Here is a 72089-nt window from a genome sequence, read left to right as displayed (position 1 = left end):
TAGTGGACATGTCTACTTTGGCTTGACGTCATCAGAACGCGTTCATTTGCTGTAAAATGCGGCAAGCCATGACGCAGTCGCGCAGGTTCATTCGACAGGAAGGCGTGTTAAGCAAAATTCGAGGGTGAACGCACATAATTAGAGTTAATTCACAGCCTGCGAGATTCGCGCGGCCAACAGCGGATCTCCGGAGGCTGCGTCCACCGCATTGAAGCGCGTTCCTTTCCTCTGATGTGCGTCGAGAGTTGTGGAAGCTCCATCACAACAAAATGACTTTGCGGAAGAAGAACAGGGAAAAGGGGGCGCACTGCTTTTAAAGATCCGGTCATTCAACGGCGGGCAACATGGACAGTCCAATAAACGGACAGTTCGAAAATAGCTCTCATGAAGAAGGTACAGTTTTTGTGTGGTTTCATCGGCGAATAGACTGCGTTTTTTTACGTGGCACGTTGCAGACCTTCTGCTCGTGACAATCGTTTTTTGCTAAGCCTAGGCGTAGAGAAGGGGTGCTAAAGGGGTCATGAACCACTTTTCCAAGTAATGATCTAAGGGCCTCAGTATCGGAGTGTACTGCCTCCCGAATCGATTGCCGCAAAAATTTCTCGAATCCGTCAAGAATCAGCGGAGTTACGGGGGTTTGGCGCACGCTCCCAGCGTTTTCTCTCCTTTCTCGTGCCGGCGAGCGCACTGGAAGCTAGACAGGGAGGGATGGCATGGGGGAAAGAAGTTACGCCAGCGCGCGTCATGAAACGCGATCGCTCTCCCGCTGTGATTCGCTTGCGCGAGTGCGGCTACCGTGTACTGAGGAGTGCGGCGCCGGCAAGTGGCGGCACCCCGCGGCAAGAAGCGCATCTGATCCGAACGCCGCTCTCGATTTACGTCGGCTATCGGCCAATAAGCATGCTATGTCTCTTGCGACGTACAGCGGACAGACGCCCCGCCCACCGACGAGAGTGAGAACCGGCCTCTGTTTGAAAAGAGGGTGCCTGGGGAAACGGCAACTTCGCGCTCCGCTTGTGGCCATTACGCGGCGCGCACGACTGTAATATTTGGCAGAGCAGTTCATAGCCGTGTCAGCTTTCCGCAGGATGTGTTTTTTCAATCAGCCCAAAGGGTGCTTCATGACCCCTTTAAACACGCGGCCCGGCCCGCACATGACAGTCCTCGAACCACACACTCTTTTTTTAAATTTTCGTAATGGGTATGCCCATGAGCATTCATCCCGCAATGGCTGCCCACACCAAAACGAATTTTGGCGGGGAAGGCCTACAGACGGGTGTCTGTTCGATGGTTTTTGGTTCAAAAGGTCATATCGCAGTGGTCCAAGGCCTCCTTTTCTGAAATACGGGATTTCCCCTCCCTGCCGCTTCGGCAGAGAGATGAGAGAGAAGGCGGCGAAAAGAGCAGAATGCCCGGTATCAATTCGCTTCTCGAATTCTGAGGTCAAATCTCCTTCAGGAATGACCCGTGCAAAAGATACGAGGAAAGCATTTAAAATGGCAACGTTAGCCGACATTTTTTCCAATCTCCCCCCCTTCCCGCCCTCCTCCTAAATGTTCTGCACTACCCCGCCCCTTGCAGGACTAAATTTCGTGACTGCGGCCAGCTTGCTGAATTGAGTTTGAGGCCCTTGCACTAAAGGAAAGGAAGAATGCCTGGTCTTTGACGAGACCCTGCAGGTTAAGCATGTGTCGACAGAAGAAATCGGAAGGTGTCGCATTAAAACTAGTTTGCGAGCAATGCTTTTCCAAGACCCTTTACACACTGAAACGTTATCACGTAAGCTATACATTCGTGTATCAATCTTGCCCTGTTTCGACGCTCTTACCGGTTGCAGCTTGCAAAAGTGCGGCATCTGGTATTGGTGGGAAGTTAGAAATCGGGGAACTTCGCGTGCCTACTTTCTGCGATCTATCAGAGAATCGCTTTAGTCAAGGCCTACACATGTGCCTACTTTCTGCGATCTATCAGAGAACCGCTTTAGTCAAGGCCTACACATGTGCCTACTTTCTGCGGTCTATCAGAGAACCGCTTTAGTCAAGGCCTACACATGTGCCTACTTTCTGCGATCTGTCAGAGAACCGCTTTAGTCAAGGCCTACACATGTGCCTACTTTCTTCGATCTATCAGAGAACCGCTTTAGTCAGGCCTATACATGTGCCTACTTTCTGCGATCTGTCAGAGAACCGCTTTAGTCAAGGCCTACATATGTGCCTACTTTCTGCGATCTGTCAGAGAACCGCTTTAGTCAAGGCCTACACATGCGCCTACTTTCTTCGATCTATCAGAGAACCGCTTTAGTCAGTCCTATACATGTGCCTACTTTCTGCGATCTATCAGAGAATCGCTTTAGTCAAGGCCTACACATGTGCCTACTTTCTGCGATCTGTCAGAGAACCGCTTTAGTCAAGGCCTACACATGCGCCTACTTTCTTCGATCTATCAGAGAACCGCTTTAGTCAGGCCTATACATGTGCCTACTTTCTGCGATCTATCAGAGAATCGCTTTAGTCAAGGCCTACACATGCGCCTACTTTCTTCGATCTATCAGAGAACCGCTTTAGTCAGGCCTATACATGTGCCTACTTTCTGCGATCTATCAGAGAATCGCTTTAGTCAAGGCCTACACATGTGCTACTTTCTGCGATCTGTCAGAGAACCGCTTTAGTCAAGGCCTACACATGTGCCTACTTTCTTCGATCTATCAGAGAACCGCTTTAGTCAGGCCTATACATGTGCCTACTTTCTGCGATCTGTCAGAGAACCGCTTTAGTCAACGCCTACACATGTGCCTACTTTCTTCGATCTATCAGAGAACCGCTTTAGTCAGGCCTATACATGTGCCTACTTTCTGCGATCTGCCAGAGAACCGCTTTAGTCAAGGCCTACATATGTGCCTACTTTCTCCGATCTATCAGAGAACCGCTTTAGTCAGGCCTATACATGTGCCTACTTTCTGCGATCTATCAGAGAACCGCTTTAGTCAAGGCCTACATATGTGCCTACTTTCTGCGATCTATCAGAGAATCGCTTTAGTCAAGGCCTACACATGTGCCTACTTTCTGCGATCTGTCAGAGAAGCGCTTTAGTCAAGGCCTACATATGTGCCTACATTCTCCCATCTATGAGAGAACCGCTTTAGTCAGGCCTATACATGTGCCTACTTTCTGCGATCTGTCAGAGAACCGCTTTAGACAAGGCCTACATATGTGCCTACTTTCTCCGATCTATCAGAGAACCGCTTTATTCAGGCCTATACATGTGCCTACTTTCTGCGATCTGTCAGAGAACCGCTTCAGTCAAGGCCTACATATGTGCCTACTTTCTGCGATCTATCAGAGAATCGCTTTAGTCAAGGCCTACACATGTGCCTACTTTCTGCGATCTGTCAGAGAACCGCTTTAGTCAAGGCCTACATATGTGCCTACTTTCTCCTATCTATCAGAGAACCGCTTTAGTCAGGCCTATACATGTACTTACTTTCTGCGATCTGTCAGAGAACCGCTTTCGTCAAGGCCTACATATGTGCCTACTTTCTGCGATCTGTCAGAGAACCGCTTTAGTCAAGGCCTACACATGCGCCTACTTTCTTCGATCTATCAGAGAACCGCTTTAGTCAGGCCTATACATGTGCCTACTTTCTGCGATCTATCAGAGAATCGCTTTAGTCAAGGCCTACACATGTGCCTACTTTCTGCGATCTGTCAGAGAACCGCTTTAGTCAAGGCCTACACATGTGCCTACTTTCTCCGATCTATCAGAGAACCGCTTTAGTCAGGCCTATACATGTACTTACTTTCTGCGATCTGTCAGAGAACCGCTTTAGTCAAGGCCTACATATGTGCCTACTTTCTGCGATCTGTCAGAGAACCGCTTTAGTCAAGGCCTACATACGTGCCTATTTTCTCCGATCTATCAGAGAACCGCTTTAGTCAGGCCTATACATGTGCCTACTTTCTGCGATCTATCAGAGAACCGCTTTAGTCAAGGCCTACATATGTGCCTACTTTCTCCGATCTATCAGAGAACCGCTTTAGTCAGGCCTATACATGTGCCTACTTTCTGCGATCTGTCAGAGAACCGCTTTAGTCAAAGCCTACATATGTGCCTACTTTCTCCCATCTATCAGAGAACCGCTTTAGTCAGGCCATACATGTACCTACTTTCTGCGATCTGCCAGAGAACCGCTTTAGACAAGGCCTACATATGTGCCTACTTTCTCCGATCTATCAGAGAACCGCTTTATTCAGGCCTATACATGTGCCTACTTTCTGCGATCTGTCAGAGAACCGCTTCAGTCAAGGCCTACACATGTGCCTACTTTCTGCGATCTATCAGAGAACCGCTTTAGCCAAGGCCTACACATGTGCCTACTTTCTGCGATCTGTCAGAGAACCGCTTTAGTCAAGGCCTACACATGTGCCTACTTTCTTCGATCTATCAGAGAACCGCTTTAGTCAGGCCTATACATGTGCCTACTTTCTGCGATCTGTCAGAGAACCGCTTTAGTCAAGGCCTACATATGTGCCTACTTTCTGCGATCTGTCAGAGAACCGCTTTAGTCAAGGCCTACACATGCGCCTACTTTCTTCGATCTATCAGAGAACCGCTTTAGTCAGGCCTATACATGTGCCTACTTTCTGCGATCTATCAGAGAATCGCTTTAGTCAAGGCCTACACATGTGCCTACTTTCTGCGATCTGTCAGAGAACCGCTTTAGTCAAGGCCTACACATGTGCCTACTTTCTTCGATCTATCAGAGAACCGCTTTAGTCAGGCCTACACATGTGCCTACTTTCTGCGATCTGTCAGAGAACCGCTTTAGTCAAGGCCTACACATGTGCCTACTTTCTTCGATCTATCAGAGAACCGCTTTAGTCGGGCCTATACATGTGCCTACTTTCTGCGATCTGTCAGAGAACCGCTTTAGTCAAGGCCTACATATGTGCCTACTTTCTGCGATCTGTCAGAGAACCGCTTTAGTCAAGGTCTACACATGCGCCTACTTTCTTCGATCTATCAGAGAACCGCTTTAGTCAGGCCTATACATGTGCCTACTTTCTGCGATCTATCAGAGAATCGCTTTAGTCAAGGCCTACACATGCGCCTACTTTCTTCGATCTATCAGAGAACCGCTTTAGTCAGGCCTATACATGTGCCTACTTTCTGCGATCTATCAGAGAATCGCTTTAGTCAAGGCCTACACATGTGCCTACTTTCTGCGATCTGTCAGAGAACCGCTTTAGTCAAGGCCTACACATGTGCCTACTTTCTTCGATCTATCAGAGAACCGCTTTAGTCAGGCCTATACATGTGCCTTTCTGCGATCTGACAGAGAACCGCTTTAGTCAACGCCTACACATGTGCCTACTTTCTTCGATCTATCAGAGAACCGCTTTAGTCAGGCCTATACATGTGCCTACTTTCTGCGATCTGTCAGAGAACCGCTTTAGTCAAGGCCTACATATGTGCCTACTTTCTCCGATCTATCAGAGAACCGCTTTAGTCAAGGCCTACATATGTGCCTACTTTCTGCGATCCATCAGAGAATCGCTTTAGTCAAGGCCTACACATGTGCCTACTTTCTGCGATCTATCAGAGAATCGCTTTAGTCAAGGCCTACACATGTGCCTACTTTCTGCGATCTGTCAGAGAACCGCTTTAGTCAAGGCCTACATATGTGCCTACTTTCTCCCATCTATGAGAGAACCGCTTTAGTCAGGCCTATACATGTGCCTACTTTCTGCGATCTGTCAGAGAACCGCTTTAGTCAAGGCCTACACATGTGCCTACTTTCTGCGATCTATCAGAGAACCGCTTTAGTCAAGGCCTACACATGTGCCTACTTTCTGCGGTCTATCAGAGAACCGCTTTAGTCAAGGCCTACACATGTGCCTACTTTCTGCGATCTGTCAGAGAACCGCTTTAGTCAAGGCCTACACATGTGCCTACTTTCTTCGATCTATCAGAGAACCGCTTTAGTCAGGCCTATACATGTGCCTACTTTCTGCGATCTGTCAGAGAACCGCTTTAGTCAAGGCCTACATATGTGCCTACTTTCTGCGATCTGTCAGAGAACCGCTTTAGTCAAGGCCTACACATGCGCCTACTTTCTTCGATCTATCAGAGAACCGCTTTAGTCAGTCCTATACATGTGCCTACTTTCTGCGATCTATCAGAGAATCGCTTTAGTCAAGGCCTACACATGTGCCTACTTTCTGCGATCTGTCAGAGAACCGCTTTAGTCAAGGCCTACACATGCGCCTACTTTCTTCGATCTATCAGAGAACCGCTTTAGTCAGGCCTATACATGTGCCTACTTTCTGCGATCTATCAGAGAATCGCTTTAGTCAAGGCCTACACATGCGCCTACTTTCTTCGATCTATCAGAGAACCGCTTTAGTCAGGCCTATACATGTGCCTACTTTCTGCGATCTATCAGAGAATCGCTTTAGTCAAGGCCTACACATGTGCTACTTTCTGCGATCTGTCAGAGAACCGCTTTAGTCAAGGCCTACACATGTGCCTACTTTCTTCGATCTATCAGAGAACCGCTTTAGTCAGGCCTATACATGTGCCTACTTTCTGCGATCTGTCAGAGAACCGCTTTAGTCAACGCCTACACATGTGCCTACTTTCTTCGATCTATCAGAGAACCGCTTTAGTCAGGCCTATACATGTGCCTACTTTCTGCGATCTGTCAGAGAACCGCTTTAGTCAAGGCCTACATATGTGCCTACTTTCTCCGATCTATCAGAGAACCGCTTTAGTCAGGCCTATACATGTGCCTACTTTCTGCGATCTATCAGAGAACCGCTTTAGTCAAGGCCTACATATGTGCCTACTTTCTGCGATCTATCAGAGAATCGCTTTAGTCAAGGCCTACACATGTGCCTACTTTCTGCGATCTGTCAGAGAAGCGCTTTAGTCAAGGCCTACATATGTGCCTACATTCTCCCATCTATGAGAGAACCGCTTTAGTCAGGCCTATACATGTGCCTACTTTCTGCGATCTGTCAGAGAACCGCTTTAGACAAGGCCTACATATGTGCCTACTTTCTCCGATCTATCAGAGAACCGCTTTATTCAGGCCTATACATGTGCCTACTTTCTGCGATCTGTCAGAGAACCGCTTCAGTCAAGGCCTACATATGTGCCTACTTTCTGCGATCTATCAGAGAATCGCTTTAGTCAAGGCCTACACATGTGCCTACTTTCTGCGATCTGTCAGAGAACCGCTTTAGTCAAGGCCTACATATGTGCCTACTTTCTCCTATCTATCAGAGAACCGCTTTAGTCAGGCCTATACATGTACTTACTTTCTGCGATCTGTCAGAGAACCGCTTTCGTCAAGGCCTACATATGTGCCTACTTTCTGCGATCTGTCAGAGAACCGCTTTAGTCAAGGCCTACACATGCGCCTACTTTCTTCGATCTATCAGAGAACCGCTTTAGTCAGGCCTATACATGTGCCTACTTTCTGCGATCTATCAGAGAATCGCTTTAGTCAAGGCCTACACATGTGCCTACTTTCTGCGATCTGTCAGAGAACCGCTTTAGTCAAGGCCTACACATGTGCCTACTTTCTCCGATCTATCAGAGAACCGCTTTAGTCAGGCCTATACATGTACTTACTTTCTGCGATCTGTCAGAGAACCGCTTTAGTCAAGGCCTACATATGTGCCTACTTTCTGCGATCTGTCAGAGAACCGCTTTAGTCAAGGCCTACATACGTGCCTATTTTCTCCGATCTATCAGAGAACCGCTTTAGTCAGGCCTATACATGTGCCTACTTTCTGCGATCTATCAGAGAACCGCTTTAGTCAAGGCCTACATATGTGCCTACTTTCTCCGATCTATCAGAGAACCGCTTTAGTCAGGCCTATACATGTGCCTACTTTCTGCGATCTGTCAGAGAACCGCTTTAGTCAAAGCCTACATATGTGCCTACTTTCTCCCATCTATCAGAGAACCGCTTTAGTCAGGCCATACATGTACCTACTTTCTGCGATCTGCCAGAGAACCGCTTTAGACAAGGCCTACATATGTGCCTACTTTCTCCGATCTATCAGAGAACCGCTTTATTCAGGCCTATACATGTGCCTACTTTCTGCGATCTGTCAGAGAACCGCTTCAGTCAAGGCCTACACATGTGCCTACTTTCTGCGATCTATCAGAGAACCGCTTTAGCCAAGGCCTACACATGTGCCTACTTTCTGCGATCTGTCAGAGAACCGCTTTAGTCAAGGCCTACACATGTGCCTACTTTCTTCGATCTATCAGAGAACCGCTTTAGTCAGGCCTATACATGTGCCTACTTTCTGCGATCTGTCAGAGAACCGCTTTAGTCAAGGCCTACATATGTGCCTACTTTCTGCGATCTGTCAGAGAACCGCTTTAGTCAAGGCCTACACATGCGCCTACTTTCTTCGATCTATCAGAGAACCGCTTTAGTCAGGCCTATACATGTGCCTACTTTCTGCGATCTATCAGAGAATCGCTTTAGTCAAGGCCTACACATGTGCCTACTTTCTGCGATCTGTCAGAGAACCGCTTTAGTCAAGGCCTACACATGTGCCTACTTTCTTCGATCTATCAGAGAACCGCTTTAGTCAGGCCTACACATGTGCCTACTTTCTGCGATCTGTCAGAGAACCGCTTTAGTCAAGGCCTACACATGTGCCTACTTTCTTCGATCTATCAGAGAACCGCTTTAGTCGGGCCTATACATGTGCCTACTTTCTGCGATCTGTCAGAGAACCGCTTTAGTCAAGGCCTACATATGTGCCTACTTTCTGCGATCTGTCAGAGAACCGCTTTAGTCAAGGTCTACACATGCGCCTACTTTCTTCGATCTATCAGAGAACCGCTTTAGTCAGGCCTATACATGTGCCTACTTTCTGCGATCTATCAGAGAATCGCTTTAGTCAAGGCCTACACATGCGCCTACTTTCTTCGATCTATCAGAGAACCGCTTTAGTCAGGCCTATACATGTGCCTACTTTCTGCGATCTATCAGAGAATCGCTTTAGTCAAGGCCTACACATGTGCCTACTTTCTGCGATCTGTCAGAGAACCGCTTTAGTCAAGGCCTACACATGTGCCTACTTTCTTCGATCTATCAGAGAACCGCTTTAGTCAGGCCTATACATGTGCCTTTCTGCGATCTGACAGAGAACCGCTTTAGTCAACGCCTACACATGTGCCTACTTTCTTCGATCTATCAGAGAACCGCTTTAGTCAGGCCTATACATGTGCCTACTTTCTGCGATCTGTCAGAGAACCGCTTTAGTCAAGGCCTACATATGTGCCTACTTTCTCCGATCTATCAGAGAACCGCTTTAGTCAAGGCCTACATATGTGCCTACTTTCTGCGATCCATCAGAGAATCGCTTTAGTCAAGGCCTACACATGTGCCTACTTTCTGCGATCTATCAGAGAATCGCTTTAGTCAAGGCCTACACATGTGCCTACTTTCTGCGATCTGTCAGAGAACCGCTTTAGTCAAGGCCTACATATGTGCCTACTTTCTCCCATCTATGAGAGAACCGCTTTAGTCAGGCCTATACATGTGCCTACTTTCTGCGATCTGTCAGAGAACCGCTTTAGTCAAGGCCTACATATGTGCCTACTTTCTGCGATCTATCAGAGAACCGCTTTAGTCAAGGCCTACATATGTGCCTACTTTCTGCGATCTATCAGAGAATCGCTTTAGTCAAGGCCTACACATGTGCCTACTTTCTGCGATCTGTCAGAGAACCGCTTTAGTCAAGGCCTACACACGTGCCTACTTTCTTCGATCTATCAGAGAACCGCTTTAGTCAGGCCTATACATGTGCCTACTTTCTGCGATCTGTCAGAGAACCGCTTTAGTCAAGGCCTACATATGTGCCTACTTTCTCCGATCTATCAGAGAACCGCTTTAGTCAGGCCTATACATGTACTTACTTTCTGCGATCTGTCAGAGAACCGCTTTAGTCAAGGCCTACATATGTGCCTACTTTCTGCGATCTGTCAGAGAACCGCTTTAGTCAGGCCTATACATGTGCCTACTTTCTGCGATCTATCAGAGAACCGCTTTAGTCAAGGCCTACATATGTGCCTACTTTCTGCGATCTGTCAGAGAACCGCTTTAGTCAAGGCCTACATATGTGCCTACTTTCTTCGATCTATCAGAGAACCGCTTTAGTCAGGCCTATACATGTACTTACTTTCTGCGATCTGTCAGAGAACCGCTTTAGTCAAGGCCTACATATGTGCCTACTTTCTGCGATCTGTCAGAGAACCGCTTTAGTCAAGGCCTACATATGTGCCTAATTTCTCCGATCTATCAGAGAACCGCTTTAGTCAAGGCCTACACATGTGCCTACTTTCTGCGATCTGTCAGAGAACCGCTTTAGTCAAGGCCTACATATGTGCCTAATTTCTCCGATCTATCAGAGAACCGCTTTAGTCAGGCCTATACATGTGCCTACTTTCTGCGATCTATCAGAGAACCGCTTTAGTCAAGGCCTACATATGTGCCTACTTTCTGCGATCTGTCAGAGAACCGCTTTAGTCAAGGCCTACATATGTGCCTAATTTCTCCGATCTATCAGAGAACCGCTTTAGTCAGGCCTATACATGTGCCTACTTTCTGCGATCTATCAGAGAATCGCTTTAGTCAAGGCCTACACATGTGCCTACTTTCTGCGATCTGTCAGAGAACCGCTTTAGTCAAGGCCTACACATGTGCCTACTTTCTTCGATCTATCAGAGAACCGCTTTAGTCAGGCCTATACATGTGCCTTTCTGCGATCTGACAGAGAACCGCTTTAGTCAACGCCTACACATGTGCCTACTTTCTTCGATCTATCAGAGAACCGCTTTAGTCAGGCCTATACATGTGCCTACTTTCTCCCATCTATGAGAGAACCGCTTTAGTCAGGCCTATACATGTGCCTACTTTCTGCGATCTGTCAGAGAACCGCTTTAGTCAAGGCCTACATATGTGCCTACTTTCTGCGATCTATCAGAGAACCGCTTTAGTCAAGGCCTACATATGTGCCTACTTTCTGCGATCTATCAGAGAATCGCTTTAGTCAAGGCCTACACATGTGCCTACTTTCTGCGATCTGTCAGAGAACCGCTTTAGTCAAGGCCTACACACGTGCCTACTTTCTTCGATCTATCAGAGAACCGCTTTAGTCAGGCCTATACATGTGCCTACTTTCTGCGATCTGTCAGAGAACCGCTTTAGTCAAGGCCTACATATGTGCCTACTTTCTCCGATCTATCAGAGAACCGCTTTAGTCAGGCCTATACATGTACTTACTTTCTGCGATCTGTCAGAGAACCGCTTTAGTCAAGGCCTACATATGTGCCTACTTTCTGCGATCTGTCAGAGAACCGCTTTAGTCAGGCCTATACATGTGCCTACTTTCTGCGATCTATCAGAGAACCGCTTTAGTCAAGGCCTACATATGTGCCTACTTTCTGCGATCTGTCAGAGAACCGCTTTAGTCAAGGCCTACATATGTGCCTACTTTCTTCGATCTATCAGAGAACCGCTTTAGTCAGGCCTATACATGTACTTACTTTCTGCGATCTGTCAGAGAACCGCTTTAGTCAAGGCCTACATATGTGCCTACTTTCTGCGATCTGTCAGAGAACCGCTTTAGTCAAGGCCTACATATGTGCCTAATTTCTCCGATCTATCAGAGAACCGCTTTAGTCAAGGCCTACACATGTGCCTACTTTCTGCGATCTGTCAGAGAACCGCTTTAGTCAAGGCCTACATATGTGCCTAATTTCTCCGATCTATCAGAGAACCGCTTTAGTCAGGCCTATACATGTGCCTACTTTCTGCGATCTATCAGAGAACCGCTTTAGTCAAGGCCTACACATGTGCCTACTTTCTCCCATCTATCAGAGAACCGCTTTAGTCAGGCCTATACATGTACCTACTTTCTGCGATCTGTCAGAGAACCGCTTTAGACAAGGCCTACATATGTGCCTACTTTCTCCGATCTATCAGAGAACCGCTTTATTCAGGCCTATACATGTGCCTACTTTCTGCGATCTGTCAGAGAACCGCTTCAGTCAAGGCCTACATATGTGCCTTCTTTCTCCTGTCTATCAGAAAACCGCTTTAGTCAGGCCTATACATGTGCCTACTTTCTGCGATCAGTCAGAGAACCGCTTTAGTCAAGGCCTACACATGTGCCTGCTTTCTGCGATCTGTCAGAGAACCACTTCAGTCAAGGCCTACACATTTGCGCAATCCCTCTCGGCGATGCCATTTCGGTCTTGTAATGAGAGGAAAAGGACGATAGGCACTAAGAAGTCTTTGGCTGTATTATGACGCCACTTGATTTCGCCGTGACGCGTACTCCTACACGCGACGATATTACTAAGGGAAGTGTTTGACGCGTTCTTCGACGTGCCGCGTCCAGTAAATAGTGATGACACAATTTGGTTTTCTTTCTCCGCACTTTTCACCGTGAATAATGAGCGCGCGCATCAGCTGTAAGCCGCTGATTGAATTTTGTGATAGAAAGACAACATGATCTGGTACCATGATCTGGTGAAAGCCTTAATTACGACCACTCCCTTTAAGATACATACCATCATCCTACCACGTCGTTAAGAAAGGCAGTTTGGTCTTGTAGCAAACTCAGCGATGCCTTGAAAAAAAAAACAATTATGTTTATCGAAAGGGATTCATATTCTGCGAGCGAAAAAAACTTTCTAAAGTAGCCCACGTGTGGTTCCACGCAGAGCAAGATAAATATATTTTGGAGCACACGAGAAATCTTTCAGATGAATTTACCAACGGGAGAGCCATTCTTTGGCTCTCATATTTCCATTATTGTAAAGGTGGCTCAATGGCGTCGATATATGTCACGAACTTTACAGTGTCTTGAGCCTCGCACTATTCGGAACTCTAAGCACTTCAGCCTCACAGAAAATGCTTCTTTCAATGTATCTACTGGTGGAAAGATAAGACTTTGTTTCGGCAATACTTTGTAAAAACGTTAAGTATTGTGCAAGCTAGGCGGGATTTCATATTGACACGCAACTATAGCGTGCGAGTTGCTCAAAACGGATATTTAATTACATCTGAAATGTCGTCTCTCACTATTCTGCTAAATATTGAGAAACGGGGCTTGCGAGTAAGTGGCAGAGGAAGACAATAGAAAAAGAATTAACCGCAACACTCGAAGTGAATCGGCGAGTTCCGATACATCACATAACGGCTCGTCACGTCAACTTTCTACACCATACACAGGCGTGCGTCAGGTATACTGTGCTACAAGGAAGCACGTTTAACGTATTAACAAGGCGTCACCCCCGACTGTCAACACGTGTTACAAGCAGAAAGAAATACCGAAACGACGGGGATCGCGTCAGCGGTTAAAAATGCCGGACGGCGCCCTATGCGAATTATCCTCGTGAACCGTCACTGGCTTCGTCGAAGAAGGTGCACTTGGTTGCCGGGTTCATGTGCGATCCTACGGGGCAGCGGAAAGCGTTCGCGAACTCCGGCAGGTTGGCCAGTGGCACGTTGCACGCCTGCGCGGCGTCTCGCCCTTCCTCTTCGGCGGCGCATAGCACGTGGCAGTACGTGAGGAAGAAGACCTGATCGCCCGGCAGCTGCCCGAGGAAGGCCAGCTGGAGGCCTTCGGCAGTCCTGTTCTTCTCCGAGGCGGACTTGTACGCTCGGAAGGCCGTCTCTAACGCCGGCACGTGCGGGAACATGCTGAGCGCCGACGGATGGTAGCCCGCAGGTTTCGCGGCGTCGACTTCCCACGTCGCGTTTGCCAGGCACGACGTCCGACTCTTGTACTCGCCCGACGCGCTGGGTCCCCACCAAACCAGGTGGGCGCCCGTCGAGTCGACGGTGCTGCCGACGGGGTCGAACGAGCGGGTCAGCTCGCGGGCGACGTAAGACCCGAGGCCGGCGTAGTTCATGGCGTGCGAGCCGTCCACGGTGAACATGGGCCGCTCGAGGGCGTCTAGCGAGACGCGCACGATGTTCGTGTAGTACTCGTAGAGCGACAGCGGCGGGCCGCCCTCGCCGATGCGCCGCCGGTAGACCCTCTCGTAAGCGTCGGTCCCCACGAAACGTCGTAGCACGGCGCTCGCCTCGATGAATCGCACGAGAAAGCTGGACGATTCATCCTTGGGAGTGAACACGTCGTACAGCGACTGCCGGCCGTCGCCGTCGAAGAAGTCGGCGATGGGGAAGACGTCGAACGTCGTGGAGCCAAGCTTGTGGGCCGCCTCCGCCTTCACGCCGTCGCCGACCCAGCGCAGTCTCAGAATCTTCTCCTCGGCCGTTGTGGCGAGCGTGAGGAACATTTCTTCCAGCTGTTTGCGAACCTGAAATGCCGGAGGTGCAGCGTGAGGCACAAATTAGCCTGGCTGGCGGCCTGTGAATTTTGGATGGTTAGTACAGAACTTACGAAACAGCAGAAACAGCGCAACGGAGGGGAAAAAAGGGAGATAAATGATAGAATGTTCTGCTCTGTGCTTTATCTTCCTTCTGTGTTCGAGCTGTTCAATAGTGTGTCCTTTAACCTAAGTACCTCACTGTAATCGCAGTCGTGTTTCCAGAAAAGAAAGCCTAGTCGCAAAAGACAAGGTCGAAAGTGGCTATCGAGGGCCGCTACCATATTACGTTCCGCACCATTATTTTCATTTTTGTGTTTTGTATAATATCTGAACGAGTGTCCGCCTGCGTTAACACGACGATCGAGCATTTTCTAGATTACACTGGCCCAGTGTAAGTCCGACCGTCCGAGACGTCTTTCGTTAAGGCTTATTGTACGCTAGCACGTGACAAGCGCAAGCCGAAGCGACTAGCTAATCAGAAGCTGTGCTTGATAGTGATTAAGTTTAATTACGAGTATTTCAGCTGATAGTCACTGTCTCGTACGTCGCAGCGCAACCGGTAATGCCGGCATGGGCCTCTAGCCGCAACTTTCCGGTTATGTCGAAAAATTTCAAGCAGGTATATGGACATCTCGCGCAACACTCCAAGAGAGAACGCAAGTACTGCCGGGGACCAAACAGAAAAATGAAAGCGGAGGCGATGCAGTCTGAAACATATCTGCACGAAACTCCATTACGTAGACGTTTGTGAACAGTTGGAAATATGGCACTGAGCTTGTTCTTAGCATCGAAAATGACATGAACAAATGATAAGGAAGCCTTAAACTGCGGTGATCGTCAGCGAAGCTGCAGATTGAGTGCTGTGCTTCCGACAGTGAAACCTTTAGGACAGCTAAGGAATGAACAGGATTGTTTACCCGCTTTTTCGGTGACCGCACTCACCTGGAGGGTGTACCGCTTCACCAAATACGGAGCGGCGTACAGCAGTCCGAGACGAGAATCGACCAGCTGGTGGCAGGCCTCGTGCACCAAGACGTTTGTGCCGCTGCTGCCGTGATCGCGGAACGCCATGCGTGGCGATCCAGCCATGGCCCACAGGTACGTCTGTATCAGGATCCACGCTATGGCGTCTAGCAGCGTCTGCGCCTTCTGGGCGTAATCGCTGAGCAACGTGTCGAGTTCGCCGAGCATCTCCGTGCTGTGCACCACCACCACGTCGCTGGGGGACAGCGTAACCTGCCCGGCCAGGCACTTTCCCATCAGTTGGAGCCATAGGTCAGAAGGCCGCAGTGACGGGGTCGTCTTCTTCGGAAAAGGAGAGTCGTTACATCAGCTTGCGAATTCGCGTGTCTGCACGTCGCGTGACTCGCAAAACGAGACTATGCCGTTTCTCCGTCAAGTTATAGCCCCTCTCAGAAATGCGTAGAGACGTCATCGCACAGGACCACTACAGCTGCTACTGGTTGGTACGGTGAATCTCATGTGCCACGCCCACGGCTTCAAAAATGTCGAAGTTGCAAGGCAGACAAGTGAGAGAGTTGGTGTGGATTCGTAATTATGACACGGCGTGACGAAGAAAGACAAAAACACGGAGGAACACACAAAACACAAGCGCCGGAATGTCAACTGAACTTTTATTCATATGTGCAGAACACAAAACGACACATATTTGTCCTGCGCATGTCAATAAAAGTTCAGTTGAGAGTTCGGCGCTTGTGTTTCGTGTGCTCTTCCGTGTACTATAATTAATGGCGCGGTTTCATAATTATGAAGTTGTAAGAGTTGACCAACATGCCTGTTTAGGCGTGTTGGTGAGACATAACAATTAGCGTTTAGGCGCACAATCACACGAGGACTTAGAAGCACACGTGAGCGCGCAGAAGTGTTGTTTACGTGTTCACGTGAAGAACACGTGAACACGTGTTCTCCCATTTCCTCGCCTGGCAGAACGCTTAAACATAACTAGTAGGAGTTGAAGGTTGGACGAGTTGGTAAGTATCAATTTAGAAGGTATAAATAGCGCATGCATGGCTAGGAAACGGCAAAAGCCAAGCAGAGGTTCTGTTCCGCTTCCTAATCTATAGTATGCGATGTTAATACATTCTAAATGTCAAAGTTGACGAGGCTAATTCCCTTTTCTTTTCCAGTGCTTTGGAGTCATAGCTATATGGACAAAGGGGCCTGATGGGATGACGAGCGTGGTTTGGGACATTTCTAGGAAAGCGTAGTTCACGAACAAGCGTAACCCCCGGCTATGCAGGCAGCCAGCGAGAGGGCGTACAGGAACTCTGACAAGTTTTCGCGCAAACATCAACCCTTTTATAAATTGCTGCATATCTTGTTGACATATTTACTGTTAACCGAAACTGCTTGTCCATTGCTTCCATTTTTTGACAGGCGCTCGCTGCTAGGGTTGAAAATGCACTATGTTATGTATATCCTAGCTACATGGTGGTCGACAAAGCGGACGCATTGTAAATGAATCGCGATGCACCTGCCGCTTAAAATTCTACGGCCTCAGTTCCTCTTAACGGAGAGCGTTAAAGAGCTCGTTTCGCAGAAATTCAGGTGTCGGTGTCGGCTTCGGTGTCGGCTTCGGTGTCGGCGTGGGTGTCATGAGCGAAAATTCCAAATAGATGCAAATAATAAAAGTCGTTGGTCCGAGGCAGAATCGAGCAAGGCCTTGCTCGTGGAAAGCATCTGTTCTACCACAGAGCCTCGCCAGTGCTCGAAACTGTTCCGGAAGATCACCCTGTATACTAATTGCACGTAGTGCGACGAGTCGCGCTTCGTGCCCCAAGCGTATCGCACCAGGCGTCACACCCTGTCAGTTGCGCAAGGAGTGGGTGGTTTAATGCTGCCCACAGATTACAAAGTCTTCAGGCATAACTGCTAATAAATGCAACAGCATCAAATGAGCAGCTGCGCGGGTGCGCGTGTTCCCTCTCGGACGCATAGTCGGTGCTTCATCAATTCGCAAAGTGGACGAATTATGGCGTAGTGGGTACTTCGCAACTGTACTTGCAGTAGGTATTCTACAGGATAGTTTGAAAAGGCCAATCTTACGCGCACAGACGTTGGGGCCTTCCTTGCGGTGCCTATATACGGAGAAGCGAAGCCGGGCACGCGATTGAAGAGGCCGATGCAAGCGGGATGCGATGACGCTATCGCATTCTACAGTTGAAGGGAACCTTTAGCGTCGTCTAAGTTTCGGTGAATTTATTTACGTTAGCAAACGTTCACTGATTGATTGAACAATTGATGGAATTATTTATACATTGCGCTACAAATTTAGGTGTAAAATAACTTTACATACAGAACCTATTAGATCAATAGGTAAGGCAAGAACAATTAATAGACTTTGGAAAGAATGAAGGCTTGCAAAACGTTTCGCGCTCTGACGGTTACCATCGCCGTTCGGTGGTTTCCGCTGCAGCATTTCCATGTTACACTAACCTGTTGTAACTCTCGCAGCGGAAACCACGACTGGGTTCCGGAGACGCCCGCCCGGAGGACTCGCAGAAGCCGCGTCTCGGTGTCGAAAAGCTCGCGAAATCCCGGATCGTCGCGGACCGACGCACCGAGAAGGTCCAGGTGGTCGTTGACGTACTCCTCGTACGAGTTGTGACGTACGCGTTCCTCGCGCATTTCCTGCCAGGGGGCGTCCATCTTTCCCAGGGACAGCGCCAGTATAGTCGGCACGCTGCTGCGGCCGGTGGTTGCGTACGCGTACACGTGTACCTTGGAGGAAATATACGCAAGGTGTGATTTTGACAATCTAGCTACGTTCCCAAATGCGCAAGAAACAAACAAACAAAAAGAAAATGCCACGGTTGATCATGGTTAAACTAGGTTTGTCGAGCGGTAGCTCGGCTTTCCTTCCTTCGGGATACGACGAGATTATTGGGTTTGCAGAGATTTAACTTTATTTCATGTCTCGGTTTAGGCAAGGACAACACTCTGCTGCAGAACTGCGGGACCCTGTCTGAAAGCCTCCGGCGTTGGGCTGCAGCATGTTTTACGTGCAGTACGTTGTTCGTGCTTGCGGACACGCATGCTAGAACACTTTTTCTTCAGCGCGACTAGCGTTCTGCTGAAGCTCGTTAGCCGGCGTTGCGACGACACGCGATGCGTGTACGAATGCACAATGCGCGTTTACGTCTGCTCCCGTGCTCATGCTTTCTTGTTCTCTCCTCGTTTACACCCTCATCCCCTTAGAGCGTGTAAGGTAGCAAACAGGACAGAGTCTAGCAAAGCTCTCCACCCTCCGCCTTTTAGATGCGAAGTATCTTATGGCGGAGTTCAATCCGGTGGTGGTGGTGGTGGTGTGCGGCGTGACCACCCTTGCTGCGCATGCGCATACCCTCTCCATACACCTCCTCTCCACTCCCCCTCACCATTCCTCCTGTCCTCTTCCCCTCTCCCCTCCTACTCTGCTCTCCTCTCCCCCTCTCCCTCTCCCATACCTCTTCCCACTCTTCCTCTGAAACGCGGGCTAGACATGCCGAAATTCTCTCCTGCTCAACGCCGCGATGAGCACCAGCGCATGCGCGTCTCCTCCCCCTCTCTCTCCTCTCCTACGCTGCCCCCCTCTGGCACGCCTGTCGACCGCGTTCCCCGCTCGGCCTGTGAGAATTAACGGCCAGGCTAGAGGGAAGACGCACGTAGCGTTCCTCTTCGCGTTCCACGACGCGAGGTCGGTAGCATGCCCAACGAACGCCAACGCAACGCGATCGGGCAAGTGCTCCGGCTTCGCATCGCCTCATGGTCCCCTTTTGCGGGAAATGGTGTAATTTTGATATATTTTAGATGCGAAGCATCTTATGGCGGAGTTCGAACCGGTGGTGGTGGTGTGCGGCGTGACCACCCTTACTGCGCATGCGCGATCCCTCTCCACACACCTCCTCTCCCCTTGCCCTCCCAGCTCCACTTCCCCTCTCACTTCCTCCTCTCGACTTCCCCTCTCCCACTTTCTCCCTCTCCACTTCCCCTCTGAAACGCGGGCTCGACATGCCGAAACGCTGCTTCGCATCGCCTCATTCCCCCCTTTAGCGGAGATGGTGTGATTTTTTGTCTCACTCTTTGTTCGATTGCGGCGTGGGACACGTGAGACTGACGCCGAGAATGTGGAGACGAAGTGTAGGTGTGCATAGGCACGGTACGAGAAGTAGGAAGAGAAGTCGAAATATCGCAAGAGACACGCGGAGGCAATGGGGCAAAATCGGTGCGAAGATGCGGAGTACGATCGTGCGAGGAAGGCAGAAGCCAAGCAGTTGAAGCTTCCCGAATACCCCGAGTGTTCTGGAACGGGCATCGATGCGATTCGAGAGAAGCAGAGTAATAGTAATAATTGCAGGGGTTTTACCTCCCAGAACCCCGACGTGAATATTATGGACGCCTTAGTGGAGGGCTCCGGAAATTTCGAACACCTGGGGTTCTTTAATGTCCACCTAAATCTAAGTTGACGGGCCTCTAGCAATTCGCCTCCATCGAATCCCGCCGTGGCCGGGATTCGATCCCGCGACCTTCGGGTGAGCAGTCGGGTACCATAAACACTACACCACAGCGGTCGGAGTCAGAGTAAGTACGCCTAAATGTATGCCCGGAAGCCGACGTGAGGAGACAGCAGAGATAGGACAGCCCGGAGCAGACTCGCAGCCAGGGTTTTTTCCGGGGGGGGGGGGGGGGGGAGGGCACTTGCTGAAAGCCGCGAAAAACACCTATCTTTATTATTTTTTTTTCCTGAACACCCCCCTCATCAGAATTTTGGGGGAGAAGGGCCCTTGCCCCCCCCCCCCCCCCTCACCGTCTGCCTACGGACCTGGCCCGGAGATACGAGCCACACAGATCGGAACAAAGCGAGTGAGGCGGCAATCAGAGGCGGAACAACGAAAACGCGAAAGCCTCAGCTAGCGTTTGAGTGTCAGAAGCACCGTTTGAGGAGTGCTTCACGCAAAATCTCGTTGGATGCTCGTGCAGTATACTCGTAACGTCGACTACGATTAGTGACAGTGCCAAGTGGTGTGTGCGCGACTTTGTCTAGAAAAGTGAGTGACGCACTTAATGGACGTTAACGTCGAAAGGACACGGGAACAAGAAACTTGTTCCCGTGTCCTTTCAAAAGACTGGGCGCTTCATGTCTTTTCTATGGTTTCAACGTCCCGTACCTTCCGTTAACGCTGAAAATTAATACTTAAGAAACGTGTACCCGATGACCTGTCGTTTTTTAAAACGATATTGCGACATCGCCGTTTTGAAAAGGTAAATGGGCAGCTTCATCGTGCAACGTCAGCGATGACGTCGTAACCTATCCCAACCGTACTGCAAACAGAGGTGAAGTGGTGCCAGCGCCAGAAGAGCGAAACAGGCGATGTTATCTGTCGATGTGGCCATCTGTCAGATCTCTTCGGTGCTTGCGCGAACGAGATTTCCTTGTCGACGTAACATAACAAATACAGGGAGGGCCCTGGAAAGCAGCATTTTCGAAGGCATCATTCTGGAGGACGCAAAGGAATACTAAACGATTGGCATCGATTTGTTTGACACATATAATGAAATAATAATAATAATAGTTCGCAGGTGTTTTAAGTGCCAAAACCACCATATGATTATGAGGCATGTCGTAGTGGAGTACTCCGGCTTAGTTTCGACCACCCGTGGTTCTCTAAAGAACACCTAAGTCTAAGCACACAGGTGTTCCTTGCATTTCGCCCCCATCGAAATGCGGCCGCCATGGCCGGGAATCAAAACCGCGCCCTCGGGCTTGGCCGCGCGACACGTTACATACTAAGCTACCAGGGCGTGTACAGATCATCAGAGTGCATATTCAGCATGTTTCCTTGTAGTGCACGTAAAAGACAGGACAAAAAATATATAGGCACACATGGACAACACACAGAGCGCTATCAGAGTACAAAAGGGAAGATATCACGAAAATTTTATTGAGATCCGCAGGCATGGGAGAATCGAAAGAGTTGCCGTTTGAATGGCTTGGAATACGTTTAACACGGACACGATGCCTATCCACAGATATTCCCGCACCTTGAAGAGCACGTTGATGTTCCAGGAAATGGCCAGGTCGAGGAGCACGTCGAGCGGGTGCGGCGGCCTCTCGCCGGCCGGAGGAGTGTCGGGCCACGCCAGTCGCAGGGACTTCTTCCAGTGGAGGAACTGCTGCACGTTGGTGCTCACATTGCCCGGTTCGTGCAGGCAGGAGGCGTAAAAGGTGGCGGCTGTGCCACCGGAGTCATCTAAGGTTAAATCCCTGCTGCGACAAGGAAGCAGGACAGTTAGGTTGTCGATAGACAGATCATAAGCGGCTGTACCATGGCTTGAAAATGGGGTACCAGCGAATGCGCATAAATACGTGCACAAGAAGAAGGCGTTACACACGGACGAACACTGGACTTTCAACAGTGCTTTATTAGAAATTGCATTGCCGCGCGAGACTTCTCACGCATGCGCATTGCCGTCACTTCCCACGACACGTGACACTTCAAACTTAATTTTCCGCTATTGCGACGTCATGCTCTTTCGACGTCAGAGACAAGGACGTATCACTGACACAATTATCTTTACGATTTACAACGTGAAACGGTTCAAAAATCACCCGCTCATATATCTTGTCTTTCCCCTGCCCAAAATGGTCGTGCGATCGAACATCGGCTTACTAGATTTGCATTTCATGCAACGGTGGCAATAAACAGACAAATTGCTTCCCAAGTCCCCGCTCAGGGATGTATTATGTTCTTGCAACCGCTTATTTACACACCTTCTCGTCTGCCCAATATGAACTTTGCCACATGCCAGTGGAACGCAGTAAATAACATTTTGCACTCAACAAAGGGTTTCATGTGCTTGACTTGACAAGCCTCTTTTTTTTCCCCCTCGATAACTATCCTCGCACACAAGCCTGCCAATTTGCATGGTGCGGAAAGAAACCACACTGACACAGGGGCGTAGCCAAGTGGGGGGGGGGGGGGAGTCAGCCCCCCCCCCCCCCCGAAAATTTTCGATTTTGCGTGCGTATATATACCCGTACACATACAAACGCGCGCACGAACATACATAAAGTATGATTGAAGCCCCCCCCCCCCCGCCCCCCGGAAAAAAATTTCTGGCTACGCCTCTGCACTGACACCTTGCTTTTGAGCCACTTTCTTTAGGTTTGGAATTAACTTTATGTATGTAAGGTATCAGTTCGAAATCCTTCGTATTCTGTGAAGGCTTCGTAACTATAAGACTCTTCACTTTTTTTCGATCCAACTACCATGGCGTGACGACAGTCGTCAGCCTTCAAGCGATACTCAAATGACAAACGGCTTCGAATTTTGCCATGGAGGCATTTAGCAAGTGTTTCTGGCTTAGCTAGCAATGCATAGCCAACGTCAGTAAAAAACCTTTTTACTGTCACGCAACCTGACGAATGCGTTAGCTTTGAAGACGCCGCGCTGGTCATGGGTGCTTGTCCGACTGCCTGGCTCAGTTTTCAATGCTAGTTGAAGCATGCCGATTGCCATAGAAGCAACACTTCTTGAATACCTTCTTCGATCTTGGCATCGCATCACGTTCCAAGCCACAAGCAGATCAATCCGTCTCGCGACATGACGCCGATCGAAAACACGTGCGACAACCAGCTCCAAGTGTTTCTGGCTGCGGCTAGAACTGGACTCAGCTGAAAAAGCAGTTGTTGCGAGACCAGCTGTTATTACCACTAATTTTTTTTAATTAGTATCCACCGTTCCGGAACATTTTCAGCCACCCAAGGTTGCATTCGACAGAACGTAAGGAATGGGGGCGTGGCAGGCCACCGCACATGTTTCGAATGATGTCGTCTTTCGCCAAACAGATGTCGCACGGAGACAAATAAATTAACAATTCCTGTTCAGGAAAGGCTGTGTATTTCAAACTGTGCAACAAGAAAAAAAAATGCTTTTTTTTCGATATTTTCGCCTACCCTGTGCCCTTAAAAAGTAAATTACAAGCTCAACAAAAGCCGCGTGCGCATCACATTTTTCTTTCTTCCTTTGCTCTTCACTCTCCCCTCATGGCTCTCCGCAATTTCGCGTACGCCAACCATTCGCGCCATGTCAGCGCGGCGGCGTATGCTGGCCGGCACGTCCCATTTCACTGCTGCTAGCAGCTGTTTCCGGAAGTTGATAGAACTTAGAAGACTAGGTTGGGAACGCCATTGAATTTCGAACAGACAATGTTGCGCGGTAACGTGAATAACGGCCTGAAGCTGCACCGGGAAGGGAAACTTTAGGTTAAATAGTGTTCAGATAGGCGGCAGTCTCGAAAATAGGCATTTATAGGCACTTATAGGCATATAGGCGCGAACGCCAGGAGTAGGTATTTATAGGCACTATAAAAATACTATAAAAGCCCTCCTTAGCCTCTAATTCATGCTCATATATCAAAGTGGCCCGATAGGAGCGTAAAGAACAGAATAGGCATTTGCCTAAAATGTGGTCTCTAGTCATGACCTTGAGCAGGTTTCTTTCTTTTTTTTTCAGACGCGCGGCTTATTCTCATTGTGATCGCGAGCGGGCACGTGGCGACCGCGCTAATTATGCAGCTCACTATGCTCAAATCAGCCAAGGGCCGTGGATCTTGGGTTTATCGCGTGGTCATCTGGGTTTATGGCATCGTATGTCGTGAGAAGAGGTAACGATTTCTAGCTGACTTTGAGATATAATTATAAATTCCAGGCCGCGTGCTGGGCTCTACTGTTTGGCTCATGTGTTCTCAGAAGCCTCGACTAGCGATCAGTAGCGTTTGCTGACCATACTGAAAAAAAAAAGATATTGCAGGGCCCCTTTGAGGTCCCTTTAAATGCTGCCGCGCCGTACTTTGCAACGTTCTTATGGTAAACTCTACGGCACATGCCTGTGTAAGGCAGCGGCCGCGAGTCGGTGCATGTGCTGGTCGAACGGTAGGCGTCCGGACGCACGCTTCCAGTTGCCGCATGCGAAGGCGAAGAAGTCGTCGCAGGGCTTGACCGTCGTGTCCACGGTGCGATCGAGCGACAGCTCGTGCAAGCGGCAGCCCTGGGTGGTGCACATGGACAGCGACCTCGCCTTGGCCGGTGCGTGGCCGAGGTGGAACCATACGACCAGTCCAAAAAAGACCACGACGGCCGCGCACGCCATGACGACCCTGGCGCTCAACTTCGGTTGGTCCTTCTTGCAATCCTGCACGTGAGCGGCACGGTCGGAGGTTGCGCCTCTAGAATTTCTGAAGGGCGTTACATCAGCCTGGAGCGGGGTCGTTGTTTCGTGATAAATGCTCTCAAAAGGGCTCGTTCTCCGTTCCCGTTTCGGTGACGCCAGTAAAGACAAAAATTGCGTCGCGCTCGTCAAAAGAATCCCGCCTGCGACTGTGGAGTTCTGTAGGTTGGACTCGCGTGTTTTATAGCGTCCCCAACCTACTGCTTTTCTTTTTCGAAAAAATAGATCTCATACAGTGGTGTAGATGTGAAATTTGTTCCGCTTAAAAAGTACGCTCCCCTCGCTTGTCATTTCTCTGTTCGTGTTCATAAACTCGCTCTTAAAATGTGCATGGGCTACAAAAAACAAGGAGGCCATCTATACAACAGGTTCTGTACGTGTGCAGATGAGAGTATATTATGAATACAAACGCCTGTATGAAGAAAGAAAAAGAAGACATGACCAGGATGCTTGACTGCATTAGATGTTGTTATACATGATTGTAATGAACAGTCCAGGTCACTACAAGCCGCCAGCTCGTTTTAAAATTGATGCTAAGAAATATCATGATCATCATCGTCATACACCTACTAATGACCGGTGGTCATTAAGGGTAACTGACTGGATTCCAAGAGAGGGCAAACGCGTGAGGGGAAGACAGAAAATTAGGTGGGTAGATGAGATTAAGAAGTTTGCAGGTATAACGTGGCAACAGAAAGCACAGGACCGGGTGGATTGGCGGAACATGGGAGAGGCCTTTGCCCTGCAGTGGGCGTAGACAGGCTGATGATGATGATGATGACACCTACGCACGAACGTAAGTCTGTCTACCGACACCTGGTCACAGGATCATCCGCATTAAAAGCTTCGATTAAAACATATGAAGCGGTAATGAAATCTGGAACCGCACTACAGTACATGCCGGCGCCGCACTGGCCGCACCACACTCCCTGCATTTCAGCACGGACTGCCATCTGAATTTCACGCCATGGATGATCTCCCCACCGCACAGTGCGCTGTTGATTGTAGTTCTGGTGGCGCCCCACGACGGCCGCGCGGAGCCAATGCGATCGCCGGCGGGTTCCCTTACCTCGCACAGTCGATCGGGATCCTGCCGCGGCCGTCTTCGCCTGTAGCGATTGGGCAGGACGATCACCATTCTGGCCGTACGGAGTGCCGCCGCTCGCCAACGGCGCAGCCTCGTGGATTCCACCAGCCCGGCGGACCCGCACTGCTGGCACTCAATCTGCTGGGAAGATGCGACGACGTCTCCGCTTGGCGCACATTTGTCGGTCGCATCCCGGGCTCGGACCGCTAGCGCGCGCGGCCCTTGCCCGGTAGCGCGATTCGCCGGGCTTCCCTTCGACGAGTCGCTGTCGAGGGCTTCGATGCCGGGCAGCTCGGCGTCGTTGCCTTCGGTGGACTCCGCCTGCGCCATCTCGACGAACGGCAGCTTATCCGCTGGCGAGGCAGCTACCGGCCCGGCGGCGTCCGTTCGAGCGGGTTTGTCGACGGCCTGATCCAAGTCTGAGTCTGGGATGCTGCCGTAGTAGACGTGCTCGGTTGTCGGAGGCTGGGACTTTTGAGCGAGACTTTGGGCAACAGGCGGCGATGCTGGCTCGAGACCAGCCCTGTCGTTCACGGCGCGTGGGAGATCCGCGACCGCTTGCCCCACGTCTGCGAACAAGCAGATATAGCTGCATGGCGGCTCGGTTGCTGTGACACACCATGGCGGAAGACACAGGAGATTTTGTAAGGTTGCACTGAGGATTCAAGGGCTTAAGGTGACTTTTTGAAAGCCTTGTTGGTGCATAGTGATATTATTGAGCGCAGGAACAAACACGACACAAAAGGTCACATACGGCACAAGCGCTCATGGGTAACCTTTTGTGCCGTGTCTTTTCTTGCGTTCAAGGATATGTAAATAAAGGACACCCCTTGGTGTGATGATCTATTAAGCCGAGGAAAACAGCGAAGTAGGAGCGAAGCAGCACTATCGAGGTTGCAATTGTAAGCGGGTCTGGCTGAGAGATGGGAAATAGTACAGAAATCCTTGCCTTAGAGGCGAAAAGAAGAGTTGCTGATACCAATGAAAATTACATATCGCTTATGCCAGGGCCGTAGCCAGGGAGGGGGGAGGGGCTAAGCCCCCCCCCCCCAAATTTTCATGGAGGGGGGTGTTTTACCGAAAATAAATAATAAAAATAGTCATTTTTCTCAAATAGTCAAAGTTTTCAACAAGTGCCCCTTCCCCCACCCCCCCGCCCCTTCGAAAAAATTCCTGGCTACGGGGCCTAGGTTATGCAAATGCGAAGTCGTATATTGTCACGGGGTCGTGACGTGGACGAAGGCAGCAGTCGGCTTGTTCAAGACTCAGTGGGCGAACCTGTGCCCGGTAAATGAAGTCAAACTACAAGCGATACACGCTTACACTGATTGTGGCGAACAGAGCGTCGGCCGTCGATCTGATCTGATCTGCGGTAAGGCGCGTCGGCATTTATACATGCGGCATCGAACATTCAGCCTTATCGCTGGTGGCCGCGTGAGTTCCAGAATAAGCTCAACAGTTCGTGTTCGCGCGCTGAAGCCTATCATAAGATTCCAAAATAATCTGGAAGGTTTCCGTACATTAGGGCGCGGCTTCCGCAAAGAAGCGGCTACGCGTGCGACGGACTACTTACATAAAAATAACAAAAGAAGCGCGCGTGGCAATATGTTTCTGCAAAACTGTCGTCGGAATGCCGGGCTTGAAGACTTACATTCGTAGCAGTAAGGACACTTCGTTTTATTCAGCAATAATGAGAAAAGCGAGCCGTTAGCGAACACTCTGGCGAGTTCTTATTCGTCACGATGCTACGGCGCATGCGCGCTTACCCTAGCGGTAAGGTCGCCAAGCGCCTCTTGAGCTCGGATTCTTTCATTATGACGGGCCGACACGTACCAACAAACTACGCTGGGTCCCGTCTCTCTGGTCCACTTTGAAGCCGAAACTGCAAATGGACGCTATAAACACGTCTCCAAATAATTAACCGTCGCGTGCTCGAGCAAACGGGGTTAGCAACCGACATAAGCGGGTTGCTAGCACACTTACGGCAACATAAAAATGAAGTTCTAACATTTTTGTGGCAGTCGTCTTTAATCGAAGAGTTAGCTGCGAAATTGCCGCACCTTTAGCGAAGGGCATTGTCGCCGTGGGTTCCGGTGAGCTCGTCAGTGGGGTGACTGGAGCCGGGGTGTTGTCCGAGGCGGAAGGAGGAGCAGGCGACTGTCGCTTTCTGGAGGTGGCCGCACGAGCCGGGCTCTGTTCGCGGCCGCTGGTGGTAGTGGAAGCCTCGGCCGCGTCAGAAGTCTTCGGGCTGTGCTTTTGCTGGCGCGAGCGGTGCTCTCGGTGGCCCTTGTGGCGACCGCGCCGCTTCCCGTGCCTGCTAGCCTTGCCGCCACTGTCGTCGCGACGCCTCTTCTTCTTGTGGACGGACATCGTCGCTGTCGTTCCGACGACGTCGTGATCGGACCCTGGCGACGCGCCTCTTTCTCCGGAAGACGACTGAAAGACGAACGACAAGTTCCTCCCACCTCGTCCTCTGGGACAGCCACGTCGAGTATGCCGCTGTAGAAACGTCTAAGAGATTCTTTTGAGTTAGTATAAGGTTGTTGGTTGGCACGAAGCGATCCTCTTTGGTGGTTTCCCCGCTTATCGCCTCTAGTGATCGCCAGAAATTTCCTGAATTCCCGCCTACAAGTTATTCAGACGTGCTATGCACCATCGGTGAATACAGAAATCGGCAACCAGCTTTCTCAGTCATACAATCAGTCTTGGTAGTCGCATTTACGAGGTTTGCATTGCGTCCAACTTTGGCCTCATCTTTAAAGATCGGAAAAGTCAGGGTTCAGACGGGGCCGCCATTACGGCGTGTTTCAAATCCCACGCGTCCGCTTAGGACACTTAACAGTGTCAAGAAGTAGAGAAAGTAAGCGGAATCTTGTTGGGAGCAGACTTACCTGAGGTTGTACGTCGCCTGACCTCCTCTGCAGTTCGTCCGCCGTGGTGACTGCTGGGTTGGTTCTCACCGCTCGAACTCGGAGGTGTTGCGTCTGTGGCTGTAGATTAGCAAAAGGAAGGATGTAGCACAGAGGGCAGACACTCGTAGCCGTTGCGATCAAAGCGCACGTTTGATTGAAAACAAGAAGTACGAGGTGAGATAGAAAAAGCTTTGGAACTTGGCTATAATCAAATATCTGACAGTGTTCTTTGTCTACCTCTTGTTTAGGTCATCTCTGCAACCTAGCAAGGTCTCAATATCAAGCCTTGCAGTTCGTTACTTGGTCTGCATCAGTCAGCCAAACATGGCGTCCTCAACAATGTTGCTGTTTGGGCAAGTTGGAACAAGCAATTTATAATGATAGTCCTCTGTCTAGTGTTTGCGCTCAGTATCACTGAGAATGGCGTCCTCCCACGATTTGAAGCTGTAGTACCGGAGCGTTATGAAATTTTTGTGCAAGGAAGGAAGTTTCCCTAAAGAAATCCGCACTAGGCTGGTGAATGTGTATGACCGTGAATGTCCTTCATATGCTACATTGACTGGGTGGTTCAATGAGTTTAAGCGGGCCCGTGGGAACGTGAAAGACGACCGAAGGTCAGGGCGGCCGACCACTTCCATCGATTTGGACCATTGAGCCTCAGCTGAAAGCCTTATGAACGATCACCGAACCAAGGTGTCCGAAGTTGCCGGAGAATCGAGCGTTTCATTGATTTCACTATCATACACGATGTTTTGGGTATGTCGAAGGTCTCGTCACGATTGGTGCCACGGAACCTCTCAGCGCAAGATCGACAGCACCACGTGAATTCATCAAGGCAATTCTCGCACCTCTACTCAAGCGACCAGGAAGATTTCCTCCGCCGCCTTGTGACTGGGGATGAGACGTGGCTGTATCAGTGGGATCCAGAAACAAAACAGCAATCTATGCAGTGGAGACCTCCGCCGAAAAAATTCAAGACCCAACGCTCAGGAAGGAAAATGATAGCAAAGCTTTTCTGGGACGTAGAAAAGTTCCTGCTTATTGAGTATCTTGACAACAGTAGGACAGTTACAAGCGAGTACTAGGCCAAACTCTCCGAAAACTGTACGATGCCATCGTGGTGAAACGCCGAGGATTAGTGAGGTGTCCTCCTGCACAAAAACGTCCCGATTCACAGGTGTCGTGCTGCCCAGGCACGGCAGATTCGAGAATGTGGTTTCAAACAGCTCGACCACCCACCCTACAGTGCCGACCTGGCCCCGAGTGTCTGTTATTTATTTCCGACTTTGAAGACACCTCATGGGAACGAGAATTGATTTATTGAACTCGATTCAAACGGCCATATAGGGGTGGCTTGGCAACCAGGAAGTTTTGTTTTCCAAGGCCTGGCAGTTTTCCTGATATGTGAGTCGCAAAAAGTTTTTGATCACTCCTCGTGTGAATAACGTTGAACATGGCTTTAATATTTATCGCCGTTGGTGCTTTGTGACATTCGAATTCAAATGCCTGCTTTACAAAGTGCTATCTAGTTCTCAGCAAAATGACCGAAGCACTCCAACGTGGATACGAACAGAAGAATTCAGCGAAGGATGAAGCGCGAACCTAAAAATGAATTCTGATGTTTGACGTTTTAAAACAGCGATACGGTTATTGGAGACGCCCTAAACTGCTTGAGACAGTTCTGATCACCTGGGCTTCCTTAACGCGCACCTAAACGTAAGTGCACGTGTATTTCTGCATTTCGCCCCACCTGAGGAAACGGTGGCCGGGAATGAAACCCGCGTACTCGACGTTATGCAAGGTTAAACAGCACGAAAACACGAAAAACCGTAACACTTGTACACTCACGCCATTTATTTGCATTCAAGTCACGCTGCGTATTGGAATGAGCGTTAAGCAATGTGATCCTTCTTAGCCGTAGATTGTCTGCGTCCCGGCAGAACACTTGGCAGTGAATGCTACCGTAAAGCGCAATGGCGTACTATAAAAGATTTGATTGTAGGGCTAGTTGATCGTGCATAACTGGTTTAGATAAATTAGCGCGAATAATAAAAGGACAAGCACTAACGGACCACATGTGCATTGAGAGTGACGTACACATACTGTATCTGCCCTTGCGGTCGAAATTCGGATGCTTCTTTGTGCATGGTTCATTCCAGAATTATACTGCATGTCTAGCACGGAATACAGCCGCTAATTAAGGCTGCCATGGTATGCCACCCGGGCCAGGGCACGAGACCCCTCATCTCGTGTAGGCGCTTGAGGGAGAGCCCCTGCCTCCCCCTCTCCCCATAAGCGACGCTTCTAATAGACGGTACCGTGACTTAAGCAAAAACTAATGCTGTTAGCGCAAATTGTTCCCATAGAGAGAGCAGGTGCTTACGCAAAGCAGACTACAAAAAATAAACCTTCCTATATTTTACAGATTAGACAGAAGCGATTCTACTTATTAACAAAAAGAAGAGGGGGCCAATTATGGAATCGAGATGTACTATTGACTAGCCACGTTGAACGTTTGCGCACTGCCTAGAAAGCAGCTTTAGTGATACTTAGAGCAGCGACTGCTAACAAGCCGAATTTGGACCGCTGACGGCACTGTACAAATCAATTTGGCGACTATGAACAGGCTAGAGACCTTTTCTTGTCTCCATGGAAGATATGCTAGGGTTTCAGAAAACCATGCCACGTTCTATGGCCTAACATGTTTCAATGAACACTGTAATACCCTTAGAAATTAAAGGCCTGCCTCGTTTTGCAGTGATGCTAGTTGCGCAAATGTACTGAAGTCCTCGTGCGAGAGGCAGCCACCATGTTGCTTTAATTTCTTTAGACTCCTCCCAGCTTTATGTACTGCATGCTATGTATGTACGGCAGTGGCGCATCGCCGCACAATTTTAAGCACGGCTGTTAAATGCGAAGCGAAGGCACTTTGAGCGTATCTATCTATCTATCTATCTATCTATCTATCTATCTATCTATCTATCTATCTATCTATCTATCTATCTATCTATCTATCTATCTATCTATCTATCTATCTATCTATCTATCTATCTATCTATCTATCTATCTATCTATCTATCTATCTGGTCGCTCTTGTGGTAGTCTCCTTCACTTCGTATATTGCCACGCCCGCTTCTTCTTTTATTTTGATGTGTTCGAGTTTGACCAGCAAGGACGGTTATCAACGCTCGACGCTGGCCGTGAAGCAGTGTTCGAGAAGCTTCACGATTTTAGTAGATCGTTTTGTTAAGATTACGTGCCACACGCGAATGTTCCAGCTTTGTCGAGAGATAACGCCGCCACCATCGATATTGCTGGAAAGTTCCATAGCGCCTGTATAAAAGCCGACGCGCTTGACCGCTTGTCAGTTGATCGACGGACGACGCCATGTTCGCCGCTATCATAGTACAGCGTGTATTGCTGTAGTTCTAGTTCTCAGTTTCTCGGCCACAAGTTCGGCCAAATAAACAGTTTCATCTCGGACGTGCTGACTGTTGTCTTCGTCGACGTCACGACCACGTGACAATATATCAAAATTGGCATAGGAGGACATGAGCGTACGACGAACATGGCTTGCGTGTCATGACATCAATAACACGACGTTCCTGTCGCGTACGTCATGAAACGCTTTTTCACAGTCACGTGTGGCGCATGGCGGCACACCAAGGCGCATGGTATGTGGCTATAGGCCCCACAGGTGATTCGCAATATATGTCAACCTAGGACAGCAGAGAGAGACATTCAAAACGTTATAAGCTAGTTTGCGTTGAAAAAAACAATATCTGGGGTTTAACGTGAAGAAACAAGACATATCTTTTGCTATAGTTGGCGATATCAAGGTAGCACACAAGCGCTTACATATGCCGTCATATCAGTGAACAAGATATAGTCTAGCGATGCTTGTCAACGCAAGAATAAGCCAATGAACGCTGCTTACACTTCGTTTCGATAAAAATGACGTCTGGGCTGTAAAGTGACTGCCGGCGTTACATCGGAGAGTGAGCTACTCTTTAGGCGCCAGTGTAGTCAACGTGCCTGGTAAGCCCACGATATGCATGCAGCTACTCAAACTACACAAATACGTCAATACGCCTCGTAAGACCTGGCTCAAAGTGTGGCATAAGCAGCTAAATGCTGGAAGCTTCGCTTGAAATCTATTCCCACAATGCGTGGGATCTGCCGTAATTTTTATAGCACATTAATAATTTCTGGTGTTTTAAGTGCGAAAGCCACGATACGATTATGAGGCACATCGTAATGGGCGGACTCCGGTTTAGTTTCGACCACCTGGGGTTCTTTAACGTGCACCTAAATCTAAGCACACGGGTGTTCTTTGCATTTCGCCCTCTTCGAGTGCGACCTCCGTGGCCGGCAATCGAACCCGCGCCCTTGAGCCTAGCCACTCGACATCTTAGGTGCGAAGCTATCATGGGGGCAAATTTTATAATAGACTTTGTGTGTGTTAAACAAGACAAAGACATACCGTTTGTTGCAGTTGGCGATTTCAATGTAGCAGACAAACGCTGTCAAACGTGCTGGAACGAACCTCAGCTAGCAAAAGCGTGGTACAGTAAACAGGTGTATTACATGGGGAGTTGTGTAAGCCTTGCCTAACGACGGCTGTAGTTGCGCTGCTTGTGTATCGTAAATCGTGGTTGACGTGCTGGCTCTATTTTTTGTGCAACGTAATAAACATTGCACATCTACCGTTATGATTACGTTTGATCGACCCCTCAGCAACACACCAACGAAAGCTGCCTATGATATGTGCATCAGTGCACCGTAACGTACATTAGCGTTCCATGTAAGAGACCTTATTGCGTCAGGACCCAAGTCAGTGTCCAAGTTGCGTCGGACGTTAAGCTGCCCTTAAAGCGTGACAGTGTAATCAACGTGTTTGGCTTGTCGACGATATGCACACAACTACTCTACGCAAAGACGTTGATCCACACCTCAGGACACTTGGCTCAAATCAAAAAAAGAAAAAAAAAGAGAATGTGCCGTAGGTAGCTCCTTGCCGACTGCTTCGCATGAAACAAATTTCGACCATGCATTGGACCTGCCTGAATTCTTTAATGTGTGAAGACTCTCCGATGTCGAAGTTAATTACCTGAAGCCTTAATTGCCACAGGAAGCTGTCGACCAGTACAGTAGACATCGGGTTTAAAACGAGGCCTAGCAGTGGCAGCCCCGAGAGCGGCGGAATCTGTATTTAACGAAATATTCTTTTTCTAAAAGCAGACCCCTGCACTATGCAACACTTACCGCTCTGCTTGAGGCACGTCTGTGTGCGTGTAGCCGTGCCGCGGGACGTTTTCTTCCAGGTTGAAAAGCGGTTGCTCGTCCCAGTGCTCCTGATCGCCCTGATCGCAGTTCTTCTTCTTCTTCGTTGGTATGTTTCACAGCACGTGCAAATGAAGGAAAAATACGGGACCTTTCTTTCTTTTCTAGCTTGCGTAATGCTAGGAGTGGTGAGCCTAATTTAGACAACAAGCAATAAAAAAATTTGCTCAGGAAAGAAGATGTTTTTCGTGTGGAGGGCGTCTGATTGACAGCCATAGCCACGCATAGCAAAACTAAATTCTGACACTTTACGCGCCAAATACCATGACGTGATTGTGAGACATGCCGTAGTGGGGGGCTCCATATTTATTACGAATACCCTGTGGGTGAGGCTAGGCCTATTCGCCCCGACGGGGGAGCGGCCCGCTACGTGCTAGTTCACGCCCCGAAGGACCTAAATGAAGTTATTCAATTTCATTACATAACCTGTTATTCATTGGCGTAATTCAATATTCCCAAATATTCAGGTGTTCTTGTACTTCACGCCTATCGAAATGCAGCCGACATGACAGGAATCGAACCCGTGTCCTCGGGCTTAGCAGCCCAATACTCTGTAGCCACTAGCGCAGAGACAACCACGCACAGTCACATCCCTAGTTTCGACAGTAGTATACAACGCAGTAAACGTTTCAATGAACGGTGCAGGAACACATTTGATGTGGTCGTGATGAAAGAAGGCATGCGTGGAGACACTGACACATGCGAACAGATCAAGACAACACGAACGCTGACTATTAACGAAAAAAGCGCACAGCATCCGCAAACGAAGTAGCAAAAAAAAAAAAGAAAAAAAAATCACAGCATATCCACGGGTGAATGACGAAGAGCTTGGGCGAAGCTCCTGAAGCAATCATGGTTACACCGTGAAATCTTCAGTGGTTTCGCCCAGCAGTAATCAAAGACGTGACAAACACTGTATATATGTATACAAGAAATTTTATTAATCGTAAGTGGTAGCTAGACGTGGCTTCCGTTCCCCCTTCATTATAACGGCTTTACGGTCGGTGAAGTGATGGTTCGGTGATGGATCTATTATACTGTTCGGGAGGTACTGCCGGTTACGCCTTACGCCGGACGCGTGACAAGGTTAGACTAAGAGGAGCTTCGCCCCTAAAAGAAAGGTATTTCCACCCCAAGTGAAAGCTGCACGAATTGCGGAGCAGTGATTCGCCTGTGTTTCCGCTGTGTTTATCTTGTGTTTATCGGATCTTTTCTGTTCTGATGGTGAGATTATGTGATATTTCCTAATCTTTCCTGTTCTTTTCTTGCGACAATCTGATTTCTTCGAGGTTATCTATGTTGTGTTCTATGGTCCCCTTTGCATTTTTTAAGTGCCGAGCACATTAGGGGCCTGGCCTCTCCTATATGCTGTCGTACGCTGTCGTAGCTTGGCGCAACGCAGGCAAAAGCATGAATAGCATAGCCATCTGTAGCATATTGAGCGTGCGCTCGCGCCAAGGAGAGGTCTTTTTGTCCTTCGAGCCCCTTGATGATGATAAGTGTGGAGCACTTCAAGGGCCCGGGCTGTCGTATGCTGTCGTACGCTGTCGTAGCTTGGCGTAACGCAGGCAAAACCATGAATAGCATAGCCATCCGTAGCATATTGAGCGCGCGCTTGCGCCAAGGAGAAGTCTTCTTTTCTTCGAGCCCCTTGATGATGATAAGTGCGGAGCACTTCAGAGCCCGGGCTGTCGTATGCTGTCGTAGCTTGGCGTACCGCAGGCAAAAGCATGAATAGCATAGCCATCTGTAGCATATTGAGCGCGCGCTTGCGCCAAGGAGAAGTCTTCTTCTTTTCTTCGAGCCCCTTGATGATGATAAGTGGGGACCACTTCAGAGCCCGGGCTGTCGTATGCTGTCGTAGCTTGGCGTACCGCAGGCAAAAGCATGAATAGCATAGCCATCTGTAGCATATTGAGCGTGCGCTCGCGCCAAGGAGAAGTCTTCTTCTTTTCTTCGAGCCCCTTGATGATGATAAGTGCGGAGCACTTCAGAGCCCGGGCTGTCGTATGCTGTCGTAGCTTGGCGTACCGCAGGCAAAAGCATGAATAGCATAGCCATCTGTAGCATATCGAGCGTGCGCTCGCGCCAAGGAGAGGTCTTCTTGTCCTTCGTGCCCCTTGATGATGATAAGTGTGGAGCACTTCAGAGCCCGGGCTGTCGTATGCTGTCGTAGCTTGGCGTAACGCAGGCAAAACCATGAATAGCATAGCCATCCGTAGCATATTGAGCGCGCGCTTGCGCCACGGAGAAGTCTTCTTCTTTTCTTCGAGCCTCTTGATGATGATAAGTGCGGAGCACTTCAGAGCCCGGGCTGTCGTATGCTGTCGTAGCTTGGCATACCGCAGGCAAAAGCATGAATAGCATAGCCATCTGTAGCATATTGAGCGTGCGCTCGCGCCAAGGAGAGGTCTTCTTGTCCTTCGAGCCCCTTGATGATGATAAGTGTGGAGCACTTCAAGGGCCCGGGCTGTCGTACGCTGTCGTAGCTTGGCGTAACGCAGGCAAAACCATGAATAGCATAGCCATCCGTAGCATATTGAGCGCGCGCTTGCGCCAAGGAGAAGTCTTCTTTTCTTCGAGCCCCTTGATGATGATAAGTGCGGAGCACTTCAGAGCCCGGGCTGTCGTATGCTGTCGTAGCTTGGCGTACCGCAGGCAAAACCATGAATAGCATAGCCATCCGTAGGATATTGAGCGTGCGCTTGCGCCAAGGAGAAGTCTTCTTCTTTTCTTCGAGCCTCTTGATGATGATAAGTGCGGAGCACTTCAGGGGCCCGCTGTCGTATGCTGTCGCCGCTTGGCGTAACGCAGGTAAAACCACGTATAAAAATAGAAAAAAAAGGAAGCAAGCGAGAAATAGAAAGAGAGAGAAAGAAAGAGAAAAAGAGGAAGAAAATAGAAAGAGCAAGACAGAGAAAGAAATAGATAAAGAGGAAGAAATAAATAGAAATGAAGCGAGAAAAAAAGACAAAAAAAAACGGGAAAAGAGAAAAAGAAAGATAGAGAGGAGGAAAGAAAGAGAATACCGCAGAAGGAAGGAAGGAATACAGAAGGGAGATGGCAGGGAGCTTAACCAGACAGCAGTCCGGTTGGCTACCCTACGCCGGGGGAAAGGGAAGGGGAGTGGAAAGAGGGGAGAGGCAGAGAGAGAGAGAGAGAGAAACGGGAGCGAAAAAAAATAAAGGAAATGATCAATAAATGCTGTGACACGTATGTGGCGGTGGCACTGTAAAAATAGTCACAAGCGCTCACAAGCGTTCACACAGGCCCGTAGTCCTTAAAAAGCACAAAAGTGCTTTAACTGCCTTCTGGGCCGACGAGAGATGGGGACGGTGCTCCAGCAGCATCTGCACGGAGAGCGGCCGATCGTCCACTCGTCGCATCGCATCAGAAAGAGTTTTTCTTTCGGAGGCAAATCGAGGGCAGCGGCATAGCAGATGATCGATGTCTTCCTCAGTACTGCAGACCTCGCATGAGACGCTGTCGGTGACTCCAGTTAATGTTGTGTATGCCTTCGTGAAGGCAACTCCCAACCAAAGCCGACAAGGAAGCGAAGCTTCAGGTCGACGAGAAACAAACAAGGCTGCCCAGCTCCGCCCTTCCTTCAGGCTTGGCACCAGGGGCGTGGGGCAGAAATTTTTTTAGGGGGGGGGGCACCTCTTCGATCTGAAGTGGGGACCGGCAGGCAGATGTGGTCGAGTGTCATTTTGCGCCCTGTATGCCACGACAATAATTTTCGGGGGGGGGGGGGGCAGCAGCCCGGTGTGCCACCTCGTGGCTACGACACTGCTTGGCACCCCTAGTGCGAATCTGCCTTAATGTTTTGTTTTGTACTGTTTGCCGCTTCGAGCTTAGCGTGTCTAACTCCCTACACTGTCTTTTCGCCTCCGCTTCTGTCTTCCGCAGATCTGTGTCTAACTCCGGACGCTGGCGTTTCGCTGTCGCTTCGCCGGCTCGGACAAATTAGCCCTTCGGCGACGCTGGCGTTCACGGGTGAGTGAGCGCTGGCGTTCCAAACGTACAGCCTACTCGGCCTATATGTATTAAGCGTGGGACCTGCGTGACCCGAACACGAGACGATGAAACGGCGACAGGGCGGTCTATTAAACTGCTCCCCAGTTAAAACTTACCTGTGCATGCTCAGGCATGTAGCGCTGCCTGTCAGTCTGGCACACGTGGCGTTCTGCGCTAGAGATAACTACCGTAAAATCTCGAGCAAGCGCACCCCCCCCCCCCCGAACTCTACGGTGAAGGATAATCCAACAAGATTTGGAGGGGTGGCCCTTGTTCGGTCATGAATCGAAATTCCAAATGGCGCCGGAAGAGCCGCGCGTGCTTCCATGAAATGCGTTATTGAATAGGTACGCATTCACTGCCGTTATTACAATAAAAACACTGAATGAACCTGTGAGAATGGCGGCAGGGGGGGGGGGGTTGCGCTTGCTCGGTCATTGGCGGATATTTCAAATCTCCAGAATAAGGGAGGGGGGCGCTTGCTCGGGATTTTACGGCAGTCAGGCATTCATTTCTTCTTGATGCAAGATGATCCGTTCTGCCGCAGCGCACCTTTTCAGTTGAGCGTCCTTTACGTATACCCTCTATGTCTCGTAATCCTTTCATTTTTTATATTTGCATCGCTTGCATAACTCACATTGATCTAAAAATTCTAATAGCTTCTTTGATTTTTCACTCATTTCATTATATTCCTACTGAATTATGCTTTACTTATGTTGTACAACTTCTCGTTGTAACCTGTAAGCCACTCTCCATACCTTGTGTGGCTCTGAGGGTGCAATAAATGAAAATGAAAATGAATTGTAGTCGGTGTTAGCGTTGCCTTGATCTTTTCACTTGTGTTCATGTCTGTACGCCTACCTTCTTTTTCGCGAATCCGTACCAACTAGCTAAATGTTTTGTCGTTCTGCTGTGGTCGTTCGAGTGGCGACTGCTAGCGCACCTTCGTCGCATCACAGCAACCCATCGTCAGTGGGACAGCCCTCCTGACTCGCGATGTTGGATTCCACGGACCGTTTCACCGATCTGTGTTAGAATTTATGCAGGAAAACAAGATTGCTCGTTCTACGCGTGACCCGCCTTTTGTGCTGTGCTGTAAACTATATTATGCGTGTAGTCACAACCTCACAAACGAAAAGAAAAAAAGCTAAGCGTGATTCCACGGCGCGCCTGCGCTAACGTGTTTCGTTTGTGTAACATGTATTCCTGTAGTTCAGAATTGGGCCTTTTTGTAATCGCACCATAGATGTTCTAAGAACTGATGGCTAATACAAGTAACTGTTTTTGGTCGCTTTTTCACTGCTGTTGTGGCGACAGCCTTCGGTCGATCGTTCTTGATCGACAACTATGTTATGCATGCGCACCCAGTAGTGTTTTTTGTTGGTTGCAGAAGTGACATTTAATTTTACGAACGAAGGGAACGTCTTGAGGTGGAAGAAGGACTGCATATCTTTAGATGCGGCGTGGGCTTGATTGTCGTATTCTAATAACTAAATGAAACGGCGTCGAGAATTACGATCCTAGCGCATGGCTTCGGTATAAAAATCTGCTAGGTCAGTTCGGTGTACTCCCTAAAGTCTTAATCACGAAGTGTTTAAGACTTTAGGAAGTGTTCGGTCCTTTCCGCAGAGATCTTGTCGTATAAGAAACTCTTTCACAAAATCATCGCACAGTGGAATTTGGTACGATCTTTTCTGAAGAGTATTTTACGCCTACTTATGGTGGGTCCACAAATCTTTTGAAGGCTATAGCCACGTTAGGAAGAACCTGGAAAAAGGCTTCCAAATATTGCTTGGAGCCACATGTGAATGCTACACAGCTCCTTGTCATGGACTGACAGCACAGGAGACGGAGCCGAGCATGCGGACCATGACCGAGTTTTACAGGGAAGCTGCATATTTCCAGGGTTCCGTGTATATTTCCCTTTGAGCCAGCAAAAACGAACGGGCTACGCGAACTGGGCAGACCCCATTCCTCACCACTGGTCCTCTAAAAATGAAGAAGGGAACCAACGGGCGGCGGCAAATGCCAATTAACACTTCCAGGCAGACTTGACCAATAATTTAAAAATACTTTAATGAAGCATAGGGATATCTTGCATGAGTCATATTTTTGAATAAACAGGTCGTTACTGGAACGCAACCACTGATATCTCGTATTTGAAGGTACAAGATCAAAAGACGCCAAGTAGAGCGCCGATTATACGAGATGTTTGTGTTAAAGAGCACTTGCACCATGGTCGAAAATGCTAATTATATGCTAAAGGACTCATGAGTCGACCCACTCAGACACACTCGAACTCAGATCGAACCGTGAGTCTGTGTATGAATGAATCCGAGTGAGTAATATTTTGGTGAGTTTGAGTCGAAGTGAGTCCGGATGAAAACAAATTTAGTGAGGCTGAGTCCGAGTGTGCCCGGTTGAGGAAAATTTGATGAGTCTGGGTCCGAGTGAGCCCTAAGGACAAGATATATTTGATGGGTGAATCTGAGTGAGCTCCACATTTTTTGCCGACGTATGGCCGTGACTAAGCTAGCTAAAGCCAAGCAACAACCTAGAAGCAACCAGGTCAGACTTCAGAATCGTCCATTTTCGCTGCTTCAAGCCTTTCACAACTTAGTGCAAGCTTCGCCCATTTTTTTTACCCCCAGCACTTTACCAGATGGGCAGCCGACTGAACGCGCCCGTCATTTTCTTTCGTGCAGTGACATTGCTGACGGGACATGAACGTACTACCTCTGAACATCAATAATCGTATTTTCGTTTCAGAAGGCTCATTGGACAGCATCGCTAGACGTGAAGAACCAATGAAAGATGACGGCTCCCATGCACAGGCGCAGTAATAGTTGCCGTCCCTAGCTAAGTGCATCCATTAGACCTTTGAGACTGTGACGTGAAAATCGAAAGGCATGGCTACCGACATCGAAGCTATCGGAGTTACCCGTTTCGCCGGGCATAGTCGATGGTGTGACGAAGGAAAGTGAACGCGTATCCAACGAGCAGTCAGCTGTCGTTCATACAACCGTGGCTGACAGTAGTGCGCGCACAGCAGTAGGCACGTTTCCTACCAGAGGCAAACAAGGCAGGAGGCTGAGTTGATCCAAACGGAAGCCCGAGCTGTAGAAGAAACATCCAGGTCCGAAACGCCGGCGAGCGCTCCCTCTTTTTGATTGGACGAGGAAACGTCAGGTTGCTACCGCGGGCTGTCACGCCGCTCTCGAGCAGCTCCTGTCGCGGCCGCAGCTGTCACACACGCAGCCCGGCCGAAAGCACGCGTCCGCGCTCTGCCGCGCATACCGTGCCTTTGGACGGCTTCAGCTGCCACTACGGTGAAGGTAGCTGGAGCTCGTTTACCGGATCGAATCTCGACCGGCAATAGGCGACAGCGTCCCATTTAGAGCAGTGTCGACGCGCTTTCGCTGAGCATGCGTGACTCGCAGATGAGCACTAAAGGAAAGGATAAATAAACGAGGCGTACGATGACATTCTTGGAGATAAAAATAAAGCGAGCGCTAAGGAGGCCACGCCGAGCTCCCCAGTGGCCGTAGCTGACAGAACAGTCACTTGAGTGGGCCGGCGAGAAAGGTATACGCTAGTTTGGCTGCCCAGTCTCCGGCTACCGTCAGCGCGTCGTCCTCCTGCTCGCTCCCCGAGAACACGGCGTCCCCGTAATCGTCCACTTAAACGCGCGCGAATTACAGCAATTAGGAGCCGCGCGCGGCGACCTCTGCTCGTCAGCTCGCCCTCGCCGTCACCTTCCCGTCCTGTTGCTTTCGAGACCACTTTCTCGGCCAGCGGGAAGCTGACGCCGCTGCATTGTTCGAACAGCGTTTCTTTCTTTACGTACCCGGCTTTCCTCCGCCCTATCCACTCGTATGATTTTCCTATTAAAATTACTAGACGGAGCACTGCAGAGGCTCAGAGGAAGACGGAGGCCTGAAGAGATAGAAACGTCTTAGACAAGGGGCGTCGTCCAGCGATACCCCTTTTTCAAGGATTTTTTACCTGTCGACAGAGCATTGACACTTCAATCGCTCGGATACCGTGGCATTAATTAGTTATAGGACTCAATTGTTTTATCGTCATGCTTATCGTAAGGCTTCGGCCTAAATTCTGACGCGATCCCTCTTTCCTAAACGTACAAGACAACAGGACCCGTGCTCATCTGCGAAATGCTGCTTATAACGTGCGTAAATAGAATGTAGCGAGCAGTTTTTTTAGGATACAATATCATTCAAACCCCTGGATGATTACGTTCAGGCAAACCGCGCACTGAGCAGCACTTCGACGCCTGCCGGGTTGTCATTCTTGCAGCTCCCATGAACACAAACTCCCCTAGCGAGTTAGGTAGCCTGGCTTGATAAAGTAAAAAGTTGGGCGAGTTGATATTTGTTCATGATGACTGAGGGGCGCGAGAAAACGGCACACAGCGAAAAGAAGTACACGGGACGACGCGCTACTAGCAACTGGAATATTTTTATTCAGGAAAGACATGTTTATCTACATCTACATCTACAACGTTAATATGGTTTTGTTTTTTTGTCGACTCGTTGGGTTAGATTTGATGTCACTGCGGTATAAATATGTCTTTCCTGAATAAAAATATTCCAGTTGCTAGTAGCGCGTCCTCCCGTGTACTTCTTTTCGTTGTGTGCCGTTTTCTCGCGCCCCTCAGTCATCATGAGCCCGGCTTGAGACACTCCAATCTGCACGAATTCTTCTGACGGACTGTACGCGGAGCGTACTTCTCTCTGTGCGTGTGCTGACCCGAATGCACGAACTTCTCTCCCCCTCCTCATGTTCCAGTCTCATTTCCCTTTCCAGTGCAGGGTGTCCAATGGGGCTCAGCTTTGGTCGACCTACCTGCCTGTCTCTTACGTCTCCTTTTCCGTAGAAGACTTCACGCCTCCGCTGACAGCGGCGTAGCCTCGCCGGCAGTATTTAGGGGGGCAGAGGAACACGCAAGATTTTCCACCTGCAGCATGAGTTGAGCTTCAGCGCAGTACACCACTGTAACACAATGAGCAACTTTTTAAAATAATCATATTTCAGACGAAGGGCTGATATTCGGCAAGGTAAAATTGAAATATCCAGGCGGTATACCTCCTTCTATACCGTGCAATAAAATGCGCATTTACGGCATACTTAGTCGCACATACTACTAGAAATATAAGTAGCTGTTGTTGCTTCCGGAGAGGAGGTATGATGTGTACAGTCTTGCCAGTAGGCAAGACTGAATAATACAGTAATATTATCGTGGGTGATAATGTTGGAAAAGATAGAAAATCAATAAAAAAGAATGTTACCATTTACACGTTCCGTTATGCAGCTGCGCTTAGTATCGGCCCGATTGCAGAGAGCCACATCGGGCCGATTGAGAAGAATGGAGATTGCAAAGCGAGATTTAAGTGTACCATTTTAACGTCAAAAACTGATCTACGATTAAACTTAAAATGATTTGAGCACAGCGACCTCGAATCTCAATGTTGGCGTCTAAAACACGGTTCTCAGATTGAATGAATGAATAACTTCATTAAGAAAAATTTGCATTTCAAGACACGTTGCATTTCAGGACACAAAAAAGGACACGTTGCTTGTGTTCTCTGTCCTCGAATATTTCGAGCCGCGAGTTGTTTCATATATTAACCGCCACTAAATAGCTCAAACCAAAGTTCTGATCGTAAATTTTGATGTTTCAGAAAAGGCTTCCTCGGGTAATTTATCCCGCTTGCCAATGACACGAAACAAACAAAAAAACAAACAAACAAACAAACAAACAAACAGAAAAACAAGCACACCAAAGTAGATTACTTTTCGTATACAGTGACAATAAGCTTAGCACATGATGCCGCAGATCTGAGCTATGAGGCAGGATTTTGTTAATTTCAGTGCTATCATAAAAATGATACAACATAATTCTAGACTTAAGCAGCAGTGGCGTGCACGTATAGCACAGGAAGCGCTAAGCAAAGGAGTTTGGTTAAAACAAAAGTAAAGCTCTTTGACGGCAAGCAATATTCAGTTACCTATACGCCTATAATTAGTAACCGTCCAGCAAAATGTCGCAATTAATCACCATTGTGACTTATAACAAGGCGATCTTCAGATTTGACCCCGCAACGGTGATCTAGTGGTTATGGTGTTCGACTGCAGACCCAAAGTTCACGAGATCGAATCTCGGCCGTGGCGACTACATTTCGTTGGAGGCGAAATGCTATAGAGGCCCGTGTAGTACTTAGATTTACGCGCACGTTAAAAAATACCAAATGGTCAATATTTCCAGAGCCCACCATTACGGCGTCCCTCATAATCATATCCTGGTTTTGGGACGTAAAACACCAACAATTAAAAAAAATAATGATCTTGAGATTTAAAGAACAGAACAGCTCTAAACAAGCGCATTAACAACGCATGCGCACGTGCTGAGCGTATAGCTTTCGCTTGCTGTAAGCCGAAAAAAAAAAAAGAAATCCAGGGCGAGTCAACACAGTAGTCGTTCGAAGCCCGTTTTCCTACTGATCACTTGAGCGGCCTGCGCGAGCACAATTTCTACGAGCTTTTCTCCACGACCACTGGAATTACGTTCGGTATTTGGGAGGCAAACAGGAACGTTCGCTACGGCAACCGGTGCGGCCTACGCACCGGCTCATTGCCGATCGCCGATATGCGTACAAAGGCACGAGGCTCTTTACTTTCCTCATCGAAGTGGCTGGCGACTTACGACGGCCTCGAGGAAGAGGACGAGGGGGCCGTGGATGACGGTCGTAAAATCGGTGACTGCACCGTGAAACGGTCGTTTGCCTTGCTGCGCGGAGCGAGCACGCACGGCTGCGGGGATGCCGAGGCGTCGCAGCAGTCCGGCCACTCGAAGCGATTGTGGTGAGGGGTCTCCGGACTGAGCGCTGTCTTAGAGGCCGAGCTGTAAATCAAGAGCCGCTTTCGGCTTTTCTTCGGATTGTTTTCATTTGGGTAGAAGCTGAAGAAGAGGAAGAGAACTGGCGATGCGGTGATGAAGTGAGAAAGAAAGGGAGAAAGGCAGAAGACCAAAAACAGTTAGCAAGGCAATCAATTGGAAAATCAATCTACAATTACGGTCTAAGACAGCATCCCTACACCTAGCTCACTTGCTATATTTAACTTCCATTACAGCCAACTGAACGGAGTGCGAGAGGGCGCCAATTCGGCCTCATTGGTTCATTAGCTAAAACCTCTGCGCGTCTCGGCGGACCTGAACTTCCACCCGTGAGTTGTGTGCTTATGCGCTGATATCGCTACGGCGTTACGGTGGCATTGTCCTTTCGCTCCACTGTCGCACTCGTTCGGCGCTCCTGCTCAATATGACTCGAAGTGACAGAATGGACATATGCTCGCTTAACGCGTTCGCGGAATAGGTTCGATTACGCGAAGTGGCGACATTTTTCTAGTTATTTTTATAAGGTCGTAGTATCGGGCCACACAGACAGACCAAAGTGGGGTAGAGTGAAGTTAGGGTATCAAAATCAGAGAGCTGGCCAGGTCAAAGTGGGTGGAGGTGTAGCCAAACAAGTGTTGGCGTAATTGAATTCAAGAGATTGAAACTGCGCACAGACAAGCAGATAGAGAAAGAAGGGTCACATACACAAATACACAGCGACACATAGTTCGCAAGAAACAGTCCACATGCCGCAACTCTAACATTTGCGCATGCATGCATCAGGCTTGCATCACCGTCACTGGTCGGTAGCCTCACTCGATCCTGTACTCTTCAGCATATTTTGCAGTCTCGAGTGTAAGTGACGAAATGGTTGACTGGATCTGACTGAGAGAATGTGAGTGGGAGTGAGTATATGAACCTGCGTGAGTGGGTGTGATTCCCTTCCTCAACGTTGTTTACGTGAAACCAACGTTGTTGAGTGAGTGTGCACGCCCATGGACCACCGGTGTCCTTCCCACGGTCCATGCCAGCAGCCTGCCGCTTCTTCGAGGATAGTTGCGAGCGTGCGATATGTTTTCTGCCAACAGCTCCGGAACCGGCCTTCAGACTCAGCTAGGGATGCAGAGAAAGCACTGTTGGTCACTATGCCCGGAACGTACGAACACGAAAGCAAATTTCTACAGATGCATGCATGGCCCACTGGAAGCGCGACATGGTATCAGCGGGCACGCAGTTTCAACGAGCGCTGCCTAGCCGATGAACTTGATTCATGACATTGCAAAGGCATAGTGATGAACGATTTTGGCGTCTGTGTTAGACGAAAACAGTTGGTTTCTTAACGCGAAACACTTTAAATAAGGTAAGCAAGTGTTTGAGAAGCAATCCTTCAGTAAGTTTTCATGTCCGCGTAGGAAAACAATTTATAAAATGGTTTTCTTACGTGGTAAATTGCGAAACAGTAGAAAAGCCGGAAACGTGGACAATCAGAAATTTGGAAAATAAGCACTTATGATGTAATAGGTCATAATAACTGCCCCGTAAGGCACTCAAAATATTATCACTTCCTAAAATAAAGTGTGTAGTTCGTGTGACGCCTACCGTATTTATCCGCATACTACCGTCAAAGCCTAAAGTTGGCTATCTGTTGCTCTAAAAATGCAGCAAAATAATACATATGCACTGATATGCCGCTGCTTCTCTTCATTGAATGCTTGGCACGCTACGATATTCCCCTAAGATAGCTTGTATCACCGCTAAAGATGCGTACTGGAGCTCATGGGTGCTACAAAAAGCCCCAAAATATGAGTGATATGTATTGTCTGTGTCTATCGATATACAATCATCATGTAGTAGTTCCCTGTTGAAAGTTTGCAGACGAGGTATTCCGTCATAAAGGCAATTTCACCACCCACGCATGAGTATAACTTGGAAGTGAGGATTACAGTTTCAAGTTCGCATGACGCATTTCGCTGTGTATTCGCAAATTTCATCCTGTCCGTTTAATCAATTTTTTTTTCGATGAGCCCAGTTGTTTTATTCAAACGCGCAGATTCATGCGCACGCTCATTCTGAAGTCGCACACGACAAAGAAGCAAGAATGCGGCATGCTGCGTGCACGCCGCATAATGACACAGCACGCTTCATCTGTGTTTAATAAGCAGATATTCTTCCGAAGGCTTATGTAGGTAAGTTGCTCTCTGATATGCGGTATGTATAAGCATTTGTGCCGAATAATTGTTTGAGTAATTCAATAAACTCTTTTGTGTGTGTGTTACATCAGAGCATCTGCAAGCGAAAATGGAGGCGTAAAAGCGCAGGGTTTTCTTTTAGCTTTGATTCGTTATGCACAGCACGCATTTGGCACGCATTGGCGCATGATGGCATCATGGGCGCATTGATTTCGACCGAAAGAGAAGCCATGCAGCTGTCACGGATATTGAAAAGGTCGAAATTGACACCGGGGCCGTGATGAAACCGAGCTGGTGGGAGGTACAGTTAATGTCTCTCTATGCATGAAGCATGCGTGCACGATAAAGGTAACTCCGAAATGTGGTTTCCGTTGATGTTCTATTGGAGCGAACCTACGCTACATCGCTGAGCAGTTGACTTCTATATAAGCCATTCTTTAAACGACCAGGAGTAGGCGGCTGCTTTGGTGTTGCGCACGTACATGTGCGCAGATGCGTTAGACTACTTTTATACAGGAGACAGACGTCAACGACGCAGGTAAAAGCCCACAGGAACTGTCACGGAAAGCGTGATTTCCGGTTGAGAAAAACGAGAAACCGGCTGCCAGCCTACAGAGGAGTGCTTCTGGCACAGACCGTGAAATCCAAGATCCGGTCGGACATACGTATCCACCAGGCGCTCCGCGCATAATCCCCCCCCCCCCCCCCCCCCCAGACGGAAATGCAGATATCCCACCAGTCACCGCTGCACCCTTCCACGTTTCTTTTTCTCGTCGCTTCCTACTCAACAGAAATCCTCCGCTTCGTGTGTGTGCGCTCTCAATTCAGCCTCCGCAACGAGAGGCAAACGGCGCGTAGCGGGGCCACTTAAGCATCCTAGCGGAACAAAGGAAGTGAAAACGAAGAAAGCGAATGCAAGAAATTGTCGCACTTTCATTGTTTTTCGTCTTCGTGCAGTTTTCTGTTTGTTTCCGCCGAAGACCAAACAATCGGGACGAACCGAACCGGCCATCGTGCGGTCGCTCGCGCGGGCGTCCGCATCGCGGGGGTGACGAGAGAGCCAAGGCCCGTGGCCCTGATCGACCCCTCGACTTCTATTGACTCTCCGGAGGAGGGCCGAAAGGCCGATCTGTCGTCGCCGGCGGCACGCAACGCCGGCATGCCGGTGGCATCGGAGCACAATCGCTCGGTCACGACTTCCCCCTCCCTCCGCCATCGCTGAGCGGATCGTGAGCTGGATCAGTGTGCTGGAAGCGTTTGCTTTCTTGCCTTCCACCGACGGCGGCTCACGGCGCTCCACATCGCGGAACGGCGTTGCGCCTTTTGTTTGCCTCGGCCGCGGCGTTTCGACAGCTTCGCGCGGCTGCTGACCGAAGCAAGAGATGTGGAGAGGACGCGGTGGCCACCTCCTTTTATACGAACCACCCCTCGTCTGCGCGCGTGTGTTGGTCGCACACAACCACCGGTTCTGTGCGCGCGCGCCCTGTGTGTGTCTCTGAGGCACGCGAGACTTTCTGGCCGTTTTACGCAACTGTGCTCGCGGCGTGGCCGACTCCGAGAAGAAAGGGCAGCCGCTTTGTTTCACGTCGTCGTCTGCGTCGTCGTCGTCGTCTGCTCCTTTCACCGCCGGACGCCAGACGAGGCGTTTTTGTTGTTTCTTTTCACCTACTCCAGCGCCCAATCCCGCCTTCTAACTCGCTCTGACCGCTTACACGATGGCTTCCTGGCGTTCTAGCCTTTCGCTGCCCTCGTCTCGTATAATGAAAGTAAGGGGAAGCGGGCCCGTCGTCGTTTGGTCTGCCCAGTCACGTCAGCGTGGGGGGCCCAGTGGTTACCCGACGGGATTAGTTGGCAAAAGCCTCTGGGTTAGCAGGAATGCGCGTAACATTGAAACGGCCGACCGGATGCCAGCTTTGGCAACGCACTCGCTGCCCTACTGGCCGCAAGCGAATACCGCCGCGCCGTGGGAGAGGAAGAGGAGAGAACGAAGGGGTTTTGAGAGAAGAAAGAGGAATGAAAATACGAGCCGGGATATGCCGGTGTCTCACGCAATGCGACGCAAGCGCTGTACGACACAGACTGTGTCTTGTCGCTGAAAATCAGTTCCACAATCTCGTTTCCATAGAGAACGCGCCCGCCTGCTCATTTTTGGCGGGAACAATAGAGCTGCGCCGCCGGGCCACGAGAGGCGTAATGAGCTGGCTAATAAGCGACTCTGACATGAGTTTCTCTTCTTTTTTTTTTTTCACGACGCCTGTTGTGCTCATTTCGCAAGGGAGTAATAGAAACAAGAACTGTTCTGTGTTGGCTTGCCGAAAACGTTTTCCTCAGCCGGCAATATCCTCACGAGAGATACACTTTGGATAAGGAATACTACAACGAGTAAAACAGCGACTGATTATGCTGTCTTTACTGTACCAGTATCAGGCCAGTAATCTCGCTCGTTTACTTGTTTTTGTTCGAACACGCCTTACTGCGATAAATACTTTGTTCTTTCAAGTACGGCATGGAATGGAAACACTTCTCGTCCTAGTTTTTGTTCCGGTTCGCGTAGACCGTTCAGTTCCGGTTCTACTTCAGAGCGAAAAATTATAGCTTTGAACCGGTTTCGACCAATACATGTGGCGTTTTTTTTCGAAATGGGCTAAATCCAGAAACCGAAACTAGCTCAAATATTGCTCCATTGGCAAGTACATTCTCTCAACTTTCCTCTAAAAGAGAGATCGGAACGAAATGAGTCAAATACCAACAGCTACGTGTGCTCACAGATCCCGTTTCAAAACGAAATTGAGCCAGATCCATGCGCTGTATGGATCGAAATGAGTCAAATCCAGTATGCCGATAGTAGAGCGCTTCGGCGATCACGTGATTCGGCGAACGTGGAAGCCTCCGTGTGATTTCCCGCCTAGCCTGACTACTCTGCCTGTTTTCTGGGTGTTTGTGCAAGTTTTTTTTTAAATGCGAAGCATTTCTTAGCGAACTTCTGCGAGTTTGAGCGTATCTATCTATCTATCTATCTATCTATCTATCTATCTATCTATCTATCTATCTATCTATCTATCTATCTATCTATCTATCTATCTATCTATCTATCTATCTATCTATCTATCTATCTATCTATCTATCTATCTATCTATCTATCTATCTATCTATCTATCTAGATCTATCTAGCCGCCTACGACTTTGTGCTCTCCTGGCCGTTTCGTTAATCGGATGTATACCAAAATTGGTATGGAATAACATGACCTATTACGAACATAAATGACAGGTCATAACAAGAAAATCATGACATGCATGTCTTGAACAGCATGATTTGCATTCCACGGCCTTGGGGCTCTTGTGGCCATTCCGTTAATTTCATGTATACCAAAAATGGTATGACGTGACAAGAGTTCATGGAGAACATACTGACAGGTCCTAACGTGCAAATCATGACACGCATGTCATGTGCGGCATGATTTACACGACATGGTCTCGGGTCGCTCGCGGCAGTTTAAATGAATGGATATATACGAAAACTGGTATGACGAGACATTTCGACATGACGAACATAACTGACACGTGTTAACATGAAAATCATGACACGCGTGTCATGCACGTCATGATTTACATGCCACGCTCATGACGCACTCGCGGCCGTTTCGCTTGGTTGATATACACCAAAATTGGTATTGCGCGATGTGACTGTATAAAGAACATGAATAACAGGTGGTAACATGAAAACCATGACATGCATGTCATGTACGGCATGATTTACATGGCACGCTCGCGGCCGTTTCGCTAGATTAATATGCACCAAAATTGGTATTGCGCGATGTGACTGTATCAATAACATGAATAACAGGTGGTAACATGGAAACCATGACATGCATGTCATGATTTACATGCCACGCTCATGGTGCATTCGCGGACGTTTCACTAGCTTAATATACACCAAAAGTGGCATTGCGGGACGCGAATGTATGCCGAACATAAATGACAGGTGGTAACATGAAAACCATGACATGCATGTCATGTATGGCATGATTTACATGCCACGCTCATGGTGGACTCGCGGCCATTTCGCTTGTTTGATATACACCAAAATCGGTATTGTGTGATGTGACTGTATGACGAACATAAAGGACAGAATAACAGAGAGCTGAGCTAGTTGGTAAGTATTCATTCTAAAAAGACAGGGCGTGCAAACAAGGACACAAGAAAGAAGTCAGGACACCACAAACGCCGACTAACAAGTTGTTAGTCGGCGTTTGTGGTGTCCTGACTTCTTTCTTGTGTCCTTGTTTGCACGCCCTGTCTTTTTAGAATAAAGGACAGGTCCTAACATGCGAATTATGTTATGCATGTCATGTACGGTATGATTTACATGACACTGTTGTGGTGCGCTTCCGGCCGTTTAGATAACTGGATCTATACCAAAATTGATATTGCATGACAGGAGTGCGTGATGAACATAAATCACCGGTCATGCAGTGTATATACCAGAATATATGTTTCATTTCGCATGGTATATACCACATTGTGCATGCACGCGTGCATGGCAAACATGCGATATATGGTGAACTAGATGCCATGGCATGAATGATTTCATTCGGCTCAAAAATAAACAAAGCGATGTATGCAGCTCTTTGCTGGCTGCTTCGCATTACATCGATTCCCACAGTGCGTGGGATCTGCCGGATTTTTTTTTTTTCCCTTTCGGAGCTGGATTATCATGAATTCTGGTGTAAGTGAAGAGATCGGCGAGAGATCGGTCCCGAGACGTCGACGACATCGTGAACAGAAGCAATGTCGACGCCGACGAAGCAAGAATGTGCCACTGCCCGAATTTCAATAAAGTTTTTTCAAGAATACCGCGTTGAATTTCATGTCTCAATTCGAAATGAGCCAAATCCAAAGTTATCATGCTAATAATGGTGAAATCCGCTGCATATGTTTTAATTTATTGTGGCCAGAAACTTTCCCTAGCCGACATGTAAAACATATCATAGAATAGCTTTGACAGCGTTGTATTTAGATTGCATAGCAAATTTTTGCCGTTTTCTCATATTCTCTTTGGACGGATTTGACCCATTTCGAAAAAAAAAAAAACGCCTCACATATTCGTTTGCAGAACGTAGGACTTATCATAGAAGAAGGAACATCGATTTAATTCTACTTCCGTTTTTTTTTTCCTGTGTATCACGAAGGGTGGATGCTTCGACGTTAACAAATTGCAGTCTATGCCTCCGATGTTCTACGTCTATTACGCCGCGCTCTATATTTATCCCAGTGGTGAAAACAAATTCAATGAAACAGACGCCGGTACTCTGCGTTATTTGTGCGCCAGTCGGTTAACATTCGATAACAGAAAGTCCAAACTTGAACTCATAAAAATGAACGCTTGTGCACGACGTCTATGAACTTATAACCTACAAACTGAAAACGACTCAGGCGGACAACTGGGAAGATCGAGGCGAATAAGACCTAGATCCCAGAATGGGACTGTTTTTAGTGTACCCACATAAACAGTTTATTTAAACAAGTAGGGGGCTAATAATCCCTGCTTATCAGCCACTCTGTTGGGCATGCTCTAAATGCACGGAAAAATTGGGGGATAAGTTTGGCCTACAAAGCACTCAGTCCTACAGAGTTGAAAAAAAAAATTACCTGAACAGTTTATCCATTCGCCGGAAATAACAATTTCTTCTAGGCTTCCACGTACTAAACCCACCATATGATTTCTTTTTTTTTTAATTTCGAAAGCCTGCCCTTAGGCATAGTTATTAGTGGTGTCAAAAGTACACATTCAAATTTGCTTCGCGTATAAAGTCTAATAATGATCGGTGGTAAGGTCCACGGATCCAGCGGTCGAGGTCGCGTGGTCGGCCAGGCCTGAGGCCCGTTGCACGGAGGTGGCGGAGACGGCTTAGTAGGCCTGTGCAAGTCCATAACATGTTTGTGGCAGTCACGTCGCGGATGTGATTGCAGCCACGCAGTAGTGGAGGACTCCGCATTAATTCTGACCACCTTTTCTCTTTTTTTTAGCGTGCACCTAAATCTAACTACACACGAGTGTTCTCGCATTTATCTCCCACGCGCTCGCCGTGGCCGGGAGCCGCAGCCATGCGAGAGTTTAGCTGCAAGGCTAACCGCGGCAGCTGATCCTCGGGCCACGTACTTGAACAAGCCCCTCACGCAGTAAATGTGTTGTGCCGAAGCCTTCGAGATTCAATAATGCTATGAGGAGGAGGAATAAACTTTATTCAGACGAGTGAGCCGACGGTGGAGCCGTCCAGGGTGGGCGGTGTCCCTAGTCCAGGTTGCCGTGTGCCTGAGCTGAGAGCTTGGCCCTGTTCATCAGACGCCGCTGGTCTTCATGTCTTGAGCTTGTCAGGTAGACCACCCACCGCTATAATAATTGCCATCTATGCCACTGTAGCACGAAGTCGTAGTCGGCATATTTATTTATTTATTTATTTATTTATTTATTTATTCATTAATTTATTTACCTATTTATTTATTTATTGAAGTACTTTCAATGCGCTTGCAGCATTATAGAGAGGAGTGGTGTTACAAGTTCACGAGGGCAGTTTTGAATGATGAACAATCAGGGTTGCTGGCGATAGAGGCGAGCAGCGGACTCCGATCTCAACGACGTCTTCAGCAACTACGGGTAGAAGTACATGCTGGTCTGGCAGAACCGCACCTGAAATTCGAAGCTGTGGTCAACGCGGGATGAAAGGTAACAACGTGGAAAAGAACAAGGTGCGTTTCAGCTAAGGATTCGTAACGAAAGAACATGCGAAAAAGACATAAGCGGACCTGCTTCCTTCTGTTGGTGGTTAAGGTGCTCGACTGCTGACTCGCAGGATCGAATCCCGGTCGCGGCGGCCGCGTTTTCGATGGAGGCAAAAATGCTAGGGGCCCGTGTACTTAGATTTAGGTGCACGTTAAAGAACCCCAGGTGGTCCAAATTTCCGGAGCCCTCCGCTACGGCGTCTCTCATGGCCATATCGCGGTTTTTGGAGGTTAAACCCCGACAATTATTACTCCTTCTGTTAGAAGTGTTATGGGGGTCAAGAGATACTTTTATGGAAGTGACAATGGCGGTGCGAGAATGATGAGCAAATTAACAGTGAACCAATATGAATTATTTCGGTGTAGTGCCCTTAAAGTGTGAGAGTATGTGAATGCCAGATTGAAGAAACGTACGTAATCGAGGTTTGACATGAATAAAGTTTTATGAAAGTCGTTTTAAAGAAACAGGAGCCAAACGAATAGTAACGACGCAATAAACGGAGAGTGCGATTCGCATTGTTGTGGAATATTGAGAGACGGCCAATGAAATTTAGTGATTGAATAAAGAGGGGTAGTACAGCTAGTACTTTCTCGTGAGATCCTAGTTATTGTGCATTTGCTAACATTCAATATCATGGACCAGCGTGAACACCGGGAATTAATGCTCTCAAGATTCGATTGAATTTGAGAACTCTCATGAGTGTTAGTTATTAGGCGATAGAGGACACAATCAATCATCGGCAAATAGACTGATTGTTTATGAAATACAGGCGGGAAGGTGAGTTATGTAAATTAGAAACAGTAACGGTCTGAGGACGAGGAGCCTTGCGGTAAACCAGATGCGACAGGACAATTGCGTGATCGAGTTATGGCCGTTAGCAGCTGCACGTTGGGTTCTTTTGGATAAGACGCACTGAATCCATCGCAATAAATTTCAGTCAATATTTAGCATGTGCAGTTTTAACAGAAGCAGACGATGAGAAATAGTATCCAATACGTCTTGGAAATCAGTGAAAATGCTCTCGATAATAGAGCCTGTGTCAGACACCGAAAATAAGTAGTTAGTAAAGAGTAGTAGTTTTGGTTCGCACGAGTAGTGTTTCCTAAAACCATGCTGAGTGTTGTGAAAGAATGGGATTAGATTAGGATAGATGACGTGCTTAAGAAGCTTGCGTGGTATACTATAGTCAAAGTGACGGGTCTGTAATTAGAATGTTTAGTGCAGTTACCTGGTTTAGGGACATGAATCACCTTCTCCGCCTTCCAATCCGTGGGCAATGTAGCATCTTCCAATGAACGCGACAAGAACTGCGAAAAAAATAACTGTCCAATAAATAGCTGTGCTGATGTAGTTGATGTCTTCATCTTAAGTTAATGAGGTTAAAAAGTCGTAATTAATCAATGATTATCGATTCAATAACAAAACAGTCCAAGATCCGCTAGTGAAAGAAAGAAATGGAAAGGAACAGGGACAGTAATGAGATAGAAAAAACGCAAGGAAAGAGATAGGGAAATGAACGTTCGTTGTCGAAACAATGTTCCGAGCAATGGCCGGCATCACCGTGAGGTGGGAGGGCTCCCTCGTCCCTCTGGTTTCGACTGCCCTCTTGGCCAAGAAAGAAATAAAAAATAAAGAGATATAGAAGAAGGCCACCTCCCAGCTACGCTCTTCCATCGGGCTCGGCCCAGCCAGTGCGAAGCTCCCTTATTTTTTCTACATTCATTCACGTCGCGCGTGAAGTTGTCAATGGATTCGCATTTACGCTGCGATCTACTGGCCCCTCGGTCAGTTTGGATGGTAGAGCGACCATACCAGAAATTCGTTGGTGCCGTGTTAAATCTCGGACTAAAGCGAATCCTTCTTTCAACGGCTTAGCTTCCTTTATGGGAAACCCTAAAATTTTCATTTGTCGCTTCGTTCGTGCGAACGACAGGTTTATCTTTCATGAGCCGTAAATGTCGAGAAATTTTCATTTTGGGCTATTATTCTTAAGCCTGACATCACAGAATGGCAAGGTATTGGGCTAGGCGGTTTTTCATAATTGTTAAATTGGGCTAACGTTACAGGGCGCACAACGTTAGGGATGACACTCGGAATGAGAAGACTCAGCGAGCGCAAGTTGCGCATTTCATTCCTTGTGACATCACAGGCTCTTGTGCCTGTTATACCGGAGTAATTATTGCCATATGAGTGAGATCACTACAGACGAGGAAGAGTATATCGATGTTTTAATCGTATAACGACGCTGCGTTAAGGCGCACAAGATGTAGTCCACGTGCCGGCCTCGCAGTCTCTCGAAATGTGCACAGAGAATTTTAGAAATCAAAGTGTAAGTACCGTACCACAACTAAACCTAAACTACATATACCTAAAATACTATAGCTCAACGCTATACTCGGTATATGTAGAGGAAATCGAAGGCGACGGCCATTTACCGCCATTTGACTTTATTCTTGGCGTCGTTTCCATCACGCAGAATGTTCGTCACTGGCCCCGAGCGACAGCAGCTTCAGCGCGCCGCTCAAGAATCGCGGTTCCCTCCGACGTTATTAACCCTCGGCTTCACCCCGGGGGGTCACTCGCGCGCAGGCATCGCCACGGAAGAGCGTGTCCATTCGGGAGGCCATGTTTAGTGGGCGGCAGGTGCAAAAGGCGTCGTCAACGTGCGTCGTGCGGGCTTTTTCAGAGACGATCCAACGTAAACGTCGCTTCCATACGCCAAGGTTGCCGACACTGCTCGCGCCGGTGTCAAGATGCGCGCGTGATCCCTCAATCTTCTTCTTCTTCTTAGCCACGCTGCCCCCTCCTCGGCCGGTGTCGAACAGCACCCATTGCGGCTGGGCGTCCAGAGGACTCCGGAACCACGAATATAAATATGCACGCACGAAGCGGAACGTTATGCAGCCAATCGCCATCGCGGCTACGTAAAAGGTGCGCGCGCGCACGTCACGAGCGATAAAGCAACGCCATCAGCCGGCCTGAGGTGCGAGGCGAGACGATGTAGTACCGGGGCCCCAAAAAAAAATAAATAAACAAAAACGCGCGCTGGCGCGTGAGTGAGGCGGGAAACATGCAGATGCGCCCCCGCGGTGTCAAGGCACGTCACGGTGGCTCATCACTCAGCAGTGTAGTTGTAGCGCATTAGAGTTAGTTGTACACCTTGCCAACATCTTCCTCGTCCCGTGCAACCCTCTCAATTTACACTTCTTTTTTGGCTTCCTCTCCTTTCACCTGTTTCCGTGACGTTCGCCGACTTCGATGACCTGTGCGTATTCAGCGTTATTATCCGGTCCTTGTTTGCACACTGCACGTCTGGCCATCTCCTCTTTCCCCTCTGTTCTTTAGAGATGGTTATACACAGACAGGACCAGCGGCAGGGAACGTGCCTTTAGCGCAGCTGTTCGCCTTCACGCGCGCTCGATCCTTTGTGAGGCGTCGTGACGGTGCCTGCGCCACGCTGTGCCCTCGATTTCGCCCGATCGTGTGCGCTATTGACGCGTAGAGCTATATTTCGCCTCGCGGCCGTTTAGACGTCGTTTTTTGGGCAGCGAGGCGGTGCCCCCCTGTCGACGCCTTTGCCACGTCTTCGTCACTGCCCGCGCCCTCCAAATAGAAGAAACGAGCTGTTTACGGAGACCGCGCTCGATGCCTATACACCGCGGCTCGCCCCGTGCCGAAGAAGTCCAAATATACGCACGCGCACAGCGTAGACGAAAGGGTGAGAGATCAGGCGCGGTGGATGATGGCCTCGCGCCGATTATAAGGTGCTTGCCGAAGGTTTTGCCAAAACAGGAAAAAACTGGGGAAAAGTTGAGGCGTCTAAACGCGTGCGCTGTCTCCTGATGGCTGTCATGGACGGAAGTGGACGCGCTTCACGGAGTATAAGAGCTTTACTCCACTCTCTTTCTTCCCCAAACCAGCATGTCGAATGCCGGAGAAAAAACAAAACAAAAAAAAGCGCTTACCTCGTACTAGAAGTACAGTATGGGCACAAGCCCAATGAGGCTGTGGCAGGCCAATTTTGTATCACATTGTTACTGTTCCAAATGTTAATAAAGTATTACTATTATTATTATTATTATTATTAGTTCTTGGACGTAATATCTTCCATCAACTTCTACGTTTCTGCTCCCTGCTTATTCAATTCAGTGTTAAGCGCTCAATTAGACTAGCTGGCAGCAGAAACACTTTACGGAGGAGCATTAGGTGGTGCAGCTATCCGTTTGGAGCGATAGGAACAACCAGCGACCCTTGACCAACTCCGGTGGTTCCCCGTGACCATCGGCGTCATGGACTAAAGGGCAACAACCCCGGCGTCCGAGGGCCATTTCAGGATCGATAAAAATTTCACCTCTCCATGTGCTGCCAGCACCTTCACCAGATAAAATGGGCGTGGTACACAAGCACGTGATCATTCCGTTGGGCAGCAGTATGCCGAAAACGAGAGCAATATGAAAGATTGCTTGACTAGATGGCTAGGTGGTTGGTTGTTCCTGAGCAATCTGGCGTGCCAGGTGGTACATTATTTGAGAAAGTCTATACCGTTATATATTAGGAGGCAAACGAGCCCATCGTGTCGTCGTCCTCTTCCACGTACACGGATACTGCGTCCACTGCTTTCAGTGCATAGCATTCGAAACTGCTGTCAATGCCTTCCTATCGCGCCCCTCGGCAACAGGCGCCCTCGTTCGTTGTCAAGGCACTTGTTAAACGTCATGCTGATGCTGGCTTCTAGACCCAGTTAGCCACTATTTTAAATGCGAAGCATTTCTTAGCGAACCTCTGGCACTTTGAGCGTTTCTATCTACGTATCTATCTATCTATCTATCTATCTATCTAGCCGCCTACGTCTGGGTGCTCTCATGATCGCCTCCTTTACTTAGTGTAGACCAACATTTGCATGGGAGGGTAAGAGGATTTGACGAATATGATTACCCGGTCATGACATGAATAACGTTAAAATCCTGTAGCGTGCGTCGTCAAACCCTTTCCACTAGACACGTGTGGCACATACCAGTTTACCACGGGCCGCGGTGTACGGGTATGCGCCACAGGTGATTGACAGTTTATATGTACCCAGGAACGGCGAGAACAGACATTGGTAACTACTTAAATGCTAGGCGTTAAGGAAAACCAACATCGGTAGCGTTGACTCAATGAATGGAAAGAATGAAACTTAGGATCCCAGCAGGAATCGAACCCAAGCATTCTGCGTGGCAATCAGGTATTCTACCACTGAGCCACGCCAGGTCTATAAACTGGTTTGGATAAACAGCCTACGCAAGCGTAATATCGGTGCAACGTCAATCGTGGCTGTGCGGCTGGTTATCTAATTTTACAAGAAAGCAATAAACACTACATGATACTCCTACGATGTGTACTCCTACGATACAGGCGTCATGTCAGATTAACGTCTGTAGTTCCAGTGTTCGCGCCGCTTTTATAGCAGTCTAATAGACATTACGTTTGTATTCTTATGATTCAGCAAGCTATATTGAAGCATTGCTCGACCCCTGGAGGAATACATTAACGAAAGTTACATATGATATCCACATCACCGCACCGTAAAGTGCACTTCGTCCAGCAGAACGACGCAGCGTCCTCTTCATTTCTTACGAGGCTGGGCGATGAACTCATGCTGACCGAGGATGATGCCAGATTGACTGACAGCCGTTTTGTAGACTAGGCTACGTAGGCCACATACACCCAGGTAGTCTACGAATACGATAAACACCATCCACAGGTGTTGGTCTACGTAGCACTATCCAGGCCTACCACCCTCAACAGCCAACGCGAAGGGTGGCTTCAGGTTCCGACATGTCTCCGGCTCTGTCGACAGACAATTTGTCGACGAAATGACCGAGGCATCCACGAATTCCAACAGCTCTACTATACCACATACTTCACCACACATGAACCCCTCGTCACCACGATCACGACCGGATCCTATAACAAGTCATGACCAGCTGCTGGTGCTCACTGATCACGGTGATGATGCCCTTGTTCAAGAACTGCCAAGAACTTCTTGCAGACATGCACACGGGTTCGTGAAACATGCGTGCGTCCTCGGGACACGTATAAGCACTACATATCAGCTTACTACTTCTGGTGTACGTAATACCGACGTTGCCATTGGCAGCGTTACCCAACCGTAAACAACTGGTTATATAACACATATGCGGCTCTTGAACATGTATATGTGTGCGTATAAAATTTATGCAAATATTTAGCAACATTTTCTAACGTGTCGCTCAGTAAAAGTTACGCCACAGTCAAATACTCGCCGCATGCTTCGCATACCATCGACTCCCACAGTACGTGGGATCTGCCGAATTTTCTATATTTCGAACCTCACCACCACACACGGCTACCTCGTCTTTATCGGGACACTCAGACTGGTCCTCGGTTATGCAGTTTAGGCAGTGTTCTTTAATGAAGCAATCCCAGCAAAAGTTGTGTTCTACATACAATTGCATCGTAGTAAAAGTACATGAACGAAATATTTAGGGCCAGCAACAATCGATCAAGATTTATTAAAACGATTGCTCTGAGGAACGGGAGTCTAGATGGACACTCTGGAGTCATGCCTTTCATCAGTGGCGTATCTCTGTGTCTTTATGCCTTGTTTTGTCTCCGTTTATATCTATTTCTTTATTTCTCTCTCTCCATGTATTTATCTCTCTTACTTTTCTTTGTCCTTCTTCCCTTTCTCTCTCTCTTTCTTTGCTATGCTCTATCCACTCCTCCTTTCCTTCCTCCTCACCCTCGCTTCTCTTTCTCGCTACCTTGCTATACAATATATTATGCAAGGCTACGCTATGCTCCGCTGGCGTGCCTAGATAGCCGAATCGTACGCTCGCCTTCGGATCGTGAATACGCGGGTTCGAATCCCGCCCCGCCAACAATATTTTTTCGCCAAAAAATTCTCTCTTTCGCTTTCTTTTTCTCTCTCTGTGCTCGTTCCCTCACCCATCAGAATTATTCCATCCCGTGCCAGAGAAATCGGCGGACGTGTTTCGGGAGCAGAAGATGAAGAAGAGGACTGAAATAATATAATAATAATAATAATAATAATAATAATAATAATAATAATAATAATAATATTAATAATAATAATACCCTTAATAATATATCTGGGGTTTAACGTCGCAAAACCACGACATGATAATGAAGGACACCGTAGGGGAGGGCTCCGGAAATTTCGACCGCCTGGGTTTCCTCAACGTGCACCTAAATCTAAGTACACGGGTCTCAAGCATTTTCGCCTCCATCGAAAATGCAGCCGCCGCGGCCGGGATTCAATCCCGCGACCTTCGCGTCAGCAGTCGAGTGCCATAACCACGAGACCAGCGCGGCGCGGCGAGGAGGACTGAAGGAAGAAGAGGACGTAGAGAGCGCGTGCCGATTCATGATGATGATAGTTTCTATTCGCTCTAAGCGGCGCAACGAAAGGCTTAAAGAGATCCACTCTTAGATGCGTACCATCATGGACGAAATCAATACGCCATCCGAGTATCGTCTGTGTGTGTGTGTGTGAGGGGAGGCAATTATGCAGGTACGGGAGCATGAGTACCATGAGCATACAAGGCCTGTGGTCTCTCAGTAGCGATCATGGAAAAGTAAACGCATCACTATGCATTAGTTAATTGCGCATTGGCAATAAGAAAGAAAAAAGACCGTTGCTTCAACCCTAAAACTACCTGCAAAAGTTGTTAGCGAGAAACTGTACGCACCATCACCGATAGTAATGGGTAACGTATCCCTAGCTCTGGTGACGTCCGCTAGAAAACACTGCAAGACAGTTTTTCGAAAACTAGTGAATTTGCGGTAGAGACCAACAAGAGAGGGCTGGAAGTTTGGCGGCAGTAAACTATGGAGCGCACGGAATGAAAATATTTTGCAGTAAAGAAATCAAAATCCGTAAGAGGGGGAAGGTCGAAAGTGACAACTTGTTGATACAAACTAAAGAGCACACAGTGTACTAATGAAGAGCCTGGTGGCACCAGCCGTCACCCCAATTCAAAGGGGAACGCTGCTAACATACATCCATTCATCATCCAATCCAGCCGTCGCTTGTTGCGCAGTCTGCCTTTCGTCACCGTCTTTTAATTTTCCCCAGGCGCTGCCGGTGCTCTTCTCTTTCGTCGCTTCCTCGCGTCCGGCGTCTCTCGTCTGTAATCTTCTCCGCCGATTGCGAGCGCCGCTCTGCATCGCGACGTCCCATCCCCCTCCTCCTCCCTCTGGGTATAGCCGCAGTGAGTGCAGAGGCGTCTGCGTCTCGGACGCACCTCGTATCATCCGCCCCCCACCGTCGCGTGATCGTATTGTCCTGTCATCCGGACTCATAGAGGCTCAAGGCGAGAACGTCGCACACCATCACCCGCTTTCTCGGGTGTAGCCATCGGGCCTTTCTCTACGGCTGAAGAAGGGCTAGCGGAAAGAGCGGGGTGAAACAAAGGTGAGGAACCAAGAGGAATAAACGAAAGTGAAAAGTAGCAGCGTCTTCCGTGTCCGGTCGCTCTTTCTCCGCCTCTTCGTCGTCTGCTGTCCGTGAAGAGACGGAGCCGAGTGCGCCGCCATGTGTGCGGCAATGTATGCGTTGATTCCTGGAAGCGCGACCATGCGCGATGCGCTAACGAAATGATGTATACTTCAGGACCTTTAGCGCTAAGGAATAGATTTGCGAGGACACAGCCCCGTTGATGCCGCCGAGTCGTTCAGCGCTTTAACTTGACGTTAAGCTGCTGGGAGGAGCGGTTCATTTCACCACTGGTCTAGAAGGCCGATCACCATACTAGCGGAGAAAGCTCGGTGGTCGCCCTTTCTTCAGATGTCGTCTTGTGCTTTTGGATCACTTTTATGAAGTTCTCATTCAGCAGAAATGATCAAACTCTTACGGCATGCAAGCGTCCCAGAAAGAGTAGCAACAGCTCCTCCGTACGTTCTTCGCCAGCGTGGACGAACGTCATACGCATTACAGCTCGAAAGATTCTCAACAGTTTCCGAGATATAAGACAAGGGCCGAGCATTCTATAGGCGGTGCATGCGGTTATAGTGGTTATAGTGGTTAGAGTGGTTATAGTGGTTAGTCGTTGTAGTCGATAGCGAACTTTAATTCGCTACGGAAAGACGGGCGTTATGTGAAGCCGTCACACCTGGTACTGCGAATTGTTTCAGGCATTAGGGTCGAGACGGAGGTGTCCTTAATCATATCCTCTATCATTTCGTTGGGCGTGCGGCGTACGCTTCTGCCGGGCTCCGGGGCTCCCACTTCGTTGGGATGGTCAAGTAACGTGCCACTTCCGGCCAAGCAGGAGGATTAGGTAAACTTCCGACACGGCACGGCTGCTTCGCGATGCTTCACCGCAGTTCAGTATTTACTGAGCCACCGTCTCGCGGCGAGAATTCGCATACGTCTTCCCGCGGAGACACGGCTGTTTTTCCGGGCCCTCGAGCCACACTCCCGCAACCTCTTCCGTTCTCACGGCGGCGCTCACTCGACGCGAAAATGAAGAGGCAAACTATGCGCGCTCGCTCGCTGTGAGTGGCCGGCGGGTACGACAAACTGGCCCACTTGTGTCAGCGAGGTATAGGCGCTCACTTGAAACGAGCTACGCCGTCGCGTATGAGCGCGGTGCGGGCAATAGATAAGTCCACACGCGTTCTTATGCACAGGCCAGCATGCAGCGAGCCCTTCTTCCGCTGTAACAACAGAAGCCGCGCACACCTGCCCGAGCCGCCAACTCGACCCAATTTCTTTCCTCGCACTCCATACGCGGCAACGAAAGGCCGCCAGGCGCGGTTTGAATGAAGCGCGCCTCAATGAAGCCCAGCGAACGGAACGGAAGCGCCTGCGCAGGCGATGCAGGCAGCCATATTCCGCGCAGACCGTGAGAAGATGGCGGGAGAACAGTCTCACTAGGTTGTCTGCGGTAGCATATCGCCATTCCGTGTATATATATATATATATATATATATATATATATATATATATATATATATATATATATATATATATATATATATGTATATATATATATATATATATATATATATATATATATATATATATATATATATATATATATATATATATCCGGCCGTACCGAGTCTGTGGAAACTTGAAAGAACAAGGGGCGAGCAAGGACTCGATCAGGACTCGAGCATGGACTCGAAAGACTGGGCAAGCTGGCGTGGCTCTCACAGTGCCCCATGATCTTATCCTTGGGGAATCTGACCGCTACAATGCGCATTGCTCTGAATATATCTTGCAAAACTTGATTGGTAAGCGACAATGCGAAAGATCTACTGAGATATCGGGTTAGGTGCAGGTTGAACCGAAGCTTACTAACATTTCTGATCGATTGATTGGTTCATTGGGAAGACGACATGGCGGTAATCTAGCGAATAAACAAAGAAGGTGAGTTAACTGCCGTCGTCCTACACTGTCGGTGACCGTCAGTGGTTTTGAAAATCGCCATACTAATATCATAGCTTTTCATTCCCACTTATTCAGACATTCAGAGGCTGGGATAAAGGAACTACGTGAACGTTACGTCGTTACAGACGAGGAAAAGCACCCCTAATGTGCATTTCGGAATTCTTAACAAACTTCAGGGACTTCAAAGACGTGCCACCTACTGTGAATTTTACACCTTAGTGCGTCTGTGTTTAAGCATCGTGTTTTTTGCAAGAAAGGCGAGGATAACTTCTCCACGTACATTAGGATGCGTGCCTCCCGCATAGAACCGCTTTACCTCACCAATAATTATACATGTTTTTAACGTTGTGAACATATAAAGAAAGAAAGAGATATAAAGAAAGAGAGAAATTGTTGGCGAAAATAATTCTTCACGAGGCGGCATTCGAACTCGCGCACCCAAGATACGAGGGCGAGCGTCCTAAGCGCTCGGCTATGCAGGCACTCTCTTGAGCTTCTGTAAGCGCGAAAGACACGCATCACGGACGAAGAGCACAGGACAAGCGCTCGTCCTGCGTTCTTCGTGATAATACGTGTCTTTCGCGCTTACAGAAGCTGTGAATCAGTGCTAACTAGCCCGATCTCAGTGCAGGCACTCTCGCTGAGAAGAGCATAGCCTAGTATAGCAAGGGGGTGGGAAACGGATGTGAGCGTGAAGAGGAGAGATGTGATGGTGAGGAGGAGGGGAGAGAGTAAAACATAGCGTAGAAAGAATGAGAAAGAGAGAGAGAGAGAGAATCGGAGAAAGAGAGCGAAATAAATAGAGTCGCAGACAGAGAGAGAAAAGGATAGAAAGAACGAGGAAGCAAGCGGGAAAGAGACAGAGAGAAAGGAATGTAAGAGGAAGAAAGAGCAAAATATAATATAGAGAAATAAATAAATAAATAAAAAGAAACAGAGGAAAAAAAGACAGTAAAAACAGTGAGAAGAAGAAAGAAATAGAGTAAGAAAGGCAAAAAATTTCCGAAACCTTGCAAAACAGCAAAAGTTAGGACTGCATAGGTGCCCATGGGCTCCGCTTCCTCTTTAGCACTGCGCTTCCAGTGCGGGCGACGCTAACTTTTTTGTTCCGTTTTCCTTTGATCTACAGGAAGTGACAACCAGCGGTCACAATCTCTTTTGTATTTTTTAAAGTAATCTGATAACAAATCAATCACCAGGAAACGACGCCCGGCCAACGTTTCGGCAAGGGTCTTCGTCGATGCTGTAACTGTATCGCTGCACTGAGTGTTGAGTGGAGCAAGACGAGTCGACTTGTCCAAAGCTGGAACCAGTGACATCCTCTGTTCGACGATTTCTAACCACTTCGAGCCTCCATTTTCCCTTGAACTTCGGTCTTCTTTTGCAGTTTTAAAGTAATCTGAAAAAGAAAGACAAGAGCCAGCGGAAGAACCAGCCGGTGTTGAGACAACCACGGGACTCGCTGCGCGTGGCCGCCAAGTCACCCGAGAGCGTCGAGATGGGAAGTTGTGGTCGGGCAGCTTCCCGTCGTTGTCGTCAACGCGTTGGAGAGTAGGAAAGTTGCGTGGCATGCCCCTGCGGTGCTGCGGTGGCGCACCGTGCGAAGGAAAAAAGCACAGGAGTGGAAGCCGTAACGGCGAGCATTTAGGCCGGGCCCCCGGTGGAAGCCATTCTGGTGCTGTACAACGGCCTGGCGGAGAGAGTGAAGCGTCTTTCACCGCGGGCGAAAGGTCGCGCCAAGGGAATGCGAGGGGAGGGCGAAATTTGTCCGGCGCTGGCGTGTGAGAACTTCCGCCGCTGCTGTGTGGATTGTTAGCGTATACAGCGTGCCTTGTTTTGTTCTCAGACAGTGTAATTGCGCACGCGGGTTATTGATGTACCCACGCCTCCCAATGTTAGGAGGCGTGGGTACAGAAAAACGCCGGAAAAAACACGCGCCTGTCGATTACGCGTGTAGTGCTGTATATAGTGCAAGAAACGTGAACGGGTCGCTTACTGCCACAAAAGTCACGCGATCCCTTGTGCATTTGTTTATTTGTTTGTTTGTCTGTCGCCTTAAGGAGACTGGCCTAAGACGACGAGAAGCCGAAAGCCATCATCTTCTTCTTTCTCTTCTCAATCAGTGTAAACAATAATAATAATATCTTGGATTTTACGTCGCAAAACCACGATATGATTATGACAGCCGCCGTAGTGGAGGGCTCCGGAAATTGCGACCATGTGGTGCTCTTAAACGTGCACTGGCAGTCAGCCTTAGTGATTTCGGGCATTCCCCCTCCGAAAGCTTTGTGCACCCAACGGGGTATTGCGCTGTCTCAGGGATCGGAGGTATTGGAAGCTTTCTGCGACTGCCGTGGTTTCGCAGTGCCTCCGGGATCGGCCATTTTTCACCGAACGACGATTTCATGTGGTGACGTCATCATGTGCCGTCATAGTGGTGGCATGCTGAAGCCACAAATTTTGGCGACCTGTGACGTCATACCATAATGATGATTTTTGCATCACTCGTGTTTTCGCCGCCGACGCCCACAGTCACTTCTCGCGCGTTTGATGAGGCACCTAAGGCTTTCGCATAAATAAACCGAGCTTTCACGAAAGCATTGCTTTTTTTTTGCCTACATTGTTTTGCTCTGTCAAGAAGATAGGTTCCTTATTATATTGCACGTAGGAGGTGGAGAGTAGACGGCGAACCTACGAAGCGCCATTATGGCCTTCGTAAAGGAATCATAGAGCTTGTGCGGTCAAATACAATTGTCCGCGGAGCAGCAGTTGAGTATGAGCAAGCGTGCATCGAGGATCGATTAAATGCATCGCCCGTGCACACGATCGTTTTTGCGTCTTTAGAAACAGGGGCTCTATTCACAAACACCTCTTACGCTAGAAATAAATGGTCGTACGCGAAATTTTCAGCCAACCCTGTCACTGGACATACAATTACTGAATACAGCCAGCCTACGGCAAGCAGCGCTTGCGAAAGGGAAGCATTGTGGGTTTGACTGAAGCTGAACAACAGCGGCAGAAATATAGTGCAGAATGTTGAACCGAGCCCGTGGTTGCATCAAATGCAGACAAACCGTCAGAAACGACTTCAGCGCAATAACGCAGACAAGAACTAGAGGTCATGCAGGGCAAATTATATGGGAATGGATAACGTTAAACACGAAAATGCACTATAGAGCTGTGCGCTCATCTCATTTGTACACGTACTTCATATATGGATAGTAGCCGGTGCAGAAAAACAGTCAATAAAAATAAAAGAACAAACTGTCTGAGGTCAACGATTGATTTTGCATTGAACTTCGCTGCCGCAGTAACAGCATGTATCAATGGACAGTGAAGTAAAGAAAAATGCTAAACTAGGAAATAAAACGGGGTTTTACTTCTAATATTATCAGGCTTCTCACCAGGCTTCTTGCTACGTACTTACATCGTTAGGCAAACGTAAAATAACCGTTACCGGTCGAGCGAACTGTTCTTTGAGGTATAACCAGCTTGATTGCGGATATATTCATTGCCATTATTTATTTTTTTAACCCACATCTAAACCTCTTGAGAAACGATGACACCAACGAAAGGCCACTCTAGAGTAACACCTTCATGCAAGTCATCCTGTTGCAACATATCCAATTAGCATTATACAGCTACAGCTGATCACATTGAAACGTGCCAGTCAACCTGGCGCACCTTCTACTGCAAAGCAAGTAAGCATGATTAAGCATCATAGCGACCTAGCCAGCAGAGACAGACGTTGAAACAAAGCTTCTCACTTAAACGAACGAGGCTGCGATGTCCGAGCAAGACCTGATCGTCCAGCGTCAACTCGTCGTTCGGGCCCGTGGGCGGTTCAAGCCAGAGGGCTCCATGAATATGGGACCATTCCGCCTTTAGCGACAATTCACTGTCTCGATAAAAGTTCGTTAAGGCGAAAGCCTTAGGTGCCTCATCCAACGCGAAAATTGAAGGGCGTCCGGCGTCGGCGTCTTCCGCCGGAGGCGTCAACACGAGTGATGCAAAAAAATATCATTACGTGATGACGTCGCAATATGACGTCATAGGTCGCAAACACTTGTGACTTGATTACGTCGTCATCGTGACGTAACATCATCCGATGACGTCATCACATGACATCGTAGCTTGTTCAAAGGTGGGCCGATCACGGAGGCAGCGCAAAGCCAGGTGAGGTGCCTCCGCTCCCGGAGACAGTGGAAAATCACGTTAGCTGCAGAAAAACATAGAAGGCTGGCAAGGCAGGAAAAATACATCGGCTTAGAAAAAAAAAAGATAGTTTTCGCGTTCCTGTCGTCTTATGTCAGTGCATAAGGGACCCTGTGAGATTTCATTCGTTCATTCTACCATCATTTAGACTTGCAGTGACTCATGATGAGAGAAGGTAGGCGTGCTGACACTTGCCTTCTATTATCGTGATTCCGTAGCAACTAGCGCAACTTTCTATCACTCCTTGCAATCACTGATGTACACACTCTGCACCTTCCTCTCTCCGCAGAATCCAATGCATAAGATACATCGTTGATGCATAACATCGCGTCTTCCTCAAACGCTGCAGTGTTACTTATGCGCCCCGAAATACATAAAGAGACCACGCGTATGTCAGATTCTATGCGACACCCTAAACCTTGCATAAAATATCAGGCAGTCATGTGGCGCATTGTAGCGCAGTGTTGTAACATGCCAAGGTAATGCTTTTAAAAGAAAACGGATAATCCTGCCGTAACTGACAGGCAACAGCTTCGCACCAACATCCGCGACGTCGGTAAAACGGAGTTTCTTAAAACCAGCGCGGACGTAGGGTAAGCAGTTGTCGAACTGTTTTATTGATCACACGTGGATTGCTGTCGCACTTCTCCTTATTGCTTCATATTTAGGAAACTTATTTAGCGTAAATGCTGCATGCTACGACACGTCGCCACGGTGTTCATGACACATCCATCTCTGCACGAGGAGCGGCGGGTGTGTAAATGCCGGCCATCTACGACAGACGCTGTTCCGTAAAGGCAAAACATCACGTAGGAAGAAGAAAGCTTCTTGCGCTACTCTTGTTCGTTGGAATATTGTTGCCTGGAAAGTATGATGTTGGACAAATTTCGAATCCGACTGGCCAATAAAAAACATCTCCTACGAACGCAAAGTTTTGGGAAATCAAGCCAATGTACGAACAATACGCTCGGAAGTCCTGTTATAAAACCGTATGCTACCGTGAACTTTACTGCTAATCCTCTATATAATACTGCAAGGCTCAAGCTCAATAACGTCCGCTTTCTATTCGCTCGTGTCATTAGTAACCTACTTTCTAATGCGAATCAAAATAATAATGAAAAGGCAATAGGAAACAAAGGCACATGCCTTCTGGTAGCTGAACATTACATGCATGAATGGTAGGCTGCGCGTACTTCCATTGCTCATTACGCAAAAAACGGCGCTTCCGTCAACGCGACCGAAAAACACCACCTCTCGCGTCTCGCCCAAAAAATCATCGAGGTAGATAAGGTGTGGGAACACAGTGAAGATGTAGCCATAGAGCGGGACATACGCAGCGCTGCGGCGGCCCAGCCGAGAAAGTCTCCTGGAGGGCATTCATTCCTTCCTCGTGGGAGCCGAAGCTGCAATGCCGTGGGAGCGCGCTGGGCAGACATGAAGGAACCGCGAAGAGCTCTGCATCGGCCCAAAGCCGCCCAAATATGTCGTGTCGTGATTTATGCGCACGGGCGAGCAGCACGGGGGAGCAGCAGCAGAGTGCGCAAATCGTTTTCAAAGCGACTCTCTCCCTCCCCCCACTTGACCCGGGAGGTCAGCGGCAGGAGGCGGTGAAAAGGACCGCCGGCTGTTGTCTTCTTGTTACGCGTCGCTGTTCTTCGGCCATTTGTTGCTTTCGCTATCGCCTCCGTTCACCTTCTCTTTGCATAGTCTCGCTCGCTTTCATTCGGTGGTCGACGCGGCGTGCGTTGCGCTTCGAGCGGCACCCAAGCCGGAAGAGACGTGCGGCGCCCTTTCGCTTCTCAGAGGGCTTCATCGCCGCGCCGTGCATTCGTAAAATGCCGCCCCCTTGTCGGGAGAGAGAGGGAGAGAGTGAAGTTGAGTCTCGCGCTCCAACATCCGCACAGAGAAGGATGCGTGCGGAAATGTAATGGCAATAAAAATGATAAGTACTGTAGAAGAAGAGCGTTTAGCGTCAATATTTCTTTTTCTTTTTTTCTTGCACGCCGAGAAAAATTTTCCTCGAAATGACCAAAATCGGCGAACGCACGGGCGCACGACTCTTCTCTGTGCCGGGGAGGTCGCTTCCGCAATTGTGGTAAAAGAAAGAGAGAGAGAGTGTGTTTTAAAGAAGAATCGTAGAACGGTCTCCCGCGTCGTTATGGCCTCAGCTTTCGCCTCGATTTTTCGTAATTCTTTATAGCGCGAGTGGCCGCACGCGCGCGGCGCCGGACGTTGCCTCGGCGAAGGCGTGAGTGACGACTTTCACTTAATATTGCCGGTGCGCTGCTCTCTGGTTGTGCCGGAGTCAACGCCCCCATCTTACGGGAGAGCTCTCTTACATTTTGGGCTTCGTGGTACATCCTGTAAAAACGGTGCGGAAGATGAAGGCGAAAATGAAAGAAGCGAGGAGCTGTGTTGTGCGCTCCGTCGGTGTTAACGCGCTGTGTGGCCCAAGACACAGCTGGAAACCACACGGGCAACGAACTTTTAAATCTATTCCCGACGTCCCTAAATGACCGCTGGACAGGCGGCGTGCGTCGACAAGGCTTGTTATGTACAACGGAAGTCCAAAATCGCCGCCCAAGGAGTGTTCTATACTGCGAGAATGTCTCGAAATGCTGTAATAATAACGCAGTCAGAGGCAAGCGAAATACATTCGCTTCGAATCTGTTCTCCAGTTTTAGAGCCGGTTGTCAACGTTACGCTTCCTGCTAAGGCGTAACGGATGAAGAACTCGATACAGAGTGACAGAACAAATCGGCGACGCATTGCGTTGTTTCCGTAAGTTACGTTTTCTTTATGACTCCGCGTCTTGTCGGTCACTCGACGCGGTGATCTAGTGGCTATGGTGCTTGATTGCTGACTGGAAGGTCGCGGGATCGAATCCGGACAGCGGCGGCCGCGTTTTCGATGGAGGCGAAAATGCTGGAAGCCCGTGTGCTTCGATTTAGGTACGTGTTGAACAACCCCAGGTCGTCGAAGTTTCCGGAACCCTCCACTACGGCGTCTCGCAATCATATCGTGGTTATCGGACGTACAACCCCCAAAAATATTGTTATCTTGTTGTCTGTCCTTGTCTGTCCCTTTCGTTCCTATTTCGCAGCATATATTAGTGGCACTTCTAGGCATTGCGGTACAACATAGGCGTGCGTAGGGTTTTTCATTAGAAGCGATAGCGGTGGGGGGGCAGGGAGGGGTCAAGTTTCCCTGATGCTCCCCTCCCCCTCCTCCAATACTGGTCGAGTTTCTAAGAGAATAAGCTTCGTAATGGATCCTAAAATGAAGATTAAGCCGTGGCATGCTCGTAACAACTCCCTGCCTTTGGTCCCCGGCTTTCGGGGGGTAAAGGTTGGAAGCGAACTGTTCTTGGTATGCAATATCAGGGGTCCACCGCCTCCATTATCGTCGAAAACATGCATGATCACAACCCTGCACTTCAAACAATGTCGGTAGAAGCCCGATTGAGTAAAGATATGAGGCAGACTTGCCCTCCCCGCCCCCTTTTGCGCACGCCTGCGGTTACAACAGAGTCGCGGTATCCGCGTGGCTACTGGCCACCTGTGCTATCCACTTGAGATTAGCGCTA

Source organism: Rhipicephalus sanguineus, chromosome 4 (genome assembly GCF_013339695.2).
Source record: "Rhipicephalus sanguineus isolate Rsan-2018 chromosome 4, BIME_Rsan_1.4, whole genome shotgun sequence".
NCBI classification, from domain to species: Eukaryota; Metazoa; Arthropoda; class Arachnida; order Ixodida; family Ixodidae; genus Rhipicephalus; species Rhipicephalus sanguineus.
The sequence above is the reverse complement of the archived record's forward strand: the minus strand, read 5'-3'. Positions refer to the sequence as shown.